At 44.7% G+C, this 72,089-nt stretch overlaps 1 pseudogene; it reads right to left on the reverse strand.

The window, feature by feature from the left end:
• Window positions 1-16,062: 16,062 nt before the first annotated feature.
• On the reverse strand, window positions 16,063-35,771 carry LOC124646817 (annotated as a pseudogene).
• Window positions 35,772-72,089: the final 36,318 nt, after the last annotated feature.

Consider the following 72,089-nt stretch of genomic DNA (forward strand, 5'->3'; position numbering starts at 1 on the left):
GTGTTTCTTGGTTAAAGGCGTATAAGTTATGGAATCCTTGCGTAGCAGGAATGTTGTCTTTAATGAGGCTGTCATGTTTTATAAGAGTTCATCTACATATGTTTCTGATGCTATTGAATTTTCTGATGTTTCTGATGATGAGCAACATAGGATTATCGTGCAGGTGGAGCACGTGGAGGAGAAAGAAATTGATGTTGCTGAGAATGAGAACACTGTTGTTCAGTACTCACCACCTGTTTTGCAGCAAACAAATAGTTCCATTGTTGCTGATAGACCGAGGCGTAACAAATGTCCACGTCCTCGTTTAGTTGAAGAGTGTAATCTTGATCATCATGCTTTGAGTTGTGTTGAACAGGTGGAGCATGATACTGAACCTGCTACATCTGCTGAGGCCGTTGCATCCGTTGACCGCGTGAAGTGGATTTCTGCTATGTAAGAGGAGATGCAATCGCTTTACAAGAATGGCACATGGGATGTTGTGCACTTGCCTAAACAAAAGAAGGATGTCCGTTGTAAGTGGATATTTTAAAAAAAGGAATGTTTGTCTCCTAATGAGCCTCCAACGTTTAAGGCAATGTTAGTAGCAAAAAGTTTCAGCCAAATTCCAGGTATTGATTATAATGATGTATTCTATCCGGTTGTGAACTATAGTTTCATTCATGCATTCTTTGCTATTATGGCTATACATGATCTTGAGCTTGAGCAGCTAGATGTAAAGACTGCTTTTCTGCATGGTGAGCTTGATAAGGAGATATACATGGACCAACCTAAAGGTTTTGTTGTGCCTGGTATGGAGAATCTTGTTTGCAAGTTGAAGAAGTTCCTTTATGGTTTGAAACAGTCTCCAAAATAGTGGTATAAAAGGTGTGATTCATTTATGCTTTCACATGAGTTTAAGAGATCTCAATATAATAGTTGTGTTTATATCAAGTTTATTAATGGATCACCAACATACTTGCTGTTATATGTTGATGATATATTAATTGCTGACAAGAGCAAGAAAGAGATCTCTTCAACTTGTACAACTATAAGAAAGGGAAATGATTAAATAGGGTAATATGTGTTACAAATGTACAACTATAAGATAAAATGTGAAATTCAGTCTTTTCCTTTCTGGCCAAAATGTTATACATCCGCGAATCTTATAAGCTGACATAAATACAACAGACGATGTCTTCAAGATACCGGTATGCCAAAGGCATGCCAAACCGGATGGTTTGAGCCATCAAGATACCGGTTTAATGTTCGTACCGGAACTTAGAGATAAGAACTTAGCTAAGTGAAGCTAAGCCGGTATCCCCAAGAGGGGTATGCCGGAACCGGATAAGAAGACACCGGGTTACCGGAAAGAAGAGCGAGTCGGCGGGACTGGTCAAAGATTCTCTCCGAGCTAGAAGACAAGGATGAGCTAAGCAAAGTAACTTTAAACGAAGGGCTGACGATAAAGAGAAAGATGACGGTCAAAGAAGCCGGAGGACGTCAGCATCCCTGATTAAAGAGGACTCCGGTGTCTTCTATGATTAAAGTAGCTTTGTAAAGTAGTTTGTCTAGTCAAAGATGCCATTAGGGTTTCTTGCCCTGTAAGCCACCCTCTCCCCTATATAAGGAGAGGGGGCAGCCCCTCTTACGGGCGGACACATGAACACAGAGGAACTTGTACTGAGAAACTTGTAACCTGTTGAGATCAATAGAGAAGATGATCTAGAGCGAGTTCTTCCTTATGTCTTTCTTCTTTAACCTCTAGCCTTGGCTAAGTTCTTGAGGAAACCATCCGGAAGTTCATCCCATCTAATCACAAACCCTCCCCCGAATCCTCTTGCGTCCATTCGGCCCCAACTTAAGCCATCCTATGGCATCTGTTTGTTCACCACGACGACAGTTGGCACCCACCGTGGGGCATGAAGTGGCGCTTGCTGGAATACATATTCGGGCGGGCATCCTCGAGGTCGCCGGCGAGCGGACAGTGTCTGCGCTCGTCCAGAGCATCTACTCCATCGACTTCATCAACGACAACGCGGGCTGCTTCGCCAACGGCGGCATCTTCCCCAAGAACGACCGCATCATCGAGTTCGGCAGCCACCGCGTCTACTTCGGCACCGTCCCCGTGCGCCAGCGCCTCTCGCCGGTGCTGGTGGCACCGGACCCGCCAAGGTGGCTCTGTGCTGGCCGCGCCGCCGGCAGCGTCGAGGTGATGATGGCTGGCGCAGCCGGCGCGGGCAAGGAGGCTGCAGACGAAGTTGCTGGTCGTGCGGCTGCGACCCGTGCGGCCAAGCCACCACTGGAGCGCGACACCGGCGCACCGGGAGCGTCTTCCGCACCACCGGCAACGCCTCTCCAAGCGGCGATGAACATGCTGGCAACGCCCATCGCGCAGAACATCGACCCGGCAACGGCTCAGGCGGAGCTGGAAGCGCAGCGCCAGAAGATACTCGAGAGCGGCAAGGACGTCGTCAGGGCGCAGCGCGAGCTGAACCTAACCGTACGTGAGTATAACGCTGCCCATGGCTTTGCTTCGTTAGCGCTCATGCTGCTAGGATACCGGAAAACCGGCTTAAGGCTCGCAATCTAGATCAGGATTTGCGTAAGGAAGTTCTTACCGGCAAGAGTACCTCTGCATCTGCTAGCATTGTAGAGAAACCTAAGTACAGTAGTCCGGATAAAACCATAAAAGCTGCTAAGGCTGCAGTATATCTGTGTGACTCGCTTACCGGAGAGGCTCTGGCAAAACAACAAGAGCGTGTCAGAGAGCTGCTAGATACTGTAGAGCAGCAGAACGCTGAGCAGCTGGCTAAGCTAAACAAGGCTATAGCCTCGAAATCCGCGCGTTCAACAAAGAATGCCGGAAGCAAGTCCCATGGGCAGGCCTCGTCCCCCCATCCGGACGTGAAGAAGAGAAAAGAAGTGAACGCACAACAGATGACTGTGTACGATCCGGTCCTTGCCGGTAAACAACAAGCCGGGCAACACGATGACGGTAGAAAAAGCCAAGGGGCAGAGCGAGGCTACGCCAAGGGAGGCTATGCCGGAAACAATCATGCCGGTAGACACGAAACCGGGCAAAACTATCCGGCTGCAAGGGCAGCGTATGATGAGGAGGAGATGCCTCCACCAAGGTACCGGCAGGCAAGGGCCGCGGCACCAGAGCATTACGATGAAGCTGATTCAACAAGACTCACCGCTTACCGGAAACCTTTGGGAGAGCGGTTGGGAGAAAGAAACTTGCCGGAACGGGATGCGAGGCACCGTCTGGACAGAGTGTACCTGTCGGAAATGATTGAGGCAGAGGGTCCTCCGGGTCCAAAGTGCTTTGGCCCAAGGATCATGAAAGAGCCACCACCAGTTCGCAACTTTCAGTTGCCCCGTGACACCAAAACGTACGATGGCACCACTAAGCCGGAAGACTGGCTCGCGGATTACGTGACCGCGGTATACGTTGCTGGTGGCGGAGGAGTCATAGCTGGAGGAGGAAACCGGCGTTGGGCCGTAAGAATCGTGCCGACGTTCTTGGTAGGACCGGCGAGAATCTGGCTGAACAACTTGCCGGAAGGAAGCATAAATGGCTGGTTGGACTTTGAGGAAGCTTTTGTGAGCAACTTCAGCAGCACCTACAGAAGGCCAAACAGGCCTCAGCAGCTTGCTTTGTGCGTGCAGCGCCCGCAAGAAACAGACCGGGATTACCTGACCCGGTGGAACTCCACCAGAAACTCTTGTGAAGGAGTGATAGAAGCACAGAACATTGCTTGGTTTAGCCAAGGATGCCGGCGAGGTTCGCCTTTGTGGCAAAGGCTGCAGAGGAACATGCCAACAACGTTGGCGGAGATGATGCGTGTGGCGGATAACTATGCGTTGGGAGACCCAATGCAACCGGCGATACAAGCTGAGCCGGAACAATCAAACCCGCCTCAGCAGCAATACCGGGATAACCGGAACAACAAAAGGAGGGAAGATTTCCCGGATCGAAGATATGGCTCGCAGCAAGTTGCTGCTCTGCAAGAAAACTCTGATGCCAGCGGCAGCCAGAGGCAAAGAACCGGATCGGAACCATGGGCAGGTCCTAAGAAACAGTGGGTCGAAAAGAAACCCTGGGGCCAGAAAAAGAACTGGCAAGAACCCGCAAAGTACACCATGGAAGCTTCCATGGATCAACCTTGCCGGTGGCACACGCCGAATCCGGCTCACCCGTCGAACCATTTGACAAAAGATTGTACCTGGACCAAGTACTTGATGCAAAAGGGGGCGGTAAAAGACACCCAAGGACAAGGGGGCAATGCAATGATGCCGCCACCACCGGACATGCCGCGTCAGCAGCAGCTACCACCACCACCACCGCTTACCGGGGCAAACGCCTTGCCGGTGCACCCTCAGCAAAACAGACAACAGTATCAGCAAGTCAATCAAGTGGGAGCGGGCCACGGCCAACCACCTCCACCAACACCTTTGGGCCGGAACATTTATGAGGACCCAGATGTGTGCTGTGTCGTATTCGTCACCGAGCCTACAGACAAGCAAAGCCTGCGCCGTCGTTCCATGGAGGTGAACGCGGTGATGCCGGCAGTGCCAAAATACATGCCGTGGTCAGATCAGGAACTCTCATGGTCACCCTAAAATCATGCCGAACCCGGGTGGCTACGCTCTCGTGGTGGACCCTATCATGAAGGGGCCAACGACTCGCGTCAAGTTCAGCAAGGTGCTGATAGACAATGGGAGCAGCTTAAACATAATGTACAAGCACACCATGCATACGCTGGGCATAACAGAAAACATGCTTCAGCCAACACACACGACGTTCCATGGAATCGTTCCGGGTTTGTCCTGCGCACCGGTTGGAAAAGTCCGGGTGGATGTGTCGTTTGGAGGACGTGACAATTGCCGGGTTGAAAACCTTGAGTTCGAGGTGGTGGACTTAGATAGTCCGTACCATGCATTGCTGGGGGGACCGGCACTGGCGGCCTTCATGGCCTCGACCCACACGGCATATCTCAAGATGAAGATGCCGGCACCTCGTGGACCCTTGACTGTGGTGGGAAACTACAAAATCTCACCTGGAACAAGATTCGCCGGATCAAACCTAGCGGAATCGCTGGTGATCGCGGAGGAAAAAGAAGGATGCAAACCGCAGCTTGCGCCGGCTCAGTCTTCACAGCTGAGCTTAGCGGCAATGAGTGCAAGTCCGAGCGCTCCAGCGTTCAAACCGACAAAGGAAACAAAGGACATCGTGCCTGGACCCGGCTTTCCCCGAGCGTACCGTTCGTATCGGTGCCGGTCTCGGTGAGGCATAGGAAAGCGCGCTCGTCGCCTTCCTCCGTGAGAATCGGAATATCTTTGCCTGGTCTATTGATGACTTGGTAGGTGTTCCGAGGGAGCTGGCTGAGCACTCTCTAAACGTTCGGAAGGATGCCAAGCCGGTGCGACAACCATTGCGCCGGTTCGCTGAAGATAGGAGGAAGATTATTGGAGAAGAGGTGACAAAGATGTTAGTTGCCGGTTTCATTGTGGAAGTCACGCATACTGAGTGGCTGGCCAATCCGGTGATGGTCGAAAAGAAGAAAGATGAGAACCTGGAGGCAAAAGCTCCAAAGGTGTGGCGCATGTGCATCGACTACACCAACCTCAACAAGGCTTGCCCAAGAGATCCTTTTCCTTTACCGCGGATCGATCAAGTGATTGATTCCACTCGCTGGGTGTGAGTTGTTGTCTTTCCTGGATGCGTACTCCGGTTTCCACCAAATCCCCTTGAAAAAGGAAGATCAAATAAAAACTGCGTTCATTACCCCGCACGGGGCTTACCGCTATATCACTATGCCTTTTGGTTTGCGCAACGCTGGTGCAACGTACCAGCGCTGTATGCAAAAATGCTTGTTTGATCAAATCGGAAAGAATGTGCAGGTGTATGTGGATGACATCGTGATAAAAACTAAGGTAAAAGATACCCTAATTGACGATATCCGGCAAACATTCGACAACCTAAGAAGGTTCCGGATGAAACTCAATCCGGCAAAATGTACTTTCGGTGTCCCTGCCGGCAAGCTGTTGGGTTTCCTCGTCTCAAGCCGAGGCATTGAGGTCAATCCGGTAAAGATCCGGGCAATTGAGAGAATGACGATACCGCAGGATCTGAAGGACATACAAAAGTTTACCGGAAGCTTAGCATCGCTAAGCCGGTTCATAAGCAGGTTAGGAGAAAAAGCCTTGCCGCTCTATGCTTTAATGAGAAAATCCGATAAGTTCGTCTGGACCCCTCAGGCAGACGCAGCGTTTAAGGAGATGAAAACAATGTTAGCTACCGCACCAATATTGGCTTCGCCGTTGGAAAGAGAGCCAATGTTGCTATACATAGCAGCAACCAACCGGGTCGTGAGTGTTGTTGTGGTGGTCGAAAGAGAAGAGGAAGGAAAAACCGTCCAGAGGCCGGTATACTACCTGAGCGAGGTGCTCTCCCTCTCAAAGCAAAACTACCCGCACTTCCCAGAAAATGACCTATGGCGTGTTTATGGCCGCCACAAAGCTCAAGCACTACTTTGAGGAACATCCTATGAAGGTGGTGAGTGAAGCACCCATCTCCGATATCATGTGCAACAAGGACGCTAGCGGCAGGATTGCGAAATGGGCAATACAGATATCACCGTATGTGCCGGTGTATGAAAGAAGAGACGCAATCAAATCGCAAGCTTTAGCTGATTTCTTGGTCGATTGGGCGGAAATGCAATACAAGCCCCCGGATCAAAGAGTGGAATACTGGAAGATGCACTTTGACGGATCCAAGCTCAAGGAGGGTCTAGGTGCTGGTGTGGTGCTAACTTCACCAAAGGGAGATCATCTCCGGTATGTTTTACAAGTGCACTTCAGGGCATCAAACAACGTCGCTGAATATGAGGCTTTGATCCACGGGCTTAAGGTCGCAAAAGAAATCGGTGCGCACCGGATCATTTGCTATGGAGATTCAGATCTTGTGGTGCAGCAGTGTTCCGGAGATTGGGACGCAAAAGATGCCAACATGGCCTCGTACCGGTTTCACGTGCAAAGATTGCCGGCTTCTTCGAAGGCTGTGAGTTTCACCATGTACCGCGTGCAGAAAATGAAGCTGCGGATGCTTTGTCCAAGCTGGGCTCATCCAGACAAGAAATTCCTCCCGGAATAGCCTTGGCACACCTGAGAGTACCATCAATCAAGCCAAGTCCGGAGTCGGAATCAATTTTTGTACCGGAGTCACACATTGTACCAATGGATATCGACGAAGGAAACCGGGGACTGTTCCGGTAAACTCGGGGACTGTTCCGGTAAGATCGACCGCTGCCGCGCCGGTACCGGGGAAACAATGCTGGTGGATAGCATGGACATAGACGTACCGGTGTTCCTGGTTCGGGAGACACCATCATGGGTTAAACCTATTAAGGAATTCCTGGTCAACGGCACCTTGCCGGTTGACGAAAATGAGTCAAGAAGGATCCAAAGGAGGTCCAAGGCTTACACCATCATCAATGGCGAGATGTACAAGAGAAGTGTTACCGGTGTCCTCCAAAGATGTGTGGAACCGGAAGAAGGAAAGGAAATGCTCGAGGAGATTCACCGAGGAGAGTGTGGACATCACGCTTCCTTAAGGGCGCTGGTGGCAAAGGTGTTCCGGCATGGGTTCTATTGGCCAACAGCTTTGGAAAACGCGGAGGATGTGGTAAGAAAATGCAACGGGTGCCAGAGGTACGCCAAGCAAAATCATACCCCAGCCTCCGGCTTAAAAACAATACCATTGACTTGGCCGTTTGCAGTTTGGTGCCTAGACATGGTTGGCCCATTCAAAACAACAAGGGGAAACATGACCCACATCTTGGTTATGGTGGACAAATTCACCAAGTGGCTAGAAGTCAAACCCATCGCAAAGTGTGATGGGCGCACATCAGATTAAATTCTTAAAAGATGTCATTTTGCGGTATGGATACCCACATAGTATCATCACTGACAATGGCACAAACTTTGCTCAAGGTGAGTTCAAAAGATTTTGTGAGGACAACAATATCCGGTTGGATTTGTGCTCGGTCGCACACCCACAAGGCAATGGCCAAGTGGAAAGAACAAACGCTTTGGTGCTTTCCGGTATCAAACCGAGACTCATCGATGCGGTGGAAAAATCGCCGGGGTGTTGGCTCGATGAGCTACCATCAGTGCTGTGGAGCATAAGAACTACTCCAAACCGGTCAACCGGATACACTCCGTTTTTCATGGTTTATGGAGCAGAAGCGGTCATACCAACCGACATTCTCCATGATTCACCAAGGGTGCAACTCTATAACGAAGAAGAGGTAAAGGAAGCTCGAGAAAACGATGTGGACTTGCTAGAAGAAGCAAGAGAGCTGGCCTTGGCAAGAACAGCCATTTACCAGCAGAACCTCAGACGCTATCATAGCCGGAAGGTTAACCCGAGAGTTTTTCGGGAAGGAGACCTGGTGCTACGCCTGGTGTAGCGCACTGAAGGCCGGCACAAGCTTTCCCCGCCGTGGGAAGGGCCCTTCATTGTGAGCAAGGCTCTCCACAATGATGCCTACTACCTGATTGATGCACAGGAATGGAAGAAAGGAAAGGCGGACAGGTCCGGAGAGGAGACCAAGCGTCCATGGAATGTAGCTTTGTTGCGTCCTTTATACTCTTGAAGTTGTGGTGTAAGAGGTTCCTTTTTGTACCTTATTTGCTATGAATAAAAGATGTCGGAACCTCGGATGAATCTCGGGGACTACCCCACTAAGGTTGCATGTAACTTGTCTATTTTTTCAGTTTACCGGTTGCTTATTGAACGTTTTTTCTTTCCGGTTTAGTAGTGTGCTAAACCCTACCGGAGTCTTCGACTCTGCTGCTGTCCGCAACCCGGCTTCATGGCAAGCAAGATAAACCGGTAGGGGATAAGCACATGAACTGCGAAGAGGAGGAGCGGGAAAGAACAATCCGGAAAAGTTTAACTAACCCCGGTTATACCGGTTTTTTGCAAAAAATTCGAGTTATTTCTAAGTTCAAGAAAATGCTTGCTTGGTAAAAGAACTTTGTGCTCATACGCCAAAAACGCCCAGAGAAGGTAGGCAGAGCCAAAGCAAAAGAGCCAAGTGTGCATCGAATTGGATGCAGAAACAATTTCGGAATCATTGCAGTGCAAGACCAAAATCAAACCGATAAGCAAAATGCTAAGTCGCAAACCAACATAACTTAATAGGTTACCGGTGTGCAAGACACCGGCATAAGTTGTACCACAACCAAAATGGAGCTTAAGTTTTAACTTACATCATAAACCCCGGCATACCGGGGTAGAATTTAACGAGACATTGTTTTGAGAACGGCAGGGCAAGCATGTTACAGGCATCATTCAAGCATAGATCAAACAGCAGGGGCTTCAGGGGGAGCAGCGCCGGCCTCAGGAGCTTCCGGTGGCGCGTCCTCGGCATCTTCATCCTCGCCTCCGTCTTCTTCTTCCTCATCGCTGAGGTAGTCGTTGACGTCTTCAGGAGGGGAGATGAAGGTGCGCATCTCGGCGTACTCCGCGATGTGGTACGCGCGATCCTGCCGTTTGGCGGCAAGGACCGGATCCACCTCAGAAGGAGATCCTTCGCGCACACCGACGAGGGCGTCCAGATCCAGCTCTGGGTACCAGGAGCAGGCAACACGAAGCGCTGAGTCTGCTCCGGCGCGGGCAGCGGAACACTGCCACTCCCAGATCCTTCTGCCGGCACCTTTCAGGCGGTCGCTGATGAGAGAGAAGGTATCCGGCAGCACTTCTCCAGGCCAGAGAGTCCTGAATAGCTGGGCGGCCACCTCCGGAATGTCAGAGACGTTCCGGTCCACGCAGCGCATGTGGGCGACCCGCGAGCTGAGCGCAATCAGGTGTTCGTAAGGATCCCAGGCAGCGGCCAAGTCCGTACGTCCTTGGGCACCCCGGTACTCTTCAACCTTCTTCGCAGCGTGCGCCTGGGAGTCCGGAAAGAGCCCTGCAAGACGACGAAAAGAAGTTAAGTGCATGTTACCGGAACAAGTAAGCTTATAAGCAGAAACCGGAAAAGAGAAAAGGAAAACATACGAAGGGCAAGCGCGTCAGTTCGCGCGACCAGAAGGTCGTACTCCTTCTGCTCCGCCTCCGGCCCGCGCCACCTTGTCCTCGGCTGCCTTCTGTGCCTTGGCGGCCTCCTCAGCAGCGGCTTTGTGCACCTTGGCGGCCTTGCCTTCAGCTGTTTTCAGCGCGTTGGTGGCCTCCTCCAGCTCAGTCTGCAGCACCACAGTGGCGTTGCCGGCATCTTCCAGCACCTCTTTAAGCCTAGCCTCCGCAGCAGCTTCAGCGGCCTTCAGTGCCTTAGCATGGTCGAGACCAAGCTGGACATGCTGACGCTTAAGCTCCCCGTAGAGGGTCTGCTGGGCGCTTAGCTCCTCCTGGTGCTTCTGGACAAGTTTGTCCTTCTCAGCTAAAAATCGGAAAGCAAGTGTTAGCACAATTGCACTCATACGATGCGGAGAAAGCAAGTTAACCGGAAAACAAAAAGGGTACCTTAGAGTGCGGCAACCTGGACCTTGAGGGCCTCAAGGGAGGCTTCCGGAATAGCTGTTATGCGAAAAGCTAGTAAATAACAAAGGAAAGAAGACAAGTTCTCGGTGAAAAGATGCCGGAGGAGGAAGACAAACCTTGGCAGTGGCTGTGGGCCTCAGCAAGATCTCGGTGCTCCCACAGAAGCTCCTCAAAGAGCAGCTTCCGGGCATCAGCGGTGCTCTGTTCAAAGGAAGATAATTATGAGAAAGGAAAAATAAAAATCTTAACCCGAAACTCGGGGACTGGCTATGCCGGTTTTGCGTTTTTCTAGTTAAGTTTCGCGCTAAGAGCAAAGATCTTAACCCGAAACTCGGGGACTGGCTATGCCGGTTTTGCGCTTTTCTAATTAAGTTTCGCGCTAAGAGCTGCGCTCTCAACACGAAACTCGGGGACTGGGAGGATAGACAAGATCCGGAAAGAAACAAACCGGCATCAACAAAAATTACAAGGAGATTGGAGAAACTTACCACGACATTGCTGGTGGCGTCGTACCAGGCACTGTCGAACTCCTTCACGGCTCGCTTGAGTCGCATGAAGTGTTCTTCGGTGGACCGCGGCCCGGCCGGATCCGCGCCGGAAGGCGGTCCTTCCCCAAGCCCTTCGTGGCGGCGGAGATGTCCGCCGCGTTCCACTTCTCGGCATAGGGAGAAGGTGCCCCAGCTCCTTGCCCTCGCGCTTGAGCTCAACGATCCGGCCCGAGGAGGCCGGAAGGTTTCTCCGAGACCGCGGCGGCGGCGGGCCCGACGTGCGGCACCAAGGACCGCGAGCCGCTGAGTGCCTCCACGGCCTTTCCGCGCGACTCCCCCGGCTTGAGGCGCTTAGTGGTCTTGGGGGCTGCCGGCGGCGGCATCGGCGTAGTTGAGAGGGGTCCCTGGCTCGGCGGAGGTGTTGGCGTCGCCTCAGGGACAGGAGTTTCCGGCGGAGGAGTTGGCGTGGCGTCAGGCGCTGGAGCTTCTGGCGCTAAGGTGGAGGATGCCGGCGCGGAAGTTTCCGGCACGGCCTTGGAGGGGGAAGAGCGCGAACTCTTCTTCTTCTTCTTCTTCTTTTCTTTCTGGACGGAAGGAACCAAAGGTTCCGACCGCCCGGCAGCTTCTTCATCGGCGCCGATGTTGCTGGCGCCGGTATCTTGGGTCTCTGGAGGGGAGGTAAGATCCTCCTCCGCGCGGTGATCAGGAGATTTGGGGGCCGCGCGCCCCGAACTTGTAGTGCCCCCCGGAGGGGAGGCAGAGATGTTGCCGGCACCAGATGGTGTCGGGCTTGAACGAGGAGGAGGAGTTGAGGTTCTAGCGGAGCCGGCAGAGCCCTCAGTCCTAGGCCCAAGCTTGAGCGCGGGGCTGAAAAAGAGAAAGAGAAAGAATTGGAAAAAAGCAGCTGGGAAAGACTTGGCAAAAGCAAGAAAAGCAAAAGAACGGGTCTTACCCGGAGGAAGTGGGCATCTGTTTGCTCTTGTAGCGCCTCGTGCCTACTTGCTTCCCGGATAAAGGCTCGGTCCGGAAGCGTTTGGCCGGAGGCTCTTGGCTTGGCCCGGCATCCGACGCCGGGGTCTTGTTCTTCTTGCCCCCGACAACGAGGTTGTCCAGGAACTCCCGGCCAACCTCGGCCTGCAGCGGGGTGGCGTGCTCGTGAATCTGCGGGTTGACGTTGGTTGAGGAAGGATCTACAGAGGAAAAACGACGGTAAAATATGAGAGGTCAAATAGAGAAGCTACCTCAAGCATGGTCAGGTCGTCGAACGAACCAGCGGGCTCCGGCGGAGACCTGCCGAGGCGCGAGGCTGCGGTCTTGCCCATCTTCAGATCCCTCCAATAGATGACGGGGTCGGGGTCGAACTTGTCCAAGCCTCGCTTCTGGGCAGGGCCTCGTCGGTCAGATTCGATGCCGGGGAAACGGTCCTTGGCCTGAAAGAACAAGAAAGATAGAAAGAGGTTAATCACAATGCAAAAGTTACCGGTACGCCGACCCGAGTTGCGTAATTTCTTACATCTTGGGTCGGGGGGTTAGTGGAACTGAGAGGCCGAAGGCCCCATTCCCAGTCCTCCGGCATGGCGGTCTGGCAAATCTGGCCGGCCTTGAGGACAACGTCCTTCTTGCTAAGGGGAATTCCGGTGATCTTTGTAGGATCACCGGGACCGTAAATCTCGCTCATCTTGTGCATACGGCGCTTGAGCGGAAGCACCCGGCGAGAGATAAAGGCGCGGATGATATCATCTGAGCAGATGTTGGTGTCCTTCATCAGTTGCCTCATAAAGCGTATAATCCGGTTGGTCTCAATATGAGAGTCCTTCGGATTGTAGCTCCAGTTGGCCCTCGTGGGCGGCGCCAGATTGAAGGGCGGCAGGTTGATAAGGTCCGGGGCGCCCTTGTTCTTCACATAGAAAAAGGTCCCTTGCCATAGCCGGCATGACTCGAGACCGGAGAACTTAAAAAAGGGGCTCCCTTGACGGGAGCCGATGATGCAAGACCCGCATTGAACGGGGGGTTTGGGTTTAGGAATGTTCTTGCCCTGAACGGAATTGATCCGAAGAGCAAAGAAGCGGGCAAACGTCTCACGAGTGGGACGAATGCCGATGTAAGCCTCCATGAAGGTGGCATAGAAAGAGAGGTAAAAAATGGCGTTGCCAGGGAGATGGTGAGGTTGAAGTTGATAAAAATCAAGGAAGCGCCGGAAGAAATCGGACGCAGGAAGGCCGAAGCCGCGCTCAAAGTGAGCAAGAAAACAACTCGTTCACCGGGTTTGGGCACCGGTTTGATTTCGTCGCGAGGAAGCCGGCAGGTCACTCCTTCCGGAATCCTCCTGGACCGGTATAGCCAGTCAATCTCAAACTTAGTAACGTTGGAGCCCATCCAGGCCCCACGGGTGATACCGGAGGAATCCATACCGGAACCTTCGCTAGAACTACCGGAGGCATGATTGCTACCGGATGCACGATTGCTACCGGACTCGGCATCCATCCGGGCAAGATCGGCGGAAAGTCCGTCGGAAGATCTGCTACGCCGGCTAGCAGAGGAAGACGCAGAAGAAGAAGTAGAGGAGGATTCCATACTAGACATGGAATTTGACGAGGAGAAACAAGAATCCCACAATATACCCCCGCGTGAAGATCTACGAAAGAGAGAAAAAGCAAGAAAAAGAAGAAGTAAATACACCACCGAGTCGAGATCTAGAAAGCAAGCAGAAGAGGAGTAAATCCAGATTAAGCCTAACCTGAGGCGGCGGAGTAGTTGAGGAAGAGGTTCGCCGGAGGAGCGACGAGCCAAAGGCTGGCGAGGTAGTCCGTCGGCGGTGAGGTGAGAAGAAGCTCGAAGAAGCACCAATGCCGCGGCGGGGGCAGAAGCGCTGCGGAAGTTCTTCGCGCGACGAAGTCCAGCGACGTCCGGCGAAGCAGTATCGAAGGTTCGCTGGACGGCGGAGCTCTGGTGGCGAAGCGGAGCGGCGGAGGCGCAGAGAGCGAGAAGAACTTGTGCGCGAGGAACTGGAGAATGCGAGGAAAGGAAGAAGGAGAAGCGGTTCCCCCTTATAAAGGAAGAGGGAGATGTGGGCCGAAAACCGCTGGGCCTCGGTGGTTTGGGTCGTGGGCCGCGACGGTTCGCTCCACGGGCCGCCACGTGGCACGGTGATACACGCGAAAAAGTAATAAGCCACAGGGAGGTGCCCACGGATCCAGAGAAGCGGTTGGGATTTGCTGTGAAGCAGTTAATGCGCGCGCAGAAGCCGAAGGGAAGTGACCCCTGACACTGGCGCGTCAGTCACAGTGCGCATGTCACTGACAGGCGCGGGGCCCGAGATATTCTCGACGTCGCCGAGGAAGTGTTTAATGACTAAGATGCCGGAGGATAAGACACCGGATAATGTCTTAAGAAGAAGAGATAGCAGTGACCTGGGCAAAGATGCCGGATCCAAGCCTAAGGCCGGATAGATTAAACCGGTATCCTAAAATAAAAGAACCTGGCATGGTCTGTCGGATAGGATCCGCCAGACTATACCAGCTTCGGGGACTAATGTTGGGGGGATGACCCCCGGTATGCCAAAGGCATGCCAAACCGGATGGTTTGAGCCATCAAGATACCGGTTTAATGTTCGTACCGGAACTTAGAGATAAGAACTTAGCTAAGTGAAGCTAAGCCGGTATCCCCAAGAGGGGTATGCCGGAACCGGATAAGAAGACACCGGGTTACCGGAAAGAAGAGCAGGTCGGCAGGACTGGTCAAAGATTCTCTCCGAGCTAGAAGACAAGGATGAGCTAAGCAAAGTAACTTTAAACGAAGGGCTGACGATAAAGAGAAGGATGACGGTCAAAGAAGCCGGAGGACGTCAGCATCCCTGATTAAAGAGGACTCCGGTGTCTTCTATGATTAAAGTAGCTTTGTAAAGTAGTTTGCCTAGTCAAAGATGCCATTAGGGTTTCTTGCCCTGTAAGCCACCCTCTCCCCTATATAAGGAGAGGGGGCAGCCCCTCTTACGGGCGGACACATGAACACAGAGGAACTTGTACTGAGAAACTTGTAACCTGTTGAGATCAATAGAGAAGATGATCTAGAGCGAGTTCTTCCTTATGTCTTTCTTCTTTAACTTCTAGCCTTGGCTAAGTTCTTGAGGAAACCATCCGGAAGTTCATCCCATCTAATCACAAAGCCTCCCCCGAATCCTCTTGCGTCCATTCGGCCCCAACTTAAGCCATCCTATGGCATCTGTTTATTCACCACGACGACAGTTGCCACACATATAATCTTCTTACTATAAGTATGTCTCGTATTAGTTCAGAGCCTCATAAAGCGTGTGACCGATTGGCTAAAGCTTTTGGTTGTGCAAGATGATATATCCTAGAAAATCGAAAAGCCAATTTGGATCTTGGGCACCAGTGCTATTGTCATATTAAAAAAAATAAAAAATTAGATTTATGTGCTTACAAAAATTATGTAAAAAAATTCTAAAAGCTGATCATGTATCCCACCAACGAAGAAAATTTCAATTACAAATGATTTGTTTTTCGAGATACACAAAAATGACAAAGCTTGATTTCTTTTTGAAGATTTGAATCACTATACTCAGATCCACACATTTGTTATTTTTGTGTAGCTCAAAATACAAATTATTTTCAGCTAAAAATTTACACATATGTGGAATACAATACTGGCTACATCATAATTTATTTTCAGATTTTTCTGAAACTTAGAGATGCGATTTTTAATTATTTTTTAAATAGGGATCACTGGTGCCCATATACACAAATCTCTATCATCTGGAAAATAGGCAAATTGTTGGCTGGACCGATGTTTTGTATCTGTGACGGATAATGTAGATCCAGTGTGGACGTGTCTTTCCTTATATTTAGCTCATAACTGATTTTGTTGTAACAAGACTTAGTTTTATTGATACCGCTGGACCTACACTGCAACAACAGTTGACAAAAATTATATAGTAGGAGTACTACATAGAAACCGATTAGTGACAAGAACACTGCTTCCCCACTTGCAGAATCCGGAAATTTGCCAAGAAACATCCATGCAGGTTCAGCGGAGCCTCGCTAGTTCCTCATGGAACCCGTCGACATGCTCCTTCCTGACGCAGAACGCTATCACGTTGATGCCATCGCCGCTGCCATCCTTCCTAGAGCACGGTGGGCACATCACGGAGGACGGCAGCAGCGTCGTCTCCATGTTGGCAATCACCCTGGCTGGCCTCCCGCCGCCCAAGTCCATCTCCTCCATTCCGATGCGACCCCAGCTCGTTAGCACCAGCAGGCCGTACCTGCACATGGCGTCAACGAGCTCCTCATCCGGCACCACTACTGGCCCCTCGAGGGTGGACGTTATCATCTCCTTGCCGCGCTTGACCAGCTTCACCACCTCCACGATGCTGCCATCTGCCACAGCACCGCTCGCCGCCGTGATGAGCTGCGACGTAACACAATTGCCGTAGTACCCGTTCTTGGCCCCGATGCGGTTCCGCACGTTGACCGTGAACACGAGCGGCGCGGGTGAGCCAGCAAGGTTGTCGGCGGCGCGCTCGGTGATCGCGCGCGTCCGGCACTGCTACATCGCGGCGGCTACCACCTCGAACGTCGAGCACGACAGCTGACCCTGCCGGAGTAAATCGGCCTTGACGCGGTTAATGAAGCTCCAGGGGATGGTCACGTCGGTGTAGGCGAAGTCGACGTGCTCGCACCGGGCGAGGCGTGAAGCTAGGGCGTGATGACGCGTAAAGCACACGCCCGTTGGGAACCCCAAGTGGAAGGTGTGATGCGTACAGCAGCAAGTTTCCCTCAGTAAAAAACCAAGGTTTAATCGAACCAGTAGGAGTCAAGAAGCACGTCGAAGGTTGATGGCGGCGGGATGTAGTGCGGCGCAACACCAGGGATTCCGGCGCCAACGTGGAACCTGCACAACACAACCAAAGTACTTTGCCCCAACGAAACAGATGAGGTTGTCAATCTCACCGGCTTGCTGTAACAAAGGATTAGATGTATAGTGTGGGTGATGATTGTTTGCGAAAACAAGTAGAACAAGTATTGCGATAGATTGTATTCGATGTAAAAGAATGGACCGGGGTCCACAGTTCACTAGAGGTGTCTCTCCCATAAGATAAATAGCATGTTGGGTGAACAAATTACAGTTGGGCAATTGACAAATAGAGAGGGCATGACCATGCACATACATGATATGATGAGTATAGTGAGATTTAATTGGGCATTACGACAAAGTACATAGACCGCTATCCAGCATGCATCTATGCCTAAAAAGTCCACCTTCGAGGTTATCATCCGAACCCCTTCCGAGTATTAAGTTGCAAACAACAGACAATTGCATTAAGTATGGTGCGTAATGTAATCAATAACTACATCCTCGGACATAGCATCAATGTTTTATCCCTAGTGGCAACAAGCACATCCACAACCTTAGAACTTTCCGTCACTCGTCCCAGATTTAATGGAGGCATGAACCCACTATCGAGCATAAATACTCCCTCTTGGAGTTAAGAGCAAAAACTTGGCCAGAGCCTCTACTAATAACGGAGAGCATGCAAGATCATAAACAACACATAGGTAATAGATTGATAATCAACATAACATAGTATTCTCTATCCATCGGATCCCAACAAACACAACATATAGCATTACAGATAGATGATCTTGATCATGTTAGGCAGCTCATAAGATCCGACAATGAAGCACATGAGGAGAAGACGACCATCTAGCTACTGCTATGGACCCATAGTCCAGGGGTGAACTACTCACTCATCACTCCGGAGGCGACCATGGCGGTGAAGAGTCCTCCGGGAGATGATTCCCTCTCCGGCAGGGTGCCGGAGGCGATCTCCTGAATCCCCCGAGATGGGATTGGCGGCGGCGGCGTCTCTGTAAGGTTTTCCGTATCGTGGCTCTCGGTACTGGGGGTTTCGCGACGAAGACTATATGTAGGCGGAAGGGCAGGTCAAGAGGCGACGCGAGGGGCCCACACAACAGGGCCGCGCGGCCAAGGGCCAGGCCGCGCCGCCCTGGTGTGTCACCACCTCGTGGCCCCACTTCGTCTCTCCCTCGGACTTCTGGAAGCTTCGTGGAAAAATAGGCCCCTGGGCGTTGATTTCGTCCAATTCCGAGAATATTTCCTTACTAGGATTTCTGAAACCAAAAACAGCAGAAAACAACAACCGGCTCTTCGGCATCTCGTTAATAGGTTAGTGCCGGAAAATGCATAAATATGACATAAAATATGCATAAAACATGTAGATATCATCAATAATGTGGCATGGAACATAAGAAATTATCGATACGTCGGAGACGTATCGGCATCCCCAAGCTTAGTTCTCGCTCGTCCCGAGCGAGTAAACGATAACAAAGATAATTTCCGGAGTGACATGCCATCATAACCTTGATCATACTATTGTAAGCATATGTAATGAATGCAGCGATCAAAACAATGGTAATGACATGAGTAAACAAATGAATCATAAAGCAAAGACTTTTCATGAATAGTACTTTCAAGACAAGCATCAATAAGTCTTGCATAAGAGTTAACTCATAAAGCAATAAATCAAAGTAAAGGTATTGAAGCAACACAAAGGAAGATTAAGTTTCAGCGGTTGCTTTCAACTTATAACATGTATATCTCATGGATATTGTCAATGTAAAGTAATATAACAAGTGCAATATGCAAGTATGTAGGAATCAATGCACAGTTCACACAAGTGTTTGCTTCTTGAGGTGGAGAGAGATAGGTGAACTCGACTCAACATAAAAGTAAAAGAAAGGCCCTTCGCAGAGGGAAGCATTGATTGCTATACTTGTGCTAGAGCTTTGGTTTTGAAAACAAGAAACAATTTTGTCAACGGTAGTAATAAAGCATATGTGTTATGTAAATTATATCTTACAAGTTGCAAGCCTCATGCATAGTATACTAATAGTGCCCGCACCTTGTCCTAATTAGCTTGGATTACCGGGATTATCATCGCAATACACATGTTTTAACCAAGTGTCACAAAGGGGTACCTCTATGCCGCCTGTACAAAGGTCTAAGGAGAAAGTTCGCATTGGATTTCTCGCTTTTGATTATTCTCAACTTAGACATCCATACCGGGACAACATAGACAACAGATAATGGACTCCTCTTTAATGCATAAGCATGTAGCAACAATTAATGTTCTCATATGACATTGAGGATATATGTCCAAAACTGAAACTTCCACCATGATTCATGGCTTTAGTTAGCGGCCCAATGTTCTTCTCTAACATTATGCATGCTCTAACCATTAAGTGAGTGGTAAATCTCCCTTACTTCAGACAAGACGAACATGCATAGCAACTCACATGATATTCAACAAAGAGTAGTTGATGGCGTCCCCAGGAACATGGTTATCGCACAACAAGCAACTTAATAAGAGATAAAGTGCATAAGTACATATTCAATACCACAATAGTTTTTAAGCTATTTGTCCCATGAGCTATATATTGCAAAGGTAAAGAATGGAAATTTTAAAGGTAGCACTCAAGAAATTTACTTTGGAATGGCGGAGAAATACCATGTAGTAGGTAGGTATGGTGGACACAAATGGCATAGTGGTTGGCTCAAGGATTTTGGATGCATGAGAAGTATTCCCTCTCGATACAAGGTTTAGGCTAGCAAGGTTATTTGAAACAAACACAAGGATGAACCGGTGCAGCAAAACTCACATAAAAGACATATTGTAAACATTATAAGACTCTACACCGTCTTCCTTGTTGTTCAAACTCAATACTAGAAATTATCTAGACTTTAGAGAGACCAAATATGCAAACCAAATTTTAGCAAGCTCTTTGTATTTCTTCATTAATGGGTGCAAAGTATATGATGCAAGAGCTTAAACATGAGCACAACAATTGCCAAGTATCAAATTATTCAAGACATTTTAGAATTACTACATGTAGCATTTCCCGATTCCAACCATATAACAATTTAACGAAGAAGATTCAACCTTCGCCATGAATACTATGAGTAAAGCCTAAGGACATATTTGTCCATATGCAACAGCGGAGCGTGTCTCTCTCCCACACAATGAATGCTAGGATCCATTTTATTCAAACAAAACAAAAACAAAAACAAACAGACGCTCCAAGTAAAGCACATAAGATGTGATGGAATAAAAATATAGTTTCAGGGGAGGAACCTGATAATGTTGTCGATGAAGAAGGGGATGCCTTGGGCATCCCCAAGCTTAGACGCTTGAGTCTTCTTAAAATATGCAGGGGTGAACCACCGGGGCATCCCCAAGCTTAGAGCTTTCACTCTCCTTGATCATATTGTATCATCCTCCTCTCTTGATCCTTGAAAACTTCCTCCACACCAAACTCGAAACAACTCATTAGAGGGTTAGTGCATAATAAAAATTCACATGTTCAAAGGTGACACAATCATTCTTAACACTTCTGGACATTGCACAAAGCTACTGGACATTAATGAAACAAAGAAATTCATCCATCATAGCAAAAGAGGCAATGCGAAATAAAAGCCAGAATCTGTCAAAACAGAACAGTCCGTAAAGACGGATTTTATTTAGGCACCCGACTTGCTAAAATAAAAATGCTCAAATTGAATGAAAGTTGCGTACATATCTGAGGATCACTCACGTAAATTGGCATAATTTTCTGAGCTCCCTACAGAGAGGCAGGTCGAAATTCGTGACAGCAAAGAAATCTGTTTCTGCGCAGTAATCCAAATCTAGTATGAACCTTACTATCAAAGACTTTACTTGGCACAAGAATGCACAAAACTAAGATAAGGAGAGGTTGCTACAGTAGTAAACAACTTCCAAGACTCAAATATAAAATAAAAATACTGTAGTAAAAACATGGGTTGTCTCCCATAAGCGCTTTTCTTTAACGCCTTTCGGCTAGGCGCGAAAGTGTATATCAAGTATTATCAAGAGACGAAGTATCAACATCATAACTTGTTCTAATAGTAGAATCAAAAGGTAACTTCATTCTCTTTCTAGGGAAGTGTTCCATACCTTTCTTGAGAGGAAATTGATATTTAATATTACCTTCCTTCATATCAATGATAGCTCCAACAGTTCGAAGAAAAGGTCTTCCCAATATAATGGGACAAGATGCATTGCATTCAATATCCAAGACAACAAAATCAACGGGGACAAGGTTATTATTAACGGTAATGCGAACATTATCAACTCTCCCCAAAGGTTTCTTTATAGCATTATCAACAAGATTAACATCCAAATAACAATTTTTCAATGGTGGCAAGTCAAGCATATTATAGATTTTTTTAGGCATAACGGAAATACTTGCACCAAGATCACATAAAGCATTACAATCAAAGTCATTGACCTTCATCTTAATGATGGGCTCCCAACCATCCTCTAGCTTCCTAGGAATAGAAGTTTCACGTTCTAGTTTCTCTTCTCTAGCTTTTATGAGAGCATTTGTAATATGTTTTGTGAAAGCCAAGTTTATAGCACTAGCATTAGGACTCTTAGCAAGTTTTTGTAAGAACTTTATAACTTCAGAGATGTGACAATCATCAAAATCCAAACCATTATAATCTAAAGCAATGGGATCATCATCCCCAATGTTGGAAAAAATTTCAGCAGTTTTATCACACGCAGTTTCAGCAGTTTTAGCAGTTTCCGGCAGCTTTGCAGGCTTTGCATTAGAAGTGGAAACATTGCCAACACCAATTATTTTACCATTATTAGTAGGAGGTGCAGCAACATGTGGAGCATTAGCATTGCTAGTGGTGGTAATAGTCCAAACTTTAGCTACATTATTCTCTTTAGCTAGTTTTTCATTTTCTTCTCTTTCCCACCTAGCATGCAATTCGGCCATCAATCTTATATATATTCTCATTAATTCTAACTTGGATGGCATTTGCTGTAGTAACAATTTTATTTTCAATATCCTTATTAGGCATAACTTTCGATTTCAAAAGATCAACATCAGAGGCAAGACTATCAACCTTAGAAGCGAGAATATCAATTTTATTGAGCTTTTCCTCAACGGATTTGTTAAAAGCAGTTTGTGTACTAATAAATTCTTTAAGCATAGCTTAAAGTCCAGGGGGTGTGTTCCTATTATTGTTGTAAGAATTCCCATAAGAATTACCATAACCATTACCATTATTATAAGGATATGGCCTATAGTTATTACTAGAATTGTTCCGATAAGCATTGTTGTTGAAATTATTATTTTTAATGAAATTTACATCAACATGTTCTTCTTGAGCAACCAATGAAGCTAATGGAACATTATTAGGATCAACATTAGTCCTATCATTCACAAGCATAGACATAATAGCATCAATCTTATCACTCAAGGAAGAGGTTTCTTCGACAGAATTTACCTTCTTACCTTGTGGAGCTCTTTCCGTGTGCCATTCAGAGTAATTAATTATCATAATATCAAGAAGCTTTGTTGCTTCACCAAGAGTGATGGACATAAAGGTACCTCCAGCAGCTAAATCCAATAGGTTCCGCGAAGAAAAGTTCAGTCCTGCATAAAAGGTTTGGATGATCATCCAAGTAGTCAGTCCATGGGTTGGGCAATTTTTAACCAAAGATTTCATTCTTTCCCAAGCTTGTGCAACATGCTCATTATCCAATTGTTTAAAATTCATTATACTACTCCTTGATACGTCTCCGACGTATCGATAATTTTTTATGTTCCATGCCACAATATTGATGATATCTACATGTTTTATGCATATTTTATGTCATTATTATGCGTTTTCCGGAACTAACCTATTGACGAGAAGCCGAAGGGCCAGTTCCTGTTTTCTGCTGTTTTTGGTTTCAGAAATCCTAGTAAGGAAATATTCTCGGAATCGGACGAAATCAACACCGAAGATCTTAGAATCCCCGGGAGCTTCCGAACACCCGAGAACCGTCGGAGAGGGGCCACGGGGGGCCCACACATGGTGGCGGCGCGGCCCAGGAGGGGGCGCGCCGCCCTAGTGTCCGGTGGCCCCGCACCCCCTCGACCTTGCCCTTCCGCCTATTTAAAGCCTCCGTCGCGAAAACCCCGACACGTTCGACGAAACCGGAGAAAACCTTCCGGAGTCGCCGCCATCGCGAAGCCAAGATCCGGGGGACAGGAGTCTCGTTCCGGCACGCCGCCGGGACGGGGAAGTGCCCCGGAAGGCTCCTCCATCGACACCACCGCCATCTTCATCAACGCTGCTGTCTCCCATGAGGAGGGAGTAGTTCTCCATCGAGGCTCGGGGCTGTACCGGTAGCTATGTGGTTAATCTCTCTCCTATGTACTTCAATACAATAATCTCATGAGCTGCCTTACATGATTGAGATTCATATGATGATGCTTGTAATCTAGATGTCATTATGCTAGTCAAGTGGGTTTTACTTATGTGATCTCCGGAGACTCCTTGTCCCACGTGTGTAAAGGTGACAAGTGTGTGCACCGTGTGGGTCTCTTAGGCTATATTTCACAGAATACTTATTCACTGTTATGAATGGCATAGTGAAGTGCTTATTTATATCCCTTTATGATTGCAATGTGTTTTGTATCACAATTTATCCGTGTGCTACTCTAGTGATGTTATTAAAGTAGTTTATTCCTCCCGCACGGTGTAATGGTCACGAGTGTGTGCATCGTGTAGTACTTGGCGTAGGCTATGATTGTGATCTCTTGTAGATTATGAAGTTAACTATTGCTATGATAGTATTGATGTGATCTATTCCTCCTTTCGTAGCGTGAAGGTGACGAGTGTGCATGCTATGTTAGTACTTGGTTTGGTTATGTTGATCTGTCATGCACTCTAAGGTTATTTAAATATGAACATTGAATATTGTGGAGCTTGTTAACTCCGGCATTGAGGGTTCGTGTAATCCTACACAGTTAGTGGTGTTCATCATCCAACACGAGGGTGTAGAGTCTAGCATCTATCTATTTATTCTGTTATGTGATCAATGTTGAGAGTGTCCACTAGTGAAAGTATGATCCCTAGGCCTTGTTCCTAAATACTGCTATCGCTGCTTGTTTACTGTTTTACTGCATCTCTACTGTCCGCAATATTACCACCATCAACCACACGCCAGTCCTGGGCAAAGCACTTTTCTGGTGCCGTTGCTACTGCTCGCATTTATTCATACCACCTGTATTTCACTATCTCTTCGCCGAACTAGTGCACCTATTAGGTGTGTTGGGGACACAAGAGACTTCTTGCTTTGTGGTTGCAGGGGTGCATGAGAGGGATATCTTTGACCTCTTCCTCCCTGAGTTCGATAAACCTTGGGTAATCCACTTAAGGGAAACTTGCTGCTGTTCTACAAACCTCTGCTCTTGGAGGCCCAACACTGTCTACAAGAATAGAAGCACCCGTAGACATCAAGCACTTTTCTGGCGCCGTTGCCGGGGAAGAAAGGTAAAAGGCACTCATACTCCGGTCCCAGGTAAAATACTTTTCTGGCACCATTGTGTGTGTGCTCGAAGCTATTTCCTTTAGATCCTGCAATTGCATCTTTTTGTTTCTTGTTTACACTAGTTTGGCATAATGGACAACAATGAGCTTCTTATTCTATTTCCTGATTTAAGACATGGATGGTTTGATGGGAAAATTAAAAAACCCATGAAACATATTAGTATGAACACTTTGAATACCATTGTTGCTAATGATATAGAAAGTTCTAAGCTTGGGGAAGCTGGTTTTGATGAGCATGATCTTTTTAGTCCCCCAAGCATTGAGGAGAAAATTTACTTTGATGATACTTTGCCTCCTATTTATGATGATTATAATGATAGTAGTCTTTTAGTACCGCCTGTTATGGAGGATAAATTTGATTATGATTACAATATGCCTCCTATATTTGATGATGAGAATAATAATGATAGCTACTTTGTTGAATTTGCTCCTACTACAATTAATAAGAATAACTATGCTTATGTTGGGAGTAGTAATAATTTTATGCATGAGACTCATGATAAGAATGCTTTATGTGATAGTTATATTGTTGAGTTTGCTCATGATGCTACTGAAAGTTATTATGAGAGAGGAAAATATGGTTGTAGAAATTTTCATGTTACTAAAATGCCTCTCTATGTGCTGAAATTTTTGAAGTTACACTTGTTTTATCTTCCTATGCTTGTAACTTTGCTCTTCATGAACTTGTTTATTTACAAGATTCATTTTCATAGGAAGTGGGTTAGACTTAAATGTGTTTTGAATTTGCTTCTTGATGCTCTCTTTTGCTTCAACTCTTATTTCTTGCGAGTGCATCATTAAAACTGCTGAGCCCATCTTAATGGCTATAAAGAAAGAACTTCTTGGGAGATAACCCATGTGTTTATTTTGCTACAGTACCTCTATTTTATATTTGTGTCTTGGAAGTTGTTACTACTGTAGCAACCTCTCCTTATCTTAGTTTTGTGCCTAGTTGTGCCAAGTAAAGTCTTTGATAGTAAGGTTCATACTAGATTTGGATTACTGCGCAGAAACAGATTTCTTTGCTGTCACGAATCTGGGCCTAATTCTCTGTAGGAAACTCAGAAAATTATGCCAATTTACGTGAGTGATCCTCAGATATGTACGCAACTTTCATTCAATTTGAGAATTTTCATCTGAGCAAGTGTGGTGCCTCAATAAAATTCGTCTTTACGGACTGTTCTGTTTTGACAGATTCTGCCTTTTATTTCGCATTGCCTCTTTCGCTGTGTTGGATGGATTCCTTTGTTCCATTACCTTCCAGTAGCTTTGAGCAATGTCCAGAAGTGTTAAGAATGATTGTGTCACCTCTGAACATGTGAATTTTCGATTATGCACTAACCCTCTAATGAGTTTGTTTCGAGTTTGGTGTGGAGGAAGTTTTCAAGGGTCAAGAGAGGAGGATGATATACTATGATCAAGAAGAGTGAAGAGTCTAAGCTTGGGGATGCCCCGGTGGTTCATCCCTGCATATTTCAAGAAGACTCAAGCATCTAAGCTTGGGGATGCCCAAGGCATCCCCTTCTTCATCGACAACTTATCAGGTCACTTCTCTTGAAACTATATTTTTATTCGGTCACATCTTATGTACTTTACTTGGAGCGTCCTGTTTGTTTTTGTTTTTGTTTGAATAAATGCTTGTGTGGGAGAGAGACACGCTCCGTTGGTTCATATGAACACATGTGTTCTTAGTTTTTAATGTTCATGGCGAAGGTTGAAACTGCTTCGTTAATTGTTATATGGTTGGAAACGGGAAATGCTACATGTAGTAATTGATAAAATGTCTTGGATAATTTGATACTTGGCAATTGTTGTGCTCATGTTTAAGCTCTTGCATCATATACTTTGCACCCATTAATGAAGAAATACATAGAGCTTGCTAAAATTTGGTTTGCATAATTGGTCTCTCTAAGGTCTAGATAATTTCTAGTAATGAGTTTGAACAACAAGGAAGACGGTGTAGAGTCTTATAATGTTTACAATATGTTTTTTATGTGAGTTTTGCTGCACCGGTTCATCCTTGTGTTTGTTTCAAATAACCTTGCTAGCCTAAGCCTTGTATCGAGAGGGAATACTTCTCATGCATCCAAAATCCTTGAGCCAACCACTATGCCATTTGTGTCCATCATACCTACCTACTACATGGTATTTTTCCGCCATTCCAAAGTAAATTGCTTGAGTGCTACCTTTAAATAATTCAAAATTTATCACCTCTGATTTGTGTCAATGTTTTATAGCTCATGAGGAAGTATGTGGTGTTTATCTTACATTCTTGTTGGGCAACTTTCACCAATGGACTAGTGGCTTCATCCGCTTATCCAATGATTTTGCAAAAAGAGTCGGCAATGGGATTCCCGGTCCCAAATTAATTAACCTAAATAGACACTCCTCCATGGTATGTGATTGTTGGACGGCACCCGAAGGATTCGGTTAGCCATGGCTTGAGAAAGCAAAGGTGGGGAGGAGTGTCATCATAATAAAACTAAAATAAAAAGGCACTCCTTCATGGTATGAGATTGTTGGCGGGCACCCGAGGATTCGGTTAGCCATGGTTTGTGAAAGAAAGGTTGGAAGGAGTGCCACCCAAAAATAAAAATAATTCATGGGAGCCGCTCTTTGAAGGTTTGTCTGGCAAGGGGGTTAGAGTGCCCACTACCATTCGTTGACAACAACAAACACCTCTCAAAACTTTACTTTTATGCCCTCTTTATGTTTTCAAAACCAAAGCTCTAGCACAAATATAGCAATCAATGCTTCCCTCTGCGAAGGGCCATTCTTTTACCTTTTATGTTGAGTCAGTTCACCTATCTCTGTCCACCTCAAGAAGCAAACACTTGTGTGAACTGTGCATTGATTCCTACATACTTGCATATTGCATTTGTTATATTACTCTATGTTGACAATATCCATGAGATATACATGTTATAAGTTGAAAGCAACCGCTGAAACTTAATCTTCCTTTGTGTTGCTTCAATGCCTTTACTATGAATTTATGAGTTAACTCTTATGCAAGACTTATTGATGCTTGTCTTGAAAGTACTATTCATGAAAAGTCTTTGCTTTATGATTCATTTGTTTACTCATGTCATTACCATTGTTTTGATCGCTGCATTCATTACATATGTTTACAATAGTATGATCAAGGTTATGATGGCATGTCACTCCAGAAATTATCTTTGTTATCGCTTACCTGCTCGGGACGAGCAGGAACTAAGCTTGGGGATGCTGATACGTCTCCGACGTATCGATAATTTCTTATGTTCCATGCCACATTATTGATGATATCTACATGTTTTATGCATACTTTATGTCATTATTATGCGTTTTCCGGAACTAACCTATTGACGAGAAGCCGAAGGGCCAGTTCTCGTTTTCTGCTGTTTTTGGTTTCGAAATCCTAGTAAGGAAATATTCTCGGAATCGGACGAAATCAACACCGAAGATCTTAGAATCCCCGGGAGCTTCCAGAACACCCGAGAACCGTCAGAGAGGGGCCACAGGGGGCCCACACATGGTGGCGGCGCGGCCTAGGAGGGGGCGCGCCGCCCTAGTGTCTGGTGGCCCCAGACCCCCTCTGACCTTGCCCTTCCGCCTATTTAAAGCCTCCGTCGCGAAAACCCTGACACGTTCGACGAAACCAGAGAAAACCTTCCAGAGCCGCCGCCATCGCGAAGCCAAGATCCGGGGGACGAGGAGTCTCTCGTTCCGGCACGCCGCCGGGACGGGGAAGTGCCCCGGAAGGCTCCTCCATCGACACCACCGCCATCTTCATCAACGCTGTTGTCTCCCATGAGGAGGGAGTAGTTCTCCATCGAGGCTCGGGGCTGTACCGGTAGCTATGTGGTTAATCTCTCTCCTATGTACTTCAATACAATAATCTCATGAGCTGCCTTACATGATTGAGATTCATATGATGATGCTTGTAATCTAGATGTCATTATGCTAGTCAAGTGGGTTTTACTTATGTGATCTCCGGAGACTCCTTGTCCCACGTGTGTAAAGGTGACGAGTGTGTGCACTTGTGTGGGTCTCTTAGGCTATATTTCACGGAATACTTATTCACTGTTATGAATGGCATAGTGAAGTGCTTATTTATATCCCTTTATGATTGCAATGCGTTTTGTATCACAATTTATCCGTGTGCTACTCTAGTGATGTTATTAAAGTAGTTTATTCCTCCCGCACGGTGTAATGGTGACGAGTGTGTGCATCGTGTAGTACTTGGCGTAGGCTATGATTGTGATTTCTTGTAGATTATGAAGTTAACTATTGCTATGATAGTATTGATGTGATCTATTCCTCCTTTCGTAGCGTGAAGGTGACGAGTGTGCATGCTATGTTAGTACTTGGTTTGGTTATGTTGATCTGTCATGCACTCTAAGGTTATTTAAATATGAACATTGAATATTGTGGAGCTTGTTAACTCCGGCATTGAGGGTTCGTGTAATCCTACACGGTTAGTGGTGTTCATCATCCAACACGAGGGTGTAGAGTCTAGCATCTATCTATTTATTCTGTTATGTGATCAATGTTGAGAGTGTCCACTAGTGAAAGTATGATCCCTAGGCCTTGTTCCTAAATACTGCTATCGCTGCTTGTTTACTTGTTTTACTGCATCTCTACTCGTCCGCAATATTACCATCATCAACCACACACCGAGTCCTGGGCAAAGCACTTTTCCGGTGCCGTTCCTACTTGCTCGCATTTATTCATACCACTCGTATTTCACTATCTCTTCGCCGAACTAGTGCACCTATTAGGTGTGTTGGGGACACAAGACACTTCTTGCTTTGTGGTTGCAGGGTTGCATGAGAGGGATATCTTTGACCTCTTCCTCCCTGAGTTCGATAAACCTTGGGTAATCCACTTAAGGGAAACTTGCTGCTGTTCTACAAACCTCTGCTCTTGGAGGCCCAACACTGTCTACAAGAATAGAAGCACCCGTAGACATCACTCCTCAAAGATATAATTTTAGCAGGGGGATAATATCTACCAATAAAAGCATCCTTGCATTTAGTCCATGAATCAATACTATTCTTAGGCAGAGATAGCAACCAATCTTTAGCTCTTGCTCTTAAAGAGAAAGGAAACAATTTTAATTTTATAATGTCACCATCTACATCTTTATACTTTTGCATTTCACACAATTCAACAAAATTATTGAGATGGGCAGCAGCATCATCGGAACTAACACTGGAAAATTGCTCTCGCATAACAAGATTCGAGAAAGCTGGTTTAATTTCAAAGAATTCTGCTGTAGTAGCAGGTGGAGCAATATCTGTGCATAAGAAATCATTATTATTTGTGGTTGTGAAGTCACACAACTTAGTATTTTCAGGAGTACCCATTTTAGCAGTAGTAAATAAAGCAAATTAGATAAAGTAAATGCAAGTAACTAATTTTTTTGTGTTTTTGATATAGAGAACAAGACAGTAAATAAAGTAAAGCTAGCAACTAATTTTTTTGTATTTTGATATAATGCAGCAAACAAGAAAGTAAATAAAATAAATCAAGACAAAAACAAAGTAAAGAGATTGGATTGTGGAGACTCCCCTTGCAGCGTGTCTTGATCTCCCCGGCAACGGCGCCAGAAATTTAGCTTGATGACACGTAAAGCACACGCCCGTTGGGAACCCCAAGTGGAAGGTGTGATGCGTACAGCAGCAAGTTTCCTCGCAAGAAACCAAGGTTTAATCGAACCGAGTAGGAGTCAAGAAGCACGTCGAAGGTTGATGGCGGCGGGATGTAGTGCGGCGCAACACCGGGGATTCCGGCGCCAACGTGGAACCTGCACAACACAACCAAAGTACTTTGCCCCAACGAAACGAGTGAGGTTGTCAATCTCACCGGCTTGCTGTAACAAAGGATTAGATGTATAGTGTGGGTGATGATTGTTTGCAGAAAACGATGAGAACAAGTATTGCGAGTAGATTGTATTCGATGTAAAAGAATGGACCGGGGTCCATAGTTCACTAGAGGTGTCTTTCCCATAAGATAAATAGCATGTTGGGTGAACAAATTACAGTTGGGCAATTGACAAATAGAGAGGGCATGACCATGCACATACATGATATGATGAGTATAGTGAGATTTAATTGGGCATTACGACAAAGTACATAGACCGCTATCCTGCATGCATCTATGCCTAAAAAGTCCACCTTCAGGTTATCATCCGAACCCCTTCCAGTATTAAGTTGCAAACAACAGACAATTGCATTAAGTATGGTGCGTAATGTAATCAATAACTACATCCTCGGACATAGCATCAATGTTTTATCCCTAGTGGCAACAAGACATCCACAACCTTAGAACTTTCCGTCACTCGTCCCAGATTTAATGGAGGCATGAACCCACTATCGAGCATAAATACTCCCTCTTGGAGTTAAGAGCAAAAACTTGGCCATAGCCTCTACTAATAACGGAGAGCATGCAAGATCATAAACAACACATAGGTAATAGATTGATAATCAACATAACATAGTATTCTCTATCCATCGGATCCCAACAAACACAACATATAGCATTACGGATAGATGATCTTGATCATGTTAGGCAGCTCACAAGATCCGACAATGAAGCACATGAGGAGAAGACGACCATCTAGCTACTGCTATGGACCCATAGTCCAGGGGTGAACTACTCACTCATCACTCCGGAGGCGACCATGGCGGTGAAGAGTCCTCCGGGAGATGATTCCCCTCTCCGGCAGGGTGCCGGAGGCGATCTCCTGAATCCCCCGAGATGGGATTGGCGGCGGCGGCGTCTCTGTAAGATTTTCCGTATCGTGGCTCTCGGTACTGGTGGTTTCGCGACGAAGACTATATGTAGGCGGAAGGGTAGGTCAAGAGGCGACGCGAGGGGCCCACACAACAGGGCCGCGCGGCCAAGGGTCAGGCCGCGCCGCCCTGGTGTGTCACCACCTCGTGGCCCCACTTCGTCTCTCCCTCGGACTTCTGGAAGCTTCGTGGAAAAATAGACCCCTGGGCGTTGATTTCGTCCAATTCCGAGAATATTTCCTTACTAGGATTTCTAAACCAAAAACAGCAGAAAACAAGCAATCGGCTCTTTGGCATCTCGTTAATAGGTTAGTGCCGGAAAATGCATAAATATGACATAAAGTATGCATAAAACATGTAGATATCATCAATAATGTGGCATGGAACATAAGAAATTATCGATACGTCGGAGACGTATCAGGGCGTTGGCCAGCTGAGGTATCTCCGGGAGGGACCTGTCGTACCTCACAGGGACGACAGACGGCGAGGGGAACCCGCGGGCGAGCTCGCCGACGGCCTGGAGAAACTGCGCCACCCCGAAGCCGTCGGCCACGGCGTGGTTCCACGTGACCGCGAGGACGTACCCGCCGCAGGCGAACTCCGTCACCTGCGCCATGAGCAGCGGGTCGGACAACCAGCAGCGCCCACCGTAACGGAAGGCGAGGTCGGCCAGCTGTATCGCCAGCGGCGTGTGGAGGAACCTGGCATCCTCCAGCATGCAGTTGGCCGTCGTGGCGACGAAAGCCACGCCTTCGCCGGTGCAAGCTATCTGAAAAATGTATTACTTTTTATTTTTTTTTAAATGCGTTGCAAATCTAAAAATGGGCGCCCCGGTGGACGCACACCCAGACGCAAACGGACACTCGGACAAAATATATCCGCGGGACGATGCAAACGGACACTCGGACAAAATATGTCCGCGGAACGACGCAAACGGACGCTGCCGACCACTTTTGGGCGTCCGAAATGCGTTGGAGATGATGTATTCATTTTGCATGCATCATATGCCCCACACGTGGAGACGTTCAGGGGCCGGCCTACCGACTTAGCACGGCCGCACATGCCAGACTTCGCAGAGGACGGCCCTGCTCTCCCATAGATCTGTCAACTCTGGATGAGGAAGGACAAAGTGTTGAGGCCCCCTGTGCAGTCTCACCGGCGCCGCCATACCTTCTCCTGCCTAGGCTCACTGCCGTCGCGAACGATGAGACCGCCAGTAAAGAGCGCGGGCGTCAGTGTGCTAACAGACGCAAAGAGCGTCAAATAGGATTTGCCGGCCAGCCTGCGCATACACTGTTAAAAGCAATTAGTTGATGGGTTGAAAGTGGTTTGCTGATGGTTTAATGTGGTTCGTTTTAGGCCAGAGGCTCACGACATGATAGTTTGGTTTAATGGTGAACACTTGCTTCAAAAGAAAGAGATGGCGAACACGCGTTTGCACTTAAAAGTAGTTCTTTAAGAAATGTTCTGCCGTGAGTCTTCTCGATAAGAGTTCTAAGGAATATACTCGCTTCGTTGATAGTTACTTGGCTTTTTAGGTTTAAGTCAACGTTGGATTTGTTAATTTGTATAATTTTTTTAAAATGTAAAATCTATACTGTTAGAATCGTCATAAAATATTTTTTTATGTTATGTCATAAACTTGTCATGATTTTTAAAATAATTCAAATTCAAAAAATGGTTCACCAGGTTAAAATTATTCCTAATTTGAAAAGTTCATAATTAAAAGAACATTTTTACCGAGTAGAAAAAACGGAGAGAAAAACGAAAACAAAGAAGAAAAAAACAAAAAATAGAAAACAACAAAATGAAATAGAAAAAAGCGCAAAAAGAAAGAAAAAAACACTTACTGGGCTGAGGCCAGCACGGATAGCATGCGGGCGAGTGGGATTACCGTTTGCAATAAGCGAAGAATAGCATTTGCGGAATTCGGCCCTGATCTCGATGATCCGCTAGATGGCCCAGATTCCGACTTACATGTCGCTCTAAACGTCCATATTCCTTTCAGGCACCTGCCTACATGAAAATTGAGTGTTCTTCATTGTGGTGGGTGTCTAATCTTGGCGCGTTCAGTCCTAGAATTAACGGTAATCTTCCGCATGCTCACTTTGGATCTCCCACACCATGGCTCTTCAACGCACTGAAGAAAATTATTAGAAGCTTCTTCTGGAAAGGTGGTGAGGATGCAAAGAGTGAACACTGCCTAGTTGCGTGGGAGGCCGTTTGCAAGCCAACAATCTATGGTGGGTTGGGTCTTCACAGCTTGAAGCTAATAAACACGGCATAGCGTACGCGCTGGTGCTGGCTTGCTAGAACTGCCTGTTATCATCCGTCGAGTGAACTCGATGTGGCGTTTGTATCACGTCAAACCGAAGATCCTTTTGGAACTCACATTCTGGAGCGCAAACTGGTGAAACGAGGTAACAACTCTCACCTTCACGTGCTCATGGCCCAGCATGGGAAGATTATGAGACTCTCAAGGCACGTTTTCCAGATGCAGCAGCGTGGGGATACAATGCGTCTCAAGGGGAGGAACCTGCAATGCTACGGTGGTTGCACTGACAGAGTGATGCAGGACATGCGAGTAGGCGCGAAGCATGGAGAGTTTAAAAATGTGAGCTGGGCGAAATGGACCGTGTAAAAGAAATCTCGAATCCACTTTTCTTTTATGTAATCCTTCTTTCTTTTTTTGGCTGTGTGCATCCATAATACTATTAGAGTATTGCGTTGTTGCAGAGGCTGCGTGTAATTGATATCTTCTTGATATTAATATATACTCCTTATCGAAAAATTATTCTTATCTCATGCTTCTCCCCATATATATACTATTATATTGGAGTAGGTCGTAGCTTGTCAAACGCATTTGGTGAAAGAGAATCACCATAGTTCAATGTGTTTGGCATTGCCTAAAAACTGTGGTATTAATACTGCATTATTCCTCAAACTGTGATGTTTTCGAAGTATAAAGAAACAGCACATGACCTTTTTTTTGGAACGGTAAAAGTTAGAAAATTACGATGAGTGTGCGTGTCGGGCGGAAGACGCAGATGACACATCCGTGCTTGGGAGGGAGAGACGGGTGCTGCCGAGCTGGCCAATGCCAGCAAGTTAAGCATGTGACCTCTGCTACAGTCCTCATTGTTGGCGATGTTGCTGGCTTAGTCCTCCAGCCACTTCCTGGCAAGCAGCTCTCCTGAGCCACAACGCATGCAACCTCCACACCTTGCTGTTGTGGAGGTCTTATGAACACTATCCAAACATGAAAAAGTATTCTTCAAACTTTAAGAAAGCTCTGATATATCAAAATTGTAGTATCTTACGCCTAGGAAAAAAACTGTAGTTTTTTAATACTTTAGTTTTTCACATACTTTGCTACCTACCAAGGAGAATTGATCTATAAGAAACGGTGAAAGCATGATGACGAATTCCCAGCTCTAAGATCCAAATGTAGGTGCCAAAGCGTGTGCTCTCTTTTATTTTCTTACATTTTCCAAGAGATCAACAAAAACTCAATGAAAGTTTGACATGCATCCATAGCCTAAGACATAATTTTAAAAGACAGGGTACTTGGCAGATTGATGGTCGGTTCTGTTCCATTTTGTGCTGCCACGGAGCATGTGATGTGGTGGTTGATGCCGATTCAGGTGTAAGTTGGGAGAAACGTAACTTTTTTAAAAAAAATCTTGGAGGAGATAAGCAGCGTACCCTCCCATGAAAACAAGGTCGAAGAGGCAAACAAATGTTGTTAGCATAGAATATTATCACAATATATAAGCGAGCGGAATATATGTGTGACATTAGAGAAGCTACTATACTTGAACACAATTTAGGAGAAGAATTTATTTAGTGATGCCATGTATAGAGATATAAGGTAGGTATTTTAGAAGAGCTACTGGACATGCTCTAAAGTGTCAAGATGGGAGAAACCAAGGAGGAAAAGATTGGTGAGAGAGATGTATTTTACCATGTACCGATGTTAACGAGTTACAACGAAAATAAACTACTTCAATTGCAGTATACTTTACCTTGCCAATGTTATTCTTGCATATTATGTCTTTTTTTATTAAAAGACATATTGTTGTAGTTTGAAAATTTATTTGTCTTCATAGAAATAAAGTCTAATTAACTGAGGTATGATTGATGTTGATTCATAGCACCGCCACTTTTCCTTATACACTTACATGCATGATATTTGTCTGAACATAAAAGGTCAGCTTTCGGTGCCGGCCGTTGCTCAGTCCTGCCAGTTATGGGAAGCTTAGTAGCTCTGGCGCCTTCTCTGATCGTGCTGCCTAGAATGTTCTGTTGCTGGACCAACGTTTGCATCCAGGCGCAAGAGTTTCCCAATTAAATAATGGTCTTCGCAGGCTCCTCTTTCTGAAAATATGTCGACGTGGCTGGCCTGGAGGAGGAGACGCTGGATTTCTGATCGCTTAGATGCGCGTGGATTGCAACATCAGCGTCACTGCCCCTTTTGTCTGCAATCTCCCGAGATGATTGATCATCAGATGGTGCAGTCCCCATTTGCCAGACAGATTTGGTTCGATGTCTTCCACGTACAATCTACAGGCCATTAAACCATTCCCCACCGAACACAATATACATGATTGGTGCCTTGGTTGATACTGGCGGCTGACATCCTTCCGAATGGGGAAAGAGCAGAGTTCAATACGATTGTGACCACAGGTATGCGGCACGTTTTTCCGGAGTGAAATAGCAGAACCTTTCGAAGATTTAAGAAAATCTGAAAAATACCTAGACGTCGATAATGTTGTATGTTACAAACGTGCAAAATATGAAATCGACTTACCTTAGATTTTTGCATTTCCGTGTAGCCAAATATAAGTTACTACAATCGATTCATAATAAATACCGTGGTTTTAGTTCATTTTTATCCAACTTTGAACTAAACCATGCAAGGACGAAGACAAGGGGGGCGAGGGGGCCTGCCCCCCCCCCCCTATTAAAGCACAGAAGAGGGGGAAGAGCACGTCCGGTGCAAGAAGGAAGCATAGTGAGAGCGACTGATCGAGTGAGAAGCAAATGAAAAGCTCAGTGTACGTTGTTGTCGCTGCTGCTGCGTTGGCGGCCGCTGTTGGCGCGCAAGGGCAGCATTTTTGCTTGCCCTGCAGCTCACCGCCGCCGCCAATGATGAATCTGCCTCCGCCTCCACCTGCGTTGTTGCCTCCCCCGGCATATGCCCGCCTCCACCAACGCTGGGATGGTCACGGCGCTCACTAGCTTCGCCATCGTTGCGGCGGCTGGCATCGCGTGGCTTGTGCGCAGATGCTGGGACAGCGGCCAGGGCGGCAACCTTGGATACTGACGCCGCCAGCGACTGGTGACCCCCACCCAGCGCTAGCTACGATCTCCTTGTAATTAGCTTTGGGGCGTCTGTGTGTGTTTACCTTGGATCGAGGAAGTAGCTTCAGGGCGTGTGTGCCCGGTCGCGTAATTCTATTCCCAGTGTGTTCTATGTGCACGTACCGGTTTGATGAATAAATTTACTATGTTATACTAGCACAATACCTATGCGTTATACGGGTTACCTTATATTGACAATTGTAGCTAGTGTGATAAATGAAAAGATGTTATATAGAAGCGACGAATTTAGCTCTCTATATTTATTTGGGGACCTCTCTAAACATTTTACTATACTTCGGTATGTGTTGTTACTCCAATTTACTCTTGCGAGTGAGGCTCTTGAACATGACTAGGGATGGAGCTAGGGGGTGCCAGCGGGGGCCATGCCCCCCCCCCCTACCTATGCTGAAATTTTGCTGAAAGCCCCCTAAAATATATCCAAATTGACCCTTCAATTTTGAATATTTGCCTATCTAGCCCCCTCCAAGCAAAATTTTGTTCAATTAGCCCCCTCCAAACTATATTCCTGGCTCTGTCTTTGAACATGATTGTATTGCACACCAAAGTTCCCAATCACCCACTTTATTGAAATTTTCATGGGTACAACCCAGTTAGCGTTGCAAAAGCAACTAAACTAAGTATGGGAGGATAACCATTACAACAATTGCCAAATTCAATCATAATATGTAGTACATAATCAGCACATAATCAGCGTACAACATCTCTAGTTTGTATGGCTTAAACTACATATGCCATGCAAGCTACTTGCGATTTCAAAATTGTGATAACAATTCTTTTCGGCAGTTTCCGAAGCAACATCTGAACGCCATATTATTCAGGTAGAATTCTTGAAACACTATATTACCACCAGCAAACATAAAGCTACCGGAACTCGAAACGGTGACACCGATGCATTTCAGAAATTACTAGCATCACTCCGAGATATTAACTAACAAATTTAGAGGAGAAGGGCCGCAGCCCCAGCTCCGCACTTGTATTAGAAGGCGCGCGAAGCAGAGTTTTGGATACTAGCAAATCATCACCTAGGTGATGCACTCTAGGATTTTAAGTAGAGATCCCGCCGAATACAGCAAACATTCTTCACTCTTCTTCAGCGCGCGTTAGGAGAAAATTCAGTAGCATGAGCTAAGTTTCTGGTACTGCATGAAAATATTGAGTACGCAGATACATTATCAACAAAAGGGTCATGAGGCCAAGAGGTTGGCCAAGACCCAAGAGGTTGGCATCGCAGTAGCAAACGCAGCTGCGCCTGGAAATCCGCCCCTGCTGCGGCTCCGTCTTCTCTTCTCGAAACAGCAACAGCGCTGCCGTACCCGTACACGCACATCTCACCGGCGACCCATTTCCCACTGCTAGAGTTGACTATTGGGTCTAGCATAATGACATACATCTATTTAGCTAATCTATCTATCTATCTATTATATACTAAAAGCAAGATCCGGATGTTTAATAAAGACACTAGGTTAATCCACATCATGAATATTATTCATGATTTGTTAGATCTAAAATCAATGGTTATGATTTAGATAAATAAACGTAACATAATTCTATTTTCATCTACACATATTAAGTCTTTGTCACGTCTTTGACTCCCATGTACACGGTTTTGTTTAAAAAAAATATCTTCACTAACACATTCTCTGGTACATCCCGTAATTGGTTATAGAAAAAAAAAAAAGGCTGCACTTCCGGCCATAGCCTTTCTTCTAAGGGATTCTCACGATGGATCAAACTTTAAACACTTAGCCTATTCAGTGGTCTCCCCTAAAAATTTACGGATTGCCTACGCACCATGGCTGGCTGCTTTTTCGAAATGGAGGCATAAGCCCCAGCCCCATGGCTGGCTGCTGGAACGCCAAGTTCCTTAAGAGAAGTATTTGGGTGCGCTCAGGTGCTGGCCCAAGCTAAGTCCGTTCACAAGTTGTTTCTATGTGCTCGATCAATCTACCTGGCTTGGACATGGGATGTGCTATAATTAAAGTATCAGCGGGGCAACATGTAGATATAGTTGATGAATATATACCGATCTATATGTGTGTAATCATTATTTTGCGAGAAGTGCATGGTTAAGTGTACAAAACTAATCAAGGCATTCAACGTCTAATTCACGTTGAACTATCTCAGAGTTCAATGCGAACCAACATCCACATATCAAATTATACTTTTTTTCTCCAGCACATTGATGCGAGGAAGGTGGGGCGTTTCTAGACTACTAAATAAATCCATAACGGTTACTCCTATCTGTGAATTTACTGATAAAAATCAGTTGGGGCCCAACTCCCATCTGTGAATTTACTGATAAAAATTGATAAAGATTATTCCAAAAATATCGATAATAGTGAATTTACCTTCTGTCTTTGTACTTGACTACCATGTTGTCTCGGCTGCTGCAAAAACTTGAGGGGGTGAAGCGCCATTGTGGTGACCCAGCGTACCACTGCATGGCGTAGTACATAATTCGTTGACATAACACAAGTGAAACATCGTTCCACTCATATTACATCCCTCAGAGTGGTACAACAGAAACATATGCGAGTCCAATGCATGTCTATAGAAGGATACACAAACTGTTTACAGAAGATCAACACATCCTCCTACTTTACAGTGAGGTAAAACTTCAAATAAAACTCCCGAAGAACGACTCGTAGTCTAATTTATTGCTAACCCAAGTTTAAGAGCTACTTGGCTTGCTATAGAAATCTAGCTACTTAGGTGCTATGATTAGGGAAAGGTTCCCTTCTATTACTAGTCTAAGTTTCCACTTTAGTTGCTGCAGAAGTTAACTTCATTAACTTCTTTGCTTGGATTCTTCATCTTGTTGCAGTTGACTCCTTTTTCTTCGAGTTCCACGGTAGTTTCTCCTTCGGTGCCTTGATCTAAGAAGGGGGTTCAAATGGGAGGGAATGGGTACAAGCGTACTCAACAAGTTCATATTAGGAAATAGGTGTATTATGCACTAGCTACAGCCATAGACCAGAAAGTCATAGGCAAATGCAAGTTTTCATAAACATTTCTTCAAAAGGTTTATTTTATTCTGAAAACTATGCCCGTCAGTCTTCACAGGTTGACCAGAACTTCACGGAGTTCCTTTCCTGCCGCGTTCGTAGTTTAAAGAAGAATGTTTAAAGAACTGTCAAAGATGCTATAATGCATAGTATGAGATGCAATCGTCCCGAGCGTAACCTAACCTTGATGATTTAGGATTGGTGAGTTGTAGAGATTTGTTTAGGGTGTGTTGCACTTTTAGGATGGTGCTCAAACAAGTTTCTTATTAGGGTTGGTTGTATTAGCATCATAAACAAATGATATAATGCATTATAATAAGCATACACATAAAGGAATTATAGTTGAATAATAGGTAAAGAACAATTGTCAATTTTAAGTTCTATGGTGCATGGTTGATGATTACCTATATTATACTTCAAAAGAATAATTTTGAAGAACAGATTAAACAAGAATAAGAACTACTATAATTAGGAGCTATGGGCTTCTAGGGTTTACTATTAACATCACATTTGCTTCACTTAAGTAATTAATAATGGGTTTCTAAGCTAAGTGGTTTATTATTTCCTAAATAGGGTTTAGTTGAATAGGAGCATGTGATGTGCATTACTACACAATGTTGATATTAGGCTTGATCACCATGGTTTTACTAGGTAATGATGGTTAAGGTTGATTCCAATGGTGTGATACTAAGTATGGTGATCAATGGTGTGTTAACATGTGAGTAACATGTGTCACTAGTGGATCATACAGGGTTTATTCAAGAATAATGGCATGAAATGATGATCTCATATGGTTAAGCCTAAATTCAATTTTAGTGGATCCTGACTTGTATTAATTGATTCAATAATAAGGATCGATAGGTGATACGCGTACAACACGCGTCCGTTGGGAACCCCAAGAGGAAGGTGTGATGCGTACAGCGGCAAGTTTTCCCTCAGAAAGAAACCAAGGTTTATCGAACCAGGAGGAGCCAAGAAGCACGTTGAAGGTTGATGGCAGCGGGATGTAGTGCGGCGCAACACCGGGGATTCCGGCGCCAACGTGGAACCTGCACAACACAACCAAAGTACTTTGCCCCAACGAAACAGTGAGGTTGTCAATCTCACCGGCTTGCTGTAACAAAGGATTAGATGTATAGTGTGGATGATGATTGTTTGCAAAGAACAGGAAAGAACAATAGCAGCAGATTTGTATTTCAGATGTAAAGAATAGGACCGGGGTCCACAGTTCACTAGAGGTGTCTCTCCCATAAGATAAATAGCATGTTGGGTGAACAAATTACAGTCGGGCAATTGACAAATAGAGAGAGCATGACAATGCACATACATGATATGATAAGTATTGTGAGATTTAATTGGGCATTACGACAAAGTACATAGACCGCTATCCAGCATGCATCTATGCCTAAAAGTCCACCTTCGAGTTATCATCCGAACCCCTTGCGGTATTAAGTTGCAAACAACGGACAATTTCATTAAGTATGGTGCGTAATGTAATCAATAACTACATCCTCGGACATAGCATCAATGTTTTATCCCTAGTGGCAACAAGACATCCACAACCTTAGAACTTTCACATCACTGTCCCTGCATTTAATGGAGGCATGAACCCACTATCGAGCATAAATACTCCCTCTTGGAGTTAAGAGTAAAAACTTGGCCAGAGCCTCTACTAATAACGGAGAGCATGCAAGATCATAAACAACACATAGGTAATAGATTGATAATCAACATAACATAGTATTCTCTATCCATCGGATCCCGACAAACACAACATATAGAATTACGGATAGATGATCTTGATCATGTTAGGCAGCTCACAAGATCCGACAATGAAGCACATGAGGAGAAGACGACCATCTAGCTACCTGCTATGGACCCATAGTCCAGGGGTGAACTACTCACTCATCACTCCGGAGGCGACCATGGCGGTGAAGAGTCCTCCGGGAGATGATTCCCTCTCCGGCAGGGTGCCGGAGGCGATCTCCGAATCCCCCGAGATGGGATTGGCGGCGGCGGCGTCTCGGTAGGGTTTTCCGTATCGTGGCTCTCGGTGCCGGGGGTTTCGCGACGAAGGCTTTAAGTAGGCGGATGGGCAACACGGGGGGCCACACGAGGGCCCCACACACCGAGGCCGCGCGGCCAAGGGCCAGGCCGCGCCGCCACGTGGTGTCGGCGCCTCGTGGCCCCACTTCCTTTCCCCTCGGTCTTACGGAAGCTTCGTGCAAAAATAGGACCCCGGGCGTTGATTTCGTCCAATTCCGAGAATATTTCCTTACTTGGATTTCGAAACCAAAAACAGCGAAAACAACGAAGCGGCTCTTCGGCATCTCGTTAATAGGTTAGTGCCGGAAAATGCATAAATACGACATATAATGTGTATAAAACATGTAGATATCATCAATAATGTGGCATGGAACATAAGAAATTATCGATACGTCGGAGACGTATCGGCATCCCCAAGCTTAGTTCTGCTCGTCCCGAGCGAGTAAACGATAACAAAGATAATTTCGGAGTGACATGCCATCATAACCTTGATCATACTATTGTAAGCATATGTAATGAATGCAGCGATCAAAACAATGGTAATGACATGAGTAAACAAATGAATCATAAAGCAAAGACTTTTCATGAATAGTACTTTCAAGACAAGCATCAATAAGTCTTGCATAAGAGTTAACTCATAAAGCAATAAATCAAAGTAAAGGCATTGAAGCAACACAAAGGAAGATTAAGTTTCAGCGGGTGCTTTCAACTTATAACATGTATATCTCATGGATATTGTCAATGTAAAGTAATATAACAAGTGCAGTATGCAAGTATGTAGGAATCAATGCACAGTTCACACAAGTGTTTGCTTCTTGAGGTGGAGAGAAATAGGTGAACTGACTCAACATAAAAGTAAAAGAAAGGCCCTTCGCAGAGGGAAGCATTGATTGCTATATTTGTGCTAGAGCTTTGGTTTTGAAAAAAAAAAAACAATTTTGTCAACGGTAGTAATAAAGCATATGTATCATGTAAATTATATCTTACAAGTTGCAAGCCTCATGCATAGTATACTAATAGTGCCCGCACCTTGTCCTAATTAGCTTGGATTACCGGGATTATCACAATACACATGTTTTAACCAAGTGTCACAAAGGGGTACCTCTATGCCGCCTCGTTACAAAGATCTAAGGAGAAAGCTCGCATTTGGATTTCTCGCTTTTGATTATTCTCAACTTAGACATCCATACCGGGACAACATAGACAACATATAATGGACTCCTCTTTAATGCATAAGCATGTAGCAACAATTAATGTTCTCATATGAGATTGAGGATATATGTCCAAAACTGAAACTTCCACCATGATTCATGGGTTTAGTTAGCGGCCCAATGTTTTTCTCTAACAATATGCATGCTCTAACCATTAAATGAGTGGTAAATCTCCCTTACTTCAGACAAGACGGACATGCATAGCAACTCACATGATATTCAACAAAGAGTAGTTGATGGCGTCCCCGGGAACATGGTTATCGCACAACAAGCAACTTAATAAGAGATAAAGTGCATAAGTACATATTCAATACCACAATAATTTTTAAGCTATTTGTCCCATGAGCTATATATTGCAAAGGTAAAGAATGGAAATTTTAAAGGTAGCACTCAAGCAATTTACTTTGGAATGGCGGAGAAATACCATGTAGTAGGTAGGTATGGTGGACACAAATGGCATAGTGGTTGGCTCAAGAATTTTGGATGCATGAGAAGTATTCCCTCTCGATACAAGTTTTAGGCTAGCAAGGTTATTTGAAACAAACACAAGGATGAACCGGTGCAGCAAAACTCACATAAAAGACATATTGTAAACATTATAAGACTCTACACCGTCTTCCTTGTTGTTCAAAACTCAATACTAGAAATTATCTAGACTTTAGAGAGACCAAATATGCAAACCAAATTTTAGCAAGCTCTATGTATTTCTTCATTAATGGGTGCAAAGTATATGATGCAAGAGCTTAAACATGAGCACAAAAATTGCCAAGTATCAAATTATTCAAGACATTTTAGAATTACTACATGTAGCATTTCCCAATTCCAACCATATAACAATTTAACGAAGAAGATTCAACCTTCGCCATGAATACTATGAGTAAAGCCTAAGGACATATTTGTCCATATGCAACAGCGGAGCGTGTCTCTCTCCCACACAATGAATGCTAGGATCCATTTTATTCAAACAAAACAAAAAAACAAAAACAAACCGACGCTCCAAGCAAAGCACATAAGATGTGATGGAATAAAAATATAGTTTCAGGGGAGGAACCTGATAATGTTGTCGATGAAGAAGGGGATGCCTTGGGCATCCCCAAGCTTAGACGCTTGAGTCTTCTTAGAATATGCAGGGGTGAACCACCGGGGCATCCCCAAGCTTAGAGCTTTCACTCTCCTTGATCATATTGTATCATCTCCCTCTCTTGATCCTTGAAAACTTCCTCCACACCAAACTCGAAACAACTCATTAGAGGGTTAGTGCATAATAAAAATTCACATGTTCAGAGGTGACATAATCATTCTTAACACTTCTGGACATTGCATAAAGCTACTGGACATTAATGGAACAAAGAAATTCATCCACCATAGCAAAAGAGGCAATGCGAAATAAAAGGCAGAATCTGTCAAAACAGAACAGTCCGTAAAGATGGATTTTATTGAGGCACCAGACTTGCTCAAATGAAAATGCCCAAATTGAATGAAAATTGCGTACATATCTGAGGATCACGCACGTAAATTGGCATATTTTTCTGAGCTACCTACAGGAGAGGCAGGTCGAAATTCGTGACGAGCAAAGAAATCTATTTCTGCGCAGTAATCCAAATCTAGTATGAACCTTACTATCAAAGACTTTACTTGGCACAACAATGCACAAAACTAAGATAAGGAGAGGTTGCTACAGTAGTAAACAACTTCCAAGACTCAAATATAAAACAAAAATACTGTAGTAAAAACATGGGTTGTCTCCCATAAGCGCTTTTCTTTAACGCCTTTCAGCTAGGCGCAGAAAGTGTGTATCAAGTGTTATCAAGAGATGAAGTATCGACATCATAACTTGTTCTAATAATAGAATCAAAAGGTAACTTCATTCTCTTTCTAGGGAAGTGTTCCATACCTTTCTTGAGAGGAAATTGATATTTAATATTACCTTCCTTCATATCAATGATAGCTCCAACAGGTTCAAGAAAAGGTCTTCCCAATATAATGGGACAAGATGCATTGCATTCAATATCCAAGACAACAAAATCAATGGAGACAAGGTTATTGTTAACGGTAATGTGAACGTTATCAATTCTCCCCAAAGGTTTCTTTGTAGAATGATCAGCAAGATTAACATCCAAATAACAATTTTTCAATGGTGGCAAGTCAAGCATATCATAAATTTTCTTAGGCATAACGGAAATACTTGCACCAAGATCACATAAAGCATTACAATCAAAGTCATTGACCTTCATCTTAATGATGGGCTCTCAACCATCCTCTAGCTTCCTAGGAATAGAAGCTTCAAGTTTTAGTTTCTCCTCTCTAGCTTTTATGAGAGCATTTGTAATATGTTTTGTGAAAGCCAAGTTTATAGCACTAGCATTGGGACTCTTAGCAAGTTTTTGTATGAACTTTATAACTTCAGAGATGTGGCAATCATCAAAATCCAAACCATTACAATCTAAAGAAATGGGATCATCATCCCCAATGTTGGAAAAAATTTCAGCAGTTTTATCACAGGAAGTTTCAGCAGTTTTAGCAGTTTCCGGCAGTTTTGCAGGCTTTGCATTAGAAGTGGTAACATTGCCAACACCAATTGTTTGACCATTAATAGTAGGAGGTGCAGCAACATGTGGAGCATTAGCATTACTAGTGGTGGTAATAGTCCAAACTTTAGCTACATTATTCTCTTTAGCTAGTTTTTCATTTTCTTCTCTTTCCCACCTAGCATGCAATTCGGCCATCAATCTTATATTCTCATTAATTCTAACTTGGATGGCATTTGCTGTAGTAACAATTTTATTTTCAATATCCTTATTAGGCATAACTTTCGATTTCAAAAGATCAACATCGGAGGCAAGACTATCAACCTTAGAAGCGAGAATATCAATTTTATTGAGCTTTTCCTCAACAGATTTGTTAAAAGCAGTTTGTGTACTAATAAATTCTTTAAGCATAGTTTCAAGTCCAGGGGGTGTGTTCCTATTATTTTTGTAAGAATTCCCATAAGAATTACCATAACCGTTACCATTATTATAAGGATATGGCCTATAGTTGTTACTAGAATTGTTCCGATAAGCATTGTTGTTGAAATTATTACTTTTAATGAAGTTCACATCAACATGTTCTTCTTGGGCAACCAATGAAGCTAACGGAACATTATTAGGATCAACATTAGTCCTATCATTCACAAGCATAGACATAATAGCATCAATCTTATCACTCAAGGAAGAGGTTTCTTCGACAGAATTTACCTTCTTACCTTGTGGAGCTCTTTCCGTGTGCCATTCAGAGTAATTAATCATCATATTATCAAGGAGCTTTGTTGCTTCACCGAGAGTGAAGGACATAAAGGTACCTCCAGCAGCTGAATCCAATAGGTTCCGTGAAGAAAAGTTCAGTCCTGCATAAAAGGTTTGGATGATCATCCAAGTAGTCAGTCCATGGGTTGGGAAATTTTTAACCAAAGATTTCATTCTTTCCCAAGCTTGTGCAACATGCTCATTATCCAATTGTTTAAAATTCATTATGCTACTCCTCAAAGATATAATTTTAGCAGGGGGATAATATCTACCAATAAAAGCATCCTTGCATTTAGTCCATGAATCAATACTATTCTTAGGCAGTAGATAGCAACCAATCTTTAGCTCTTCCTCTTAATGAGAAAGGAAACAATTTTAATTTTATAATGTCACCATCTACATCTTTATACTTTTGCATTTCACACAATTCAACAAAATTATTGAGATGGGCAGCAACATCATCGGAACTAACACTGGAAAATTGCTCTCGCATAACAAGATTCAGTAAAGCAGGTTTAATTTCAAAGAATTCTGCTGTAGTAGCAGGTGGAGCAATAGGTGTGCATAAGAAATCATTATTATTTGTGGTTGTGAAGTCACACAACTTAGTATTTTCAGGAGTGACCATTTTAGCAGTAGTAAATAAAGCAAACTAGATAAAATAAATGCAAGTAACTAATTTTTTTGTGTTTTTGATATATAGTGCAAGACAGTAAATAAAGTAAAGCTAGCAACTAATTTTTTGTGTTTTGATATAAGTGCAGCAAACAAAGTAGTAAATAAAATAAAGCAAGACAAAAACAAAGTAAAGAGATTAGATTGTGGAGACTCCCCTTGCAGCGTGTCTTGATCTCCCCGGCAACGGCGCCAGAAAATATGCTTGATACGTGTACAACACACGTCCGTTGGGAACCCCAAGAGGAAGGTGTGATGCGTACAGCGGCAAGTTTTTCCTCAGAAAGAAACCAAGGTTTATCGAACCAGGAGGAGCCAAGAAGCACGTTGAAGGTTGATGGCAGCGGGATGTAGTGCGGCGCAACACCAGGGATTCCGGTGCCAACGTGGAACCTCGCACAACACAACCAAAGTACTTTGCCCCAACGAAACAGTGAGGTTGTCAATCTCACCGGCTTGCTGTAACAAAGGATTAGATGTATAGTGTGGATGATGATTGTTTGCAAAGAACAGTAAAGAACAATAGCAGCAGATTTGTATTTCAGATGTAAAGAATAGGACCGGGGTCCACAGTTTACTAGAGGTGTCTCTCCCATAAGATAAATAGCATGTTGGGTGAACAAATTACAGTCGGGCAATTGACAAATAGAGAGAGCATGACAATGCACATACATGATATGATAAGTATTGTGATATTTAATTGGGCATTACGACAAAGTACATAGACCGCTATCCAGCATGCATCTATGCCTAAAAAGTCCACCTTCAGGTTATCATCCGAACCCCTTGCAGTATTAAGTTGCAAACAACAGACAATTGCATTAAGTATGGTGCGTAATGTAATCAATAACTACATCCTCGGACATAGCATCAATGTTTTATCCCTAGTGGCAACATCACATCCACAACCTTAGAACTTTCTGTCACTGTCCCGGATTTAATGGAGGCATGAACCCACTATCGAGCATAAATACTCTCTCTTGGAGTTAAGAGTAAAAACTTGGCCGCAGCCTCTACTAATAACGGAGAGCATGCAAGATCATAAACAACACATAGGTAATAGATTGATAATCAACATAACATAGTATTCTCTATCCATCGGATCCCGACAAACACAACATATAGAATTACAGTATAGATGATCTTGATCATGTTAGGCAGCTCACAAGATCCGACAATGAAGCACATGAGGAGAAGACGACCATCTAGCTACTGCTATGGACCCATAGTCCGGGGGTGAACTACTCACTCATCACTCCGGAGGCGACCATGGCGGTGAAGAGTCCTCCGGGATATGATTCCCCTCTCCGGCGAGGTGCCGGAGGCGATCTCCGAATCCCCCGAGATGGGATTGGCGGCGGCGGCGTCTCGCATAGGTTTTCCGTATCGTGGCTCTCGGTACCGGGGGTTTCGCGACGAAGGCTTTAAGTAGGCGGAAGGGCAACGCGGGGGCCACACGAGGGCCCCACACACCAGGGCCGCGCGGCCAAGGGCCAGGCCGCGCCGCCCTGTGGTGTCGGCGCCTCGTGGCCCCACTTCCTTTTCCCCTCGGTCTTCTGGAAGCTTCGTGCAAAAATAGGACCCTGGGCGTTGATTTCGTCCAATTCCGAGAATATTTCCTTACTAGGATTTCTGAAACCAAAAACAGCAGAAAACAAGAATCGGCTCTTCGGCATCTCGTTAATAGGTTAGTGCCGGAAAATGCATAAATACGACATATAATGTGTATAAAACATGTAGATATCATCAATAATGTGGCATGAAACATAAGAAATTATCGATACGTCGGAGACGTATCAATAGGTAAAGTGAAGTTCATAAGATCATATGTGATAAACCCCTAGGGTTTTAGGATTGCAACTAGTTTAGGGTGTTCACATAAAATAATGGGATCAAGGTCTTTACTTATATTAGAACTAGGGTTTCTAAATTATGATACAACTCTTAAACTAATAATTGACAATAGAGGTGTGGTCATTAATTACTTTGAAACAAAATTAATAATGGTATTAGCATCTTATTAATTTTAAAAGATTTTCTAATTAAGATAAATACTATTTAGGGTTTAATTAGAAACTAGGGTTTTATAATTATTGTTATGTTTAAAATAATAACTTGTGAACTAAAATTGTTTAAGTAAACAATCTTTAAGCTACCAAAATAATATTGGCTTTTAATAGTTTCTTGCTTTATTATTATTTAAAGAAAATAGTAATTGGTAATTTTGCAAATTAGGGTTTTATGAATTACCTCTAATATTTAAGGTGATGAAAAGATGATTAAGAAAATTAATCTTAACATTTCATTTACTTACTGAATAGCTAATATTTAATTTTGAAACTTCACTAATTATTGAATTCAAATTGGATTTAAAACAATTGAAAATGCATAATTAATAAAGTTAAAAATAAGTGAATTTCTATTTTGACACACATTTTTATTTTATATTTTATTTGCATAGAGTTTATTTTTGTGAACATTTTAATATATAGTTTATATTTTTCTAAGCAAACAAGAATTTTATTTATTTCTACCAACTTTCAGTTATTTTCTGGATTTAAATTTAAACAAAAAATACTAAATGTACCGGTTTGGATCTAACCCTAGTGACCGACAGGTGGGACCTATGTCCACCTTAGTTGCCACGCAGGCGAAGACCGGTCAAGGACCATGAGATGGTCCCACGGCCACGTCGGCCTCGCTGGTCAATGGCTGCCGGTGGTCAGCGCACGCCACCGCCACCGATTTAGGGCTCCCCGGGATGCGTGGATGGGTGCGTTCGAACCGCGACTCGATGCTGAGCAAGATAGCATCAACGCCACCACCTGGAGATCACCGGAGTTGCTCCGGCGAACTCGAATGCAGCGGCGCGGTTCGGCCAAGATGCAAAAGCTAGCTACAGAGGGCTAGAAGCTTCGGTAAGTAGCTCTATGGATGCGCACGCTCACCCTGGACCTGATGGTATGCTCGACAAAGACAGCGGTGGCCGGAGACGTGCTTGAAATCGCTGATTCCGATGATGAACGGTGACATAGATCGATGAAATTCGCCGGCTTGAGGAAGCTTCGGCTCGATTCCTTCTTCCCAGATGATCTACGGCGTCCGGCGCACCTCCTCGACCACGAGCTGGATGCTGGGGTTGCTCCTATCGTCGGCTTGTTCCTCGATGCCGGTGACAGGTAGTGGATGATTGGGAGAGTCTGGGTGAGTTAGAGAGGGAATGGAGGGGTGGTGAAGATCAAGGAGTTCACGGCGGTTCTCCCCTTCTATTTATAGGCCGTGGCTAGGTCGGAATCGTCGGCACGTCGCCGGAGATGGCACAGATGAGACGGTGACGACGACCACGATTCGGGCATGAATCTTGGCGTGGCGAGATAAGACGGACGCGAGAGAGATTGGGCGTGCTTCTGAGAGGTCTGGCGACGTCCGGGTCGCTCTTATCGTCGACGAGGACATGTGTTCACGTATAATCCAGTGGTCCGACTGCCCTGGGTTCTGGGAGCATACAAAATTCTTGTGTACATTGATATATGGAGCCACCAAGGTGGAACTTTGTAGAACTGTGTAGTGTGCTTGAGTGAAAGAATGCCCGTCCATACATATCATTGCTTTCTTTCCTAGCGTGTATTTTCCACTCAGTCTCCCCTCGTACCGCAATTCAGGAACACCAATCGGCAGGAATAGAGTCAACACATAACTCAATGATCTCATCTGTTCCATAGCCCTTGGAGATGATTCCTTCTGGCCTAGCACGATTATGAACATATTTCTTTAAGACTCCCATGAACCTCTCAAAGCAGAACATTTTGTGTAGAAACACACGACCGAGAACGGAAATCTCATCGACCAGGTGAACGAGGAGATGCATCGTAATATTGAAAAATGATGGTGGGAGCACCAGCTCAAAACTAACAAGACATTGGACCACATCATTCTGCAAACTTTGTAGACTTTCTGGATTGATTACCTTCTGAGAAACTGCTTTGAGGAATGCACATAGCTTCACAATGGGCACTCGAACATTTTCCGGTAGAAGCCCCCTCAATGCAATCGGAAGCAATTGCGTCATTATCACGTGGCAGTCATGAGACTTCAGGTTCTGGAATTTTTTCTCTGTCATATTTATTATTCCCTTTATATTGGAGGAGAAGCCAGACATGACCTTGATACTGCTCAGGCATTCAAAAAAGATTTCCTTCTCTGCTTTTGTAAGAGCGCAGCTGGAGTAATGACGTATTTTATCTGTCTCATGCAGTTTCCTTGGGTTTTTAATACGTTGCTGGTCCTTCCGTGCTTCTGGTGTATCTTTTGTCTTCCCGTACACGTCTAGGAAGCCTAGCAGGTTCACGCAAAGATTCTTTGTCACGTGCATCACGTCGATTGAAGAGCGGACCTGTAGGACTTTCCAGTAGGGTAGCTCCCAAAATATAGATTCCTTCTCTCATAAGGCCGTGTGTCGGGGAGCGTCATTCGGAACAGATTGTCCGCCAGGACCCTTTTCAAATATTACTTCTAGATCTTTGACCATACCAAATATATCATCACCGTGACGGTGGGCATACTTCTTCCGGTGATCTGCCTCCCCGTTGAAATGCTTGCCTTTCTTTCTTACGGGATGAGTACGCGTAAGAAATCGACGATGCCCCAGGTACATGACCTTCATAGATTTATCCAAATATACATTGTCAGTCTCATCTAAACAGTGTGCAGGCATTGTATCCCTTGTTTGAATGTTCTGAAAGGTTACCAAGAACAGGCCAAACGTTGACGGTTACGAAAAGCATTGCTCGTAGGTCAAATTCCTCTTGTTTGTGATCATCCCACACACGTACACTTGTTATGGACCACAACTGTAGAAGTTCATCTACTAATGGTTTCAGATACACATCAATGTCGTTGCTGGGTTGCTTCGGGCCTTGGATGAACACTGACATTATAATGAACTTCTGCTTCATGCACAACCAAGGAGGAAGGATATAGATACATAGAGTCACATACCATGTGCTATGACTGCAGCTCTACTCTCCAAAAGGATTCATGCCATCTATACTTAGAACAAACCTTAAGTTCCTTGCGTTCTCTTCAAAATACGGGTACTTTCTATCAATTTTCTCCATTGCGACCCATCAGTGGGGTGTCTCAACATCGCGTCTTTCTTACGGTCTTCTTTGTGACATCGCAACAACCTGGGGTGCTCTTTATTTCTGAACAAACATTTCAGCCGTGCTATTATAGGAGCATTCCACATAACCTTGGTAGGAACCCTCTTCCCGGGGCTCTCTCCCTGAACATCACCCGGGCCATCTCGTCTGATCTTATACCGCAATGTAGTGCACACCGGATAAGTATCTAAATTCTCGTACTCACCGCGGTAGAGGATGCAGTCATTAATGCATGCATGTATCTTCTGCACATCTATTACTAGAGGGCAGACAACCTTCTTCGCTTCGTACGTACTGGAGGGTAATTCGTTACCCCTTGGAAGCTGCTTCTTAATTATTTTCAGAAACTTTTCAAACCCCGAGTCAGTCACACCATTCTCTGCCTTCCATTTCAACAATTCCAGTGTGCTACCTAGCTTTTTCTCGCCATCTTCGCAAGTTGGGTTAATTTGTTGTGATCCTCTAACATTTGGTCGAAGTTCAACCTTTCATTTTCAGTTTCACGGTCTCTCCTTGCATCAGCAACTGGTGCCTCTTGATCTTCTGCTTCATTGTCTTCATTGCCTTCTGACGGAAAACAACCCCCCTTTGCAGTATCACCGTATTCAGCGAACATGGGATAGTTGTCATCATCCTCTTCTTCTTCATTGTCTTTCATCATAACCCCTCTTTCTCCGTGCTTGGTCCAACAATTGGAGTGGGACATGAAACCTGACCGCAACAGGTGGGTGTGAATGGTCCTCGAGGAAGAGTAATTTATGAAAGTATGGCAGTTAACACATGAACAATATATAAAACCACCCCGTTTGTTTTCCTCGGCCACATCGATAAAAAAATTCAGGCCCAAAGTGAACTCGTGAAGGCATCGGTCAATGTACATCTGGTGAATCATCTGCATGATATAATTAATCTTATAAAAAACTATTACAAAACATCATGATTAGTGAAGCGATGTATATATATACACATGCATTTTATCAATGACAGATGAAAGGATAAAGTTGTTAACCTCGATGGAGAAGGAAAAAGGCAGGAGCAAGTTTTAAGTGTGGCTTGTTTTGAGTGAACTCAAGTGGCAAAATCTATTAGGCATTTCATTGAACACCACTTGTGCATAAGAAGAGAACAAAGCAACATACACCTCTCTTGTGCTAAGAAGTGAAAATAATAAGTGTGGCTCACAATTGGGCAGGGCTTGGGCGTATATATAGAGATGAGCCTTTAGTCCGGGTTGGTAAGACAAACCAGGACTAAAGGTCGGTCCTTCGGTCCGGGTTTATAAGGCAAACCGGACCAAAGGTGCTCGTGGCCTGACACGGCCTGAAGGGCTCTGCTGCAACCCCTTTAGTCCCGGTTTGTATTACAAACCGGGACCCAATGCTCCAAACGAACCGGGACTAGTGGGTGGCGCCACCCCGCGCCGGATGAACCGGGACCAATGCCCCCCACTGGTCCAGGTTCGTTTTAAAACCGGGACTAAAACTCCCAGAGGCATTGGACAAAATCCATGTTTTCTACTAGTGTGAACTCTGTTTGTGTTCAGCTAGCCCTTTGGCTATGGAAGTTATATCAAACTATTTAATTTCTGGATCATGGGACGTAATAGATTATGACCTTTGTTTGGTGATAATACTGAATTGTGTATACTGGCGAGTCAATCCAGGGACTAGCACTAAAAAGCACAGAGGTCGCTTCAAAATGCAACTTGTATGTCGATCGTTTTCTGTTTGCCAGAGTGCCAAGATAAATTGCACTGCGCATATACTCACTCCATTCAGTAATATAAGACGTTTTAAATTTTAGTAAATTCATCCATTTTGGTATATGTATGTAGTCTATTTTTAATGTGTAGATTCATCACTATGTGTGTGTATCTAGTTCACTCTGAAGTATCGAAAACATCTTGCATTTGTAAATAGAGGAAGTACATGTCGCTCGGCATACATGCCCATTAATTGTCTCAGTAGCAGGATTTAGGCTGCAGCATTTTGTGCGTAACGTGAAATAAATTCTGGACAACAGTTTCTTTTGAACAAGCTCAAGGGCAATTTGCCTCGGGGTTATATACAAGAAGAGAACTGCACCGGCTAATTATGGAATACTGAACTAAACGTGTACAACCAAATCTTGGACAATGATAAGGACAATAGTGCACCAGTGAAAGAAACCATAGCGTGCAGTAAAGCAGAAAGGGGTAACATAAAGAAATAAAAGAGTGCAGTTAGTTGAACACCCTGATTCCCCGATGTACCGATGATGGAGGAAGCGGCAACACTTAAAGGGAGTGTAACCAGCATCCAATATTTGTTGAAGAAGATTAGTCTAGACGTGGCTTTTCTCATGAGCAGCAGTACCAAAATCATCAGTGATAGTGACATAGTAACGGAGTTGAGAAGCAAGTATGTACATGCTCCCGGCCAACCGTAGGCCGTGGAGGTTGCTGCAGAAGAGGATCCCTTCAAGGCATTTTCGCGGGGGAATAGGCTACATCGGTCAAAGGTCATCCCATCTGGCGGATGCAGGACTGCCTCGAATGTCATGCCCACAAAGAGCGTGGCCACCGCCATGAGCCAACCACGCATCTTGTCCAGAACCTCGTTATCAGCATCTGTTGCTGGATCGGCAAGTGCCGCGTCACAACTGGCAGCAGCTTCTCTAGCTTCCGATGCTGCTGCATCGGCACGGGGCACCGCTTCGTCAGTGTTCGTCGCACCACCACCAGCAGTGCCTGCAACACAACGGTCAGCAGCCTGTCGAGCTGCCGCCGCCGCCGCCGCTGCTCCGTCACCACCTGCTGCCTCACACCGCGAAGCAGTCATTCGGGCTACCAAAGCTGCTGATAGAGCACGCCGACTTGCCGCAGCACAGCGAATTGCTGCTTTTCGAGCTGCCAACGCTGCTGCGCCTGCATCTGTACGTGCTTCCGAATGGCTGTCAGCAGACTCTCGAGTTCTGTTGTGATATCCGAAAAGGAGGTCACGCCATGTAGGATCATTTCGAGCTACCAACAATGTTGTCGCCACATCGTCGCGTGCCAGAACACAGCGCTCAGCAGCTTCTCGAGCCGCCAATGTTTGTGTTGCCGCATCGCCACATGCCGCAACACAGCTGTCAGCAAAAGCATTTGCTGCTTCACATGCTGCATCAACACCTTCCGCATCGCAGCGACCAGCTGCTGCTCGAGCTTGTTCAGCTGCGAAAGTTGCATCTCGGCGATGGCTCCCGGCAACATCTTCAGCTACTGCTTCACAGCGGGCAGCAACTTCTAGAGCAGCACAAGATGCATCAACACAGCGGACTGAAGCATCTCGAGCTGCCAATGCTGCTGCATCGCGACTTGCCACATCATTGCCAGCATAAACTACCAACCTGGCTTCTCGTATGGCATTGTCGCATGCCGCAGCACATCTCGCAACAGCTCGATCTGCTGCATCTCTCGCCTTTGCCACCTTGCTAACGGAATTCTGCATCTCTCGTCTAGCCCTGCTTTTTCTACCTATATGAATCACTATATCAACAGAGCTGTAGATGTTTCTTCTCTGAGTTTTTTTATGCCAATGGACGTTATGCTAGGTTTATATAGACTCATGTAGCTTCTAAAATTCCTAACACCGCTTGTTGATAGAGTCGGGAAAAAAGAAGCGCACATAGTATTTGAGAAAACAAAAAATATCATATATCCATGTGATGACAACTGGACAGCTGACTTTAGCATCCAGACCAGGACGAGGTTATTGAACTGATTCATAGCACTCAGCTTGATCATTATTATTTGTATATTAGCGGAACTAAATATTTCGGGGACAGCACTTCCCATCGAATCATGATATTTCAAGGTCTGCCCTTTGCCATCCAGCTGCAAGCCAATTTTATTCTAGATATGGGAAACGTCCCTGACTTTTGCACTCAAATAAAGTGTTTCTGCCGCAACGAACACAACAAATATATGGTACATGTGCAAATAAAAATGGTACATAGCTTATTGTAGCATCAAAGTTATGCCTCTCGAATGCAATCATCATCCCCAAAACAATCGTGTAACATTGTAATGGCGTCATGGGAAAGACCATGGCGGCAGCCTCCATAGAGGCACCAAGGCAGGCTGACAAGGGCACATTAGCGGCGGCCTGGACTGGAACACGACGACAGCCTGGTCAGAGGCATCGCGGCAGACAGTGCAGGAGCTATTCGACCTCAGGCGCCGGCCATATGCCAATTTGCCTCACGGCTTGATTTTTTCGTGCGCTTTTAATACATGTACGAAGGTATTGTGTGATTCAGTAATGGACAGTGCTAAGAATCCCCTCACGGATTTGATTTTCCAGCCCTGGTCCCTATGCTGACACATGTCCTTTGCTTTCAGGTAGTAAAAAATCTCTTTTTTTCTTCAGTGTACCAAAAAACAGTTCACCCACGAAATAAAAGAAAACAGCTGAGTTTGCCGGATAGATCACCGAAGAATCGCTGGAAAGCGCGTAGCAAAAAATGTGCTATTGTAGCAAAAATGGATATCGTCGACGCGGAACTCGCCGGAAACCCCAGTAGCAAACATATTTCACAATTGTAGCAAAACCGTAAAAATATTGTAGCAAAAAATTTATTCCTAGGTTGCAAATCCGTATAACGAGAGCGCGTCGGAGATATCAACAGAGAACTCGCCAGAGCAATCTTGTAGCAAAATATTTATCCTCTTTTAGCAACATTGCAGACCAGTTGTAGAAAAAAAACAAAATCTACCATCTCCAACCCCGCTGGTAGCAACGCCAAACATCATTAGTAGCAGGGTTGCAAAATTGGCCAACATTTGCAGCATCGCTGCCTGACTTGGTGGCGGGTGGAGCCTCCGACGGGGTGAAGATGTCCTCCGCCTCCGGTGGGGCTCGGTCTAGCCGGCCGGGGTCTCGAACAAGGCGCACCTGCGACGGGATCTCGTCATCCGGAGGCTGATGCGGGCGCCGATTTGGTGTGAGATCGAAAGGCTCGGCCGCTCGGGACGGGTGGCGAACGACTGCGAACCACGACAACCACCCAGCTAGAGCTTAGGGGCGCGGCGGATGATGTTGAGGCGGCTGTTGATTTGCCCGGCAGCTGCGGGCACGGCTGGATCCCACCTCTCCTATTCGCCGAGCCCGACACATGGTGGTGGCGGACGGCCATGGGTCGCGGCGGCGAGGCGCAGGACGCTGGTCGCGGCCACCGGCCAACGTCATCGGCCGTCGGTAGAGCGCACAGCGGCAACGCCATTAGTCGCCGAGGCCAACCGCCATCAGTCCATGCGCACGCCGACGGCCAGCCTCGTCGGTAGCTCTGCCTCCCTGTCTTCCCATCTAAGTGGCACCTCGCTGTGGTGGAGTAAATCCATGGCGGCTTAGTGGTGTCGGGCCGAGAGTTGGAGAGAGAAAAAAGGGATCGATTCCACGAGTCGAGGAGGAAAGACGCGTGAAGATAAGAGTACTCAGCTAAGGTGGAGGATGCAAACGCCCCGGGGAGCACGATCATTTTCCTTCAGTAATTCAACTAGGCGTAGTCAGCTATTTACAAGGACAGCAGCCGGGGTGACTAGCACAAAGCTACAGTACTATGCAGAATTCAACTCGGCTTCAAGCTTGCATTGCATCATTTTGATGTAGAGTCCGGGTACATCCTCCATGTGAAAAAAATCGTCTCAATTGTGGACAACAATATGCATAAAACATATGGTCTTAATCATAGTTTAAAATAGGCTATCTCATTTAGCCGCAATTTTTTTAGAGGCTATAAAAGGCTATAGCTGGGTTATAGCGGGCTATTCCATTTAGCCTTTTTTAAAAATTTTGAAATATTTTTGTCATATCTTACCAAAAGAAGAGGAAAACTATGACTCAAATACGATTCGTGATACAACTTATTTAACTATTCAAGGCAAACAAGTATTCAGATATTCAACTCACAAGTTTTATCTAATTATACTGAATGCAAATTCAGAAAACAAGAAATAAAAAATAAAAAAGAAGATAAATTCAAAATACAATAGGTTTAGCGGCTAAATTAGAGGCCAAATAGAGGCTAAATTAGGCTATAGCTGGGTATTAGCGATTTTTTCTCATTTAGCCTACAAAGGGCATAGCCGTAGCGGTAAGTCTCCTGAAAGGCTATAGCCGGCTATTTAAAACCATGGTTTTAATACTGTTTTGCCTTCGCAAATTGCGTCAGTGACTAAGGTAAGGCTTGAATACAATCTAAATGCTATCACCTCTGAGCTCCTAAGTAAGGCTTATAGTTTTGAACTGTCTGGCTTCAACGTTTGAGCCGGAATGCAACTGGTCATCTAGACATCGAACATTTCTCTATACCACGGCATGGTGGGCGTGGGACCTGAAGCAGTTGTTGTATCATCTCTTTAAAACATTGCTGCACGGGAGAGGCTCCATCCAGGCCAACAAAATCGTGGCCGTCCATTCCGAGGACATGGCGCGCTGTCAGCCGTCCTTTTTCCCGATCGGGCGTTTCCAGCCGTCGGATCACGATCTGAGCACTGCTCACGTGGTCCGCGCCGTCCGTTGCTAGCGGTCCCTTTTTACCATGCGTGGTTTACCCACCCAGCCACTGACTAGCGGGCCCGCTTTTCGCTGGGTCCGGGCGTCATCGAGTGGATTTATGTGTCCTATGTGTGTTTATGCAACCGAACAGTGACACGCGGTGGCTGGGTTTGTGGTTTTGCTTGCCCACCAAGGGCAAAATCGTCTTCCCATGTCCCCATTTGTCCTCCCTCTCCGACCCGTACGCGCATGGCAGAGGCGAAGCGCCCCCTCCTCTTCTCTGCTCACTTCCACTCACATCCTCTCCCGTTCCCTTCATCTCTCTTTTTCTCTCTCCCCGTCAAGATCGGCTCGATTTTTAGGGTTTCTCTGGTGGCGGTGCGAGAGGTGGTCTTCATGGAGAGCTGCAGATCTCGCGGAGGTGGAGCTGCTCCGACCGGACGGTCTCGAGCGCGGGGTCGGCGAGGGAGATTGTCTCATCTTCTACACTGACACTCCCTCTTCTCAATGTGACACATGTCGGGCGAGCAAATACATATTCTTTTATGCATGGTGGAAAACAGCGGACTTTGAAGCATTTGGGTGATGATCTTATCAAGTCCGATGTGAAGTTAGTGGTGCGTAAAGAGAAGTTGCACAAGCCTAAAGTGCAGCTAGAGGTGCATGATGTTTCGAGCATTGATGTTGGTGATGTTTCAGCCATGCCTGTAGATGACAAGCCAGTTCTTGTTGGTGACAAGCCGGACGAAGCTACACTTGTTGTTGATGTGGATGTTGCAGCATGTGCTACTGTTCCAGTTTGTGTTGATGCCAGTATACAGACTGATGATGTTTGTGCTGATGATATTTCAGTACATGTGGCGCAGATGCGCGTGGGAGGAGTGGGAGGCGAGCGCGTCAGTGGAGACAGTGGGAAGCGGCACTACTGTGCTAGGAGTACTGTAGTCCAGTTTTCCGCGACACCGCGGATGCATCGAGGCAAGGATGGACGTGTGAGACATCTGTGTGGCCCAGGAATTACACATCTTGTGCAGGGTCATGTGCAGCGACACAAGGGTCCATCAAAACCTCGCAAGAAGAAGGAGTTGGCGCCGAAGTCCAAGTTCATATGGATACGAAAGGAGGCGCCAAGTGCTGTATAAAGTCAAGAAGGCCGCGAGGGAGGATGTGGTGTGTAAGGCAAGCAAGACTAGAAGACGGCGAGGACGTGTCATGTTCATATCACGTCACCTTTTCCAGAAGACCCTCACGCGTTGGGGACAACGCTTCTTGAAGGGGGGGGAGGATGATGTGGGCACGGAGGCCTATGTGGAGCCCAATTTCAGGACTCCACCAAGCTAGGCGATACGCCATTGAGGATTCAGGAGTGACACACTAGGACGACCTACGCCATGTGATGTCTACGGGTGCTTCTATTCTTGTAGACAGTGTTGGGCCTCCAAGAGCAGAGGTTTGTAGAACAGCAGCAAGTTTCCCTTAAGTGGATCACCCAAGGTTTATCGAACTCAGGGAGGAAGAGGTCAAAGATATCCCTCTCATGCAACCCTGCAACCACAAAGCAAGAAGTCTCTTGTGTCCCCAACACACCTAATAGGTGCACTAGTTCGGCGAAGAGATAGTGAAATACAGGTGGTATGAATAAGCAATAGCAACGGCACCGGAAAAGTGCTTTGCCCAGGACAAGTAAACAAGCAGTAGTAATGCAAGCAGTAGTAACGCAAGTAAAACAATAAACAAGCAGTAATAGCAAGTATCTAGGAACAAGGCCTAGGGATTAGACTTTCACTAGTGGACACTCTCAACTTTGATCACATAACGAGAATAGATAAATGCATACTCTACACTTTTGTTGGATGATGAACACATTGCGTAGGATTACACGAACCCTCAATGCCGGAGTTAACAAGCTCCACAATAATGCTCATATTTTAGTAACCTTTAGTGTAAGATAGATCAAAAGACTAAACCAAGTACTAGCATAGCATGCACACTTGTCACCTTCATGCATATGTAGGAGGAATAGATCACATCAATATTATCATAGCAATAGTTAACTTCGCAATCTACAAGAGATCATGATCATAGCATAAACCAAGTACTAACACGGTGCACACATCTGTCACCTTTGCACACGTGCAGGAGGAATAAAACTACTTTAATAACATTGCTAGAGTAGCACATAGATAAATTGTGATACAAACACATTGCAATCATAAAGAGATATAAATAAGCACCTCACTATGCCATTCAACGAGTGAATAAGTATTCCGTGAAATATAGCCTAAGAGACCCACACGGTGCACACACTCGTCACCTTTACACACGTGGGACAAGGAGTCTCCGGAGATCACATAAGTAAAACTCACTTGACTAGCACAATGACATCTAGATTACAAGCATCATCATATGAATCTCAATCATGTAAGGCAGCTCATGAGATTATTGTATTGAAGTACATAGGAGAGAGATGAACCACATAGCTACCGGTACAGCCCCGAGCCTCGATGGAGAACTACTCCCTCCTCATGGGAGCAGCAGCGGTGATGAAGATGGCGGTGGAGATGGCAGCGGTGTCGATGGAGAAGCCTTCCGGGGCACTTCCCCGCTCCGGCAGGGTGCCGGAACAGAGACTCCTGTCCCCCGGATCTTGGCTTCGCGATGGCGGCGGCTCCGGAAGGTTTTCCGTATCGTGGTTCTTCGCATCGGGGTTTTCGCGACGGAGGCTTTATATAGGCGAAGAGGCGGCGCAGGAGGGTCGAAGGGGTGGCCACACCATAGGCTGGCGCGGCCGGGGCCCGGGCCGCGCCACCCTATCATCCGGGGTCCACGGGGCCCCCTCCGGCGGCTCTCGGGTGTTCCGGATGCTTCCGGTGAAAATAGGAACACTGGGTCTTGATTTCGTCCGATTCCGAGAATATTTCGTTACTAGGATTTACTGAAACCAAAAACAGCAGAAAACACGAGCGGCACTTCGGCATCTTGTTAATAGGTTAGTTCCGTAAAATGCACGAATATGACATAAAGTGTGCATAAAACATGTAGGTATCATCAATAATATGGCATAGAACATAAGAAATTATCGATACGTCGGAGACGTATCAAGCATCCCTAAGCTTAGTTCCGCTCGTCCCGAGCGGAGTAAAACGATAACAAAGATAATTTCCGAAGTGATATGCCATCATAACCTTGATCATACTATTTGTAAACATATGTAGTGGATGCAGCGATCAAAACAATGGTAATGACATGAGTAAACAACTGAATCATAAAGCAAAGACTTTTCATGAATAGTACTTCAAGGCAAGCATCAATAAGTCTTTCATAAGAGTTAACTCATAAAGCAATAAATCAAAGTAAAGGTATTGAAGCAACACAAAGGAAGATTAAGTTTCAGCGATTGCTTTCAACTTGTAACATGTATATCTCATGGATAGTTGTCAACATAGAGTAATATAACAAGTACAATATGCAAGTATGTAGGAATCAATGCACAGTTCACACAAGTGTTTGCTTCTTGAGGTGGAGAGAGATAGGTGAACTGACTCAACATAAAAAGTAAAAGAAAGGTCCTTCAAAGAGGAAAAGCATCGATTGCTATATTTGTGCTAGAGCTTTGGTTTTTGAAAACATAAAGAGAGCATAAAAGTAAAGTTTTGAGAGGTGTTTGTTGTTGTCAACGAATGGTAGTGGGCACTCTAACTACCTCATCAACCAGACTTTCAAGAGCGGCTCCCATGAAGGACGTTATCTCTACCAGCAAGGTAGATCATCCCTCTTCTCTTTTGTTTACACATGTACTTTAGTTTAGTTTTTCTTTATTTATGGATGACACTCGTCCCAACCTTTTGCTTACACAAGCCATGGCTAACCGAATCCTTGGGTGCCTTCCAACAATCACATACCATGAAGGAGTGTCTATTTGCAAAATTAAGTTGCTTACTGATGAATCAGAGCAAAACATGTGAAGAGAATTATTAATGCAAGTTAATTAATCGGGTTGGGAACCCCATTGCCAGCTCTTTTTGCAAAATTATTGGATAAGCGGATGTGCCACTAGTCCATTGTGAAAGTCTCGTCGAAGTAAATGACAAGATCGAAAGATAAAACACCACATACTTCCTCATGAGCTATAAAACATTGACACAAATCAGAGGTGATAAATTTTGAATTATTTAAAGGTAGCACTCAAGCAATTTACTTTGGAATGGCATATAAATACCATGTAGTAGGTAGGTATGGTGGACACAAATGGCATAGTGGTTGGCTCAAGTATTTTGGATGCATGAGAAGTATTCCCTCTCGATACAAGGTTTAGGCTAGCAAGGTTATTTGAAACAAACACAAGGATAAACGGTACAGCAAAACTCACATAAAAGACATATTGTAAACATTATAAGACTCTACACCGTCTCCCTTGTTGTTCAAAACTCAATACTAGATATTATCTAGGCTCTAGAGAAACCAAATATGCAAACCAAATTAGCAAGCTCCAAGTATTTCTTCATTAATGGGTGCAAAGTATATGATGCAAGAGCTTAAACATGAGCACAACAATTGCCAAGTATTAAATTATCCAAGACATTTTAGAGTTACTACATGTAGCATTTTCCAATTCCAACCATATAACAATTTAACGAAGAAGAAACTTCGCCATGAATACTATGAGTAGAGCCTAAGGACATACTTGTCCATATGCTACAGCGGAGCGTGTCTCTCTCCCACAAAGTGAATGCTAGGATCCATTTTATTCAAACTAAACAAAAACAAAAACAAACCGACGCTCCAAGCAAAGTGCATAAGATGTGACGGAATAAAAATATAGTTTCAGGGGAGGAACTCGATAATGTTGTCGATGAAGAAGGGGATGCCTTGGGCATCCCCAAGCTTAGACGCTTGAGTCTTCTTAGAATATGCAGGGGTGAACCACGGGGCATCCCCAAGCTTAGAGCTTTCACTCTTCTTGATCATAGTATATCATCCTCCTCTCTTGACCCTTGAAAACTTCCTCCACACCAAACTCGAAACAAACTCATTAGAGGGTTAGTGCATAATCAAAAACTCACATGTTCAGAGGTGACACAATCATTCTTAACACTTCGGACATTGCTCAAAGCTACTGGAAGGTAATGGAACAAAGAAATCCACCCAACACAGCGAAAGAAGCAATGCGAAATAAAAGGCAGAATCTGTCAAAACAGAACAGTCCGTAAAGACAAATTTTAAAAGGGCAACAGACTTGCTCAAATGAAAATTCCCAAATTGAATGAAAGTTGCGTACATATCTGAGGATCACTCACGTAAATTGGCATAATTTTCTGAGTTACCTACAGAGAATTAGACCCAGATTCGTGACAGCAAAGAAATCTAGCAATCGCGCAGTAATCCAAATCTAGTACTTACTTTACTATCAAAGACTTTACTTGGCACAACAAAACACAAAACTAAGATAAGGAGAGGTTGCTACAGTAGTAAACAACTTCCAAGACACAAATATAAAACAAAGTACTGTAGCAAAATAACACATGGGTTATCTCCCAAGAAGTTCTTTCTTTATAGCCATTAAGATGGGCTCAACGAGTTTTAATGATGCACTCGCAAGAAATAGTAGTTGAAGCAAAAGAGAGCATAAAGAGGCAAATTCAAAACACATTTAAGTCTAACATGCTTCCTATGCATGGGAATCTTGTAAATAAACAAGTTCATGAAGAGAAAAGTAACAAGCATAGGAAGATAAAACAAGTGTAGCTTCAAAAATTTCAGCACATAGAGAGGTATTTTAGTAACATGAAAATTTCCACAACCATATTTTCCTCTCTCATAATGACTTTCAGTAGCATCATGAGCAAACTCAACAATATAACTATCACATAAAGCATTCTTATCATGAGTCTCATGCATAAAATTATTACTCTCCACATAAGCATAATCAATTTTATTAGTAATAGCGGGAGCAAATTCAACAAAGTAGCTATCATTATTATTCTCATCAAGTGTAGGAGGCATAGTATAATCACAATAACATTCACTCTCCATAGTAGGTGGCACCAAAAGACCACTATCATCATAAATAGGAGGCAAAGTATCATCAAAGAAAATTTTCTCCTCAATGCTTGGGGGACTAAAAAGATCATGAAAACCAGCTTCCCCAAGCTTAGAACTTTCTACATTATTATCAACAATGGTGTTCAAAGCGTTCATACTAATATCACTACCAGCATGCAAATAAGATTTCATAGGTTTTTTAATTTTCGCATCAAACAATCCATGTTTTAAATCAGGAAATAGAATAAGAAGCTCATTGTTGTCCATTATGCCAAACTAGTGTAAACAAGAAACAAAAAGATGCAATTGCAGGATCTAAAGGAAATAGCTTCGAGCACAAACACAATGGCGCCGGAAAAGTACTGTTACACTGGAACCGGAGTATGAGTGCCTTTTTACCTTTCCTCCCCGACAACGGCGCCGGAAAAGTGCTTGATGTCTACGGGTGCTTCTATTCTTGTAGACAGATGTTGGGCCTCCAAGAGCAGAGGTTTGTAGAACGGCAGCAAGTTTCCCTTAAGTGGATCATCCAAGGTTTATCGAACTCGGGGAGGAAGAGGTCAAAGATATCCCTCTCATGCAACCCCGCAACCACAAAGCAAGAAGTCTCTTGTGTCCCCAACACACCTAATAGGTGCACTAGTTCGGCGAAGAGATAGTGAAATACGGGTGGTATGAATAAGCAGTGAGCAACGGCACTCGGAAAAGTGCTTTGCCCGGGACAATGAAACAAGCAGTAGTAATGCAGCAGTAGTAACGCAGTAAAACAGTAAACAAGCAGTAATAGCAGTATCTAGGAATAAGGCCTAGGGATTAGACTTTCACTAGTGGACACTCTCAACTTTGATCACATAACAGAATAGATAAATGCATACTCTACACTTTTGTTGGATGATGAACACATTGCGTAGGATTACACGAACCCTCAATGCCGGAGTTAACAAGCTCCACAATAATGCTCATATTTTAGTAACCTTTAGTGTAAGATAGATCAAAAGACTAAACCAAGTACTAGCATAGCATGCACACTGTCACCTTCATGCATATGTAGGAGGAATAGATCACATCAATATTATCATAGCAATAGTTAACTTCGCAATCTACAAGAGATCATGATCATAGCATAAACCAAGTACTAACACGGTGCACACCCTGTCACCTTTGCACACGTGCGGGAGGAATAAAACTACTTTAATAACATTGCTAGAGTAGCACATAGATAAATTGTGATACAAACACATTGCAATCATAAAGAGATATAAATAAGCACCTCACTATGCCATTCAACAGTGAATAAGTATTCTGTGAAATATAGCCTAAGAGACCCACACGGTGCACACACTGTCACCTTTACACACGTGGGACAAGGAGTCTCCGGAGATCACATAAGTAAAACTCACTTGACTAGCACAATGACATCTAGATTACAAGCATCATCATATGAATCTCAATCATGTAAGGCAGCTCATGAGATTATTGTATTGAAGTACATAGGAGAGAGATGAACCACATAGCTACCGGTACAGCCCCGAGCCTCGATGGAGAACTACTCCTCCTCATGGGAGCAGCGGCGGTGATGAAGATGGCGGTGGAGATGGCAGCGGTGTCGATGGAGAAGCCTTCCGGGGCACTTCCCCGCTCCGGCAGGGTGCCGGAACAGAGACTCCTGTCCCCCGGATCTTGGCTTCGCGATGGCGGCGGCTCGCGGAAGGTTTTCCGTATCGTGGTTCTTCGCATCGGAGTTTTCGCGACGGAGGCTTTATATAGGCGAAGAGGCGGCGCGAGGAGGGTCGAAGGGGTGGCCACACCATAGGCCGGCGCGGCCGGGGCCCGAGCCGCACCACCCTATCATCCGGGGCCCACGGGGCCCCTCCGGCGGCTCTCGGGTGTTCCGGATGCTTCCGGTGAAAATAGGAACCCGGGTCTTGATTTCGTCCGATTCCGAGAATATTTCGTTACTAGGATTTCGAAACCAAAAACAGCAGAAACAGGAACTGGCACTTCGGCATCTTGTTAATAGGTTAGTTCCAGAAAATGCACGAATATGACATAAAGTGTGCATAAAACATGTAGGTATCATCAATAATATGGCATAGAACATAAGAAATTATCGATACGTCGGAGACGTATCACCATGTAATAATTAAGTCTAAGGTTGTGTCATTCATTCTATGTTAGAAAATAATGTAGCCAGGTCATGTGGTGGGCCAATTAGGGTTAAATTAGTGTTGTGTTTGGTTTTGGCCTGTCCAAACCAAACCAGGTCAGCCCACCAAGTGGGGCGCCCCAACCCAGCAAGGGCTGGCCGGCCATCCATCCTCTCATATAAGGTGGAGGCACGGCTAGGGTTTAGGGAGAACAAGTTTAGACTAAATTTAGGTTATACCTAGATTGCGTGTGTTCACGTGTATCATCCCTCCGGCGGTACGGCGCTGCCGTTTATCTATATTATCCGCTGCGAAGGTTCTTGTGTTCATCAAGGATTGTCTAGCTCGAGGTTTGAGGCGTATCGTTCATCGATCCGTTGCTTGCTGGATTCGTTCCCTCTTCTCCAGGCTGCGTTCATCGCGTTGTTGGGAGGATTTACTACCCCAGGTTCTCACTGTGAAAGATCGGGCATCAACCTAGGTGGATCTGCTGGGTTCCCCCTTATCAAGATAAATTTTCATTATTATGCAATAATTACTGAATATATTCAAACAACAAACGTGGATAGATATTTATATGGATTTGCAAAACTCTTCATCTTCCGATTAGGAGGGATTTGATTAAAAGATGTTAGATTAGCCTTGCTAATTTCTGATGGCATCTAAGGGGTTTTGTTTAGATTACTCTGTAATCATAGTATTTGCATATACAGACCAGTATAACCCACACCCAATTGAGCATGTACACCCTAAATATTTAAATAGCAATAAAAAATTAAATTACAATTCCCAACTAAGTGCTGCATTCACAACACCGACATATGTTTAAAGGTCACCAATTGGGTTAATATTCTGCAATACTTTTCGTTGGAGTGTAAAAGCAGCAAACAATATACAAGAAAGGACGTGGCTACAGAGTGCCCGGTTACCATTTAGTCTTACCCGGTGCCCCCCCTGTCTGATCTGTTTTCTTTCCTAAAATGGAATGGGCCCACCAGGTGAAAGCGACAGGCACCAAAAAAGGAAACTACTGCATGGACCACGCCGGGCCAAGATTTGTCCGTATCCGGGTGGCTAGGGACCACGCCAGAATTACAGCTGGGACCAAAACCGGATCCCGTAAAACAAACCCTACCTGCTACCTCTTCTTCCTCCGATCCCTTTTCTTCCACCTTCCTCCATTGGAACCGTAAACTCCATGGCATGCCCGAGCTCGGTGACCAAAAGTTACGAGCAGCAACAGGAAAAGAAGCGAAGGGGAAGAACATCAAGATCTACCTCCACGATCGGGGAAAATCAAATCGGGAAAAAGGTACCAAAAGTTACGAGCAACCATTCTTTCTCTTCCAACCCCGCGATCTAGTTTTCCATGTAGAAAAACTCCAGCTTTACAACACCGGATCATGGTGTTGCCCGACGATTTGGTACCAACCGTATGAAATCATCCGTCATGCATGTAAAAGCGAAGAATTCCATGAAGTAGTAGAGGAAATCATCTGCCATGCATGTAGGAAATCCAAAAACATGAGGAAAAGATGGAACTTTGAATCTGGGGATGTACAATCTTGATCTTTTAGCAGTAAACCAAAAGTGAACAGGTTTAATAGTACTAGAGGATAGAAAAACATAGAGATTTATCCAGGAGAACACAGGATTGCAACAAAATCCCAGGAACAGACTTTAGCATCATAACTACAATGCCACCAGTAGACTTTAGCAGTAAACCAAAAGTGAAATACATGCCACCAGTAGACTTTCCACCTTGGTCATGTAAATCTGCATAAGAACCTGGAATGTAGAAGAGGATGAAGATTTGTGTTTCCAAAAGCTGTAAAACAACATGAGCTTCTGCCACTGAAACTGGAACTGTTGTGCCCTTGAATCTGAAAAAAAATTGAACATAAGAACAAACATTAGAATCTGTCTGATTTGTTCATTTGCATGGACTAAAATATGAAGCATGGCATTTAAATACATAGTCATGGTGTAACATTATGTACAAAACATGGAAGCATGGCATTAAAACAAAAAATATGTGTAAAAAAAAATACTGGTGTAACATGCTTCAATTTTTAGCAGGTGGCAGGATGGAGTTTTGGTTTCCTGGAATTGACCTAAACAAGCCAGTACAAGATGAGGGATATGATCAGGGTAATGCACAAGATAATACAGGGCAAGTTAGGCAGGAAGAAATCCAACATGAACAGGAAGCTACAGGGCAAGGGGAGCAAGCAACAGGCAATTCTGGAATGGATGCAGGGGCATCTGTAGAGTCTGTAGATGCTGAAACAGGGAATACAATGTCAACTGATGATTCTGGCGAAGAGGATGAAGTCCAGTCTACACCAAGTCTAACTCCAGTAGAGAAGCCGTACCCAGATATGTTGTTTGCTTCATGGGAAGAAGCAAAAATGTGCTACAACAGATATGCTAAGCATGTTGGATTCTCAATCAAGTCTAGTACCTCAAGGAAATCTACTGTTGACAAGCAGACAGACAAATACCTCTTTGTATGCAACAAGAGTGGGAAAAACGTCGACATTAACAAGCAGGAAGTTCCACCAGTCCGACAGCGGAACCGTACAATTACTAAGAAGACTGACTGTAAAGCACGTCTTCGAGTTAAGAGAAGGGGTGACAAATGGCGCGTTACAATGTTCATTGAGGAACACAATCATGCATGTATTAAAAAGTTTTCGCTGAAAAGGTTCTTAAGGTCACATAAAGGAATTCCTAAGGAAGAAAGGGAATTTGTGAAGCTACTGCACAAGGTTAATCTGTCCGCTGGTCGGGTGATGACCATAATGGCAGAATTGTATGGGAAGCTTGCACATGTACCTTATGAACGCAAAGATGTCAGTAACTACATGGCATCCATTGATACTGCAGCACGGAAGAACAATGACATGTCGAAGCTGCTGGCACAATTTGAGGAAGTAAAGGTACATGATCCAGAATTCTTCAAGAAAATCGATCTTGACCATGATGACAGGGTTAGAAGGATATTCTGGGTTGATGGGCCAGCTCGAGCAGCATACAAGAAATACAATGATTGCTTGTCGTTTGACGCAACTTACATGACAAACTGCTATAGCATGCCATTTGCACCATTCATTGGAATAAATAGATATGGTCAATCTATTCAGCTAGGATGTGGTTTCCTACGCAACGAGCGGATCGAAGATTATGTTTGGCTATTTGAGGCTTTTCTTGAAGCTATGGATGGAGTCCAACCAATCAATATTATCACCGATCGGGATGCATCAATGAGAAGTGCCATCTTGAGTGTATTTCCTGATTGTTGTCACCGGAATTGTCGATGGCACATTATGCAGAATGCCCAAGGTGTGTTGGGTAATGACATGGCTAAAAATGAACCCCTAAGGCTGGAGTTTAATGCTACCATTGACTACAGCATGACAGTTGAGGAGTTTGAAACTAGGTGGGCAGAGATGATTTTGAAGCACAATGTTGCAGACAACACACACTTGCAGGATATTTATGACATGAGAGCTTCTTTTGTCCCTGCATACTTTAAGGACAGATTCTTCCCATTCCTACAAACTACAGCACGCAGCGAGGGTTTTAATGCGGTGCTAAAAAGATACGTCACTCCACACCACAGCCTCTCCCATTTCTTTGAACAATACATGAAGCTGCAGGAGAAAATTGATGTGGCAGAAGATTCAAATGAATTCAAGGAGGAAGACAAGATCTTCAGATTTTGGGGAGAGTGGCCTCTGGAAGAGCATGCTTTCCATGTGTACACAATGCCTATATACTTGCGTTTCCGGGCTGAGCTTCGGAAAGTTACATCCTATAATGCAACCCATGTGGTCGGGCAGATTTTTGATGTAGTTCCAGTTGCTGGATCTGTTTTTGGGTATGGAAAAAGGACCTACAGAGTGGAAGCTAATTCAGAGGAAGGCATCTACATTTGCGAGTGTTCTAAAATAAACAGGGATGGCTTATTGTGCTGCCATGCATTGAGGGTAATGGCGCAGTTAGGTGCTGTGAATGAGATTCCAGCGCACTACATTTTGCCTAGGTGGACAGTGCCCCCCGATGATATCATCCCAGAAAAAGTGGAATTGCCTCCTATGCCAACTGACAGGAAGTTGTCGAACAAAGAAAGGAAACTACTAAGATATGGCACATTATGCAACAACTGGACTGATTATGCAAAAATTGCAGCTGAATCAGAGAAAGCTACAGCTTTAGCAGAAAAGTACATGCGTGAGTTGGGTAAAGAATTAGCCGCAATGAAGATTAGTGCTGCAGCAAAGAGGAAAGATAAAAAACAACCAAGCAAAAATGATGGAGTGACACCCGAGACTGAAATTGGTGGTGATGGTGGTCAAGGTAGCAAGTACCCAAGTACGAGCATGTGAGGGACCCTATACTTACTACAACTAAAGGCCGTCCCGAAGAGAAGAGGAAAAGTCGTGGTTGCATTTGAAGGCTTCAAAACCGCAGAAATGCAGAGGTTGTGGTTCTCGCACAACACTCTACATCGAATGCCCATCAAAGATCACTCCTGCTCCGGAACGTAAAGAGTTCGATTTCTTCCGCGATATGGTTTAGTTCTTGATTAGGGTCATTAGGAAGGAGTTTAAATGTAATATCGGTGCGAGGTTGTTTCGTTGATGGTGTGTTATATTTGGTTTGTTAGACTTTGAGGCAGTGATATGGCTCCTGAGATTTTGTAACTTTCAGATCGCGATGCTTAAATCAATGTTTTAGTATTAAAAATGCATGTACTGTGAGTTTGTGAAGGTAACGAATCAGTAGCATGTACAAGTCCTTTAACAAGTCCTTATGTATTAATTTAGTTTCAGGTCCAACAATGTGCTTACTATATGTTAGTTTCGTATTAAATGATCTTCGTATCAATTGTTACATACATGTGAAGCGAGAGGCACAGTAGGATGTATTATGTGTGTGGACACACATAATATGGGTTGTATGATATCTATCTCGCTTTATGGTTGTCAAATTAAGGTTGTATTGAATATGAGAAGTATTTTGTAGGAATTTATTACATTTAACTTTTACTCGTCAAGATTGATTTCGCAATTATTAATGGCGGGCGAGATTATGCGAAAAACTAGAAAAAGCAAAACAAGCAGAACTGGAAAAAGCAAAAACAAACAGTAGTAGAAGAGGAAATAAAATGTACACTTTATTTATGTAATCTTGTGAACCATTAATGAAAAAACTACCTGTCTGATGATTAAGATCTATTCAGAACAGCATTTCTTGCCAGGAGATCTTGTTATCGACCCACTGAAGCCACTTGAGTGTGAGTAGCTTCCTAATTATTGGCATCTCCATTGGGTTGATTGAAGTGATCAGTTTTCTACCATT

Source organism: Lolium rigidum, chromosome 4 (assembly GCF_022539505.1).
Source record: "Lolium rigidum isolate FL_2022 chromosome 4, APGP_CSIRO_Lrig_0.1, whole genome shotgun sequence".
NCBI classification, from domain to species: Eukaryota; Viridiplantae; Streptophyta; class Magnoliopsida; order Poales; family Poaceae; genus Lolium; species Lolium rigidum.